At 52.4% G+C, this 71,175-nt stretch overlaps 2 protein-coding genes across 7 annotated transcripts in view; one reads left to right on the top strand and one right to left on the bottom strand.

Annotated features, from left to right (window-relative positions):
• The window catches only part of DPP6 (dipeptidyl peptidase like 6), a 1,052,271-nt gene extending 1,050,402 nt beyond the window's left edge, over positions 1-1,869 (top strand). For 5 of the 6 annotated variants that reach the window (XM_070450430.1, XM_070450574.1, XM_070450349.1 and 2 more), the window contains exon 26: positions 9-1,869. In XM_070450430.1, the coding sequence (XP_070306531.1) occupies positions 9-155 (147 nt within the window). In that variant the 3' untranslated portion in view covers positions 156-1,869. The remainder of the gene's footprint in view (positions 1-8) is intronic. The other variant, XR_011482010.1, reaches the window with a different exon arrangement.
• Positions 1,870-17,249: 15,380 nt separating this feature from the next.
• On the bottom strand, positions 17,250-56,318 carry PAXIP1 (PAX interacting protein 1). Its single transcript, XM_070450237.1, is given in 22 exon segments — positions 17,250-17,689; positions 18,099-18,158; positions 18,245-18,320; positions 18,404-18,538; positions 19,453-19,553; positions 21,853-22,021; positions 23,075-23,177; positions 24,449-24,519; positions 25,587-25,630; positions 26,778-26,962; positions 27,759-27,880; positions 28,488-28,625; positions 29,228-29,323; positions 31,209-31,303; positions 31,766-32,240; positions 38,334-38,915; positions 38,917-38,964; positions 41,851-41,964; positions 48,208-48,271; positions 49,734-49,777; positions 53,542-53,676; positions 56,085-56,318. Coding segments are annotated over 22 exon segments (2,955 nt in total). The 5' UTR covers positions 56,166-56,318; the 3' UTR covers positions 17,250-17,672.
• Between the last annotated feature and the right edge of the window lie 14,857 nt (positions 56,319-71,175).

Here is a 71,175-nt window from a genome sequence, read left to right as displayed (position 1 = left end):
CCTTGCAGATCTACCCGGACGAGAGCCACTACTTCAGCAGCAGCGCCCTCCAGCAGCACCTGTACCGCTCCATCCTCGGCTTCTTCGTGGAATGCTTCAGGATCCAGGACAAGTTCCCCGCAGTCACAGCAAGAGAGGAGGAAGAGGAGGACTGAGCCCCACGGCGCACGCCCGGCCCCTCCTGGGACAGGGCACGCTGCCCCGGGCAGCCCGCGGCCTGCCCGCAGAGCCGGGGGGCCACCTTCATCGCATGTGTGTCTCAGGTCCGAAGGCATTTCTGCTCCAGAAACAAGCTCCTTGCCGGGCGGAGGTGCGTCGCCGCTCACGAGGGGCTTCCTCGGAGCCCTGAACCACCGCCTCCTCCCCGCCGCAGCGTGACCGGGGCCTCCCCACGACCCTCCCCAAGGAACAAAGCGGAGCCTGGACGGCAGTGCAGAAGCTGGCCCTGGAACTGGAGCTGGCGAGCGGCAGCGTGGGACCCGGCCTCCCCCCGAGTCCCGCGCCCACTTGGGAGCATCACCCCCGTGTGACGTCACCACGCCATGGACCAACCAGAGCACAATTATTTTCACAGTACCTGTCCCTAGATTGGCCCGCTCCTGTCTGTTATTAGGAGATTCTGCATTTTAAGGGGCTGTACAAAGTGGTGTCACTGTAGCTAATGCTAATGGTTAACCTTCTGGAATTAATTTGTATTTTTCTATGGTTTTTACCTGACACTGTCTCTGGTCACGGGTTTGTTTTGCTGTGCGCTTTTTTTTTTTTTTTTGCTTTGCTTTGTTTTGCTTGGTTTCGTTCAGTCTGTAGGCTTTGCACTTGTTTGGATTAAAAAAAAACAGATCAGAAGTAACGGCTCTCCCTGCAAGGTCGTGTCTAGACTTTGTGGGGACCTTTCAAAATACTGCAAACGACATCCAGCACTGTTCACTAAAAGGTCTAAATAAAACCCGTCTCCCACCAAGTGCGTTAGGATCTGGCTCAGATTCAGACCGTCCATTTCCATGTGTCGTGAAGCCCATCCTTTTCCTCCTGGATAGTTTGTCTTTTCAGATGACATTTGGTTAAAAAACATGAAAAGACCAAGCGTTGACTGCACCTCCAGGCCCATCACGTGTGCTCGGGTGACAAGAACCCTGGAGGAACGTGGGGGCCTGCGCCAGCATTGCTCCCCCCACCCCGGGGGGTGGCCATGTCCCCCCCAATCCCTGCACGCAAGCAGCCTCGGCGACATTCCAGCCCGGCCTCATGAGGCGTCCTCTGCTCAGAGGCAAGGCGGCTTCCGTGTGTATTTCACTCCGTTGTATATAGAGACAGGACTGCGGTCAGCCATCGCCGCTGCCCCCCGCCCTCCGCCAAGTCCTCATCGTGTTTCGCCTGCATGCCCACAGCCTGGCCAAGCTGCTGTCTCTACGAGTGCTAGTTGGAAATGCACCGAAGACCGTCATCGCCTCAGGAGCTTGTTGACAGCCTGAACGTCCATTCCGATGTCTCCGGGTCCCGCTCCCGCTGGGGAGCGGGGTGTCCCTGACATCATCGTCTGCAGAGGAGACAGGTCCGTGTCGCTATCTGGTGTTTGGGGGGTTTGCGTTTCATCTCCACAAGCTTTGAATGTCAGTTGCACTTGGTTCGATAGGAAGATCTCCGTCACGGGATTTCTTTTTTCAGGTGATGCACCAGCGTTTGGGAAAGGGAAGAAGGTGCCGCCCGCAGGACTGCTCCGAGTGCTACCTGGCCATGCTTTTTGTCTTGTCAGCCAGCTCAGTCTGAAAGGGGAGGCCGGCTCTGGCCACGAGGTCTGGAAGGAGGGAGTGAGGTGTGGCATGGTAGTGTTTGTTCATCCATGGAATAAAACATTATTTTACCACTCGAGAGCTCTTTTCTTGCTTAGCCTCCACCCCGCTTCACCTCAGAAAGTGTGCTGACCTTTAAGGAGTCTTCGCGGACCTCACTGGGCCCTGACCAGGTCTGATGTGTCCTCGAGGATCTGTGTGCGGCTCCTAAAACCTGCATCCACAGTAGCAGTAGCACTGATGGTAGAACGGGTGGGACTGGTTAAGTCCATCAAAGTCCCATATCACCCAGGGAAGTGAATGTGAGTTTCACGTCTGAAGTTTCAAGGGGAAGATGTAGAGGTACTCCCCAGCGCTAGGAGTAAAACTGGCTCTCCGTTGAGGCCACTGCATCGCTCTCTAGAAGGCGTCAGAAAACCTGCATCTGCTAGAAATTCATCCGCTTTGTTGTTATTTAAGTCAGTAAGTCTGATGTAGCACAGCCCGGAAGCACTGAGCTTGATTAAATAAACCGTCCAAACCGTCGAGCAGGCGCTGCGTGGGTAACTGGCCGCCCATTTGGTCACCCCCGCTGGATGCCAGCACCCCTGCTGATGAAGAGGCGAGACGCAGCTGGGCACACCCCAGCCGGGCGTGCTCACCCTGGAGCCCACGGTCACGCTTGCCGCCCCAACCTCTGCCCCCTTCCCAGGAAGGACACTGCCTCCCTGTCGGGTGGGACTTGATGCTTTTGCATAAGATCGCATGTTCCCCACTTTTGGAAACACGGGGTGTAGGGTGGGAATACGGGCCCTGAAAGCAGACACTGGCCTTGACCGCTGGGTGGGACCACCCCGGTTCCACTAGGATGCCCTTGTCCCCCCACCGAGGATGGAGGAGAAGGCCTCGGGGGGGCCTGGGCCCAGCACCTGCCCTGTGTGCTTCAGGTGGCGTGTGTGACGCACCTGAGTGTGGCTGCTTATTTCAGGTTTAAATTAGCTTTAAAATGTTGGGATGAGACCACACAGCTGTGGCGCTCCAGAGCCCAGCGCAGGGAGCACTGACCCCGGGGCGTGTCTCCTCTACGGCGTCTCCTGGGGTGAGGCTGCCGCGCTCACAGAGGTGCCCTGAAGGTGGGCAGGGGGTCTGTGTACCCCTGGCCTGGAAGCAAGCCCCTTCCTCTCTTGCCTGACCCGGCAGTCTCAGAAAAATGATGTCACGGAGAATCGGTCCCCTCCCAAAGCCGGTAGGAACCTCAGGGTCCCAGGAGAGTCTGGAGGGGCATCTCGGAGGCCCTTGGCTCTCCTCCGGCAGCACGTGGCTGTGCGCTCTTGGGCCAGTCACGGAGGAGAGAGCAGGAAGCCTGTTAGCGCCCGGTGTGGACGCTAAGAACGTCCAGACCGTGTATACAGGCCGAATTCTGCCCCGACTCCCAGCTTAGGACCGGCTGGGGCAAGCGTGACACATTCCCCTCGGCGGTGACATGGGAGCCCCACCAGCAGCCCTGCCCCAGCCCCCGCCACGGCACCCCTAAGCCCCCCCACGACGGAGCTGTCCTGCGCCCCCCCGCCTCCGGCGTCCGCCGAGCACACGTGAGTGCAGCTGACCCCAGCTCCAGGAGCCCCGAGGACGCCGCCTCCGCTGGCTCTGATGTGGGTGGGCATCAGTCCACTGGCGACTTGGACAACGGGAGTCAAGTCCTCAGAGCCCTGGAGGCTGGAAGCTGACAGTCGGGGTGCTGTTAGGTTCCCGGGGAGGACCCTCTTCCTGGTTCATTCACAGATGAATCCTCTGGCCATGTCTGCACCCAAGAGAGACAGGGAGAGCTTGGGCCTTTCCTCATCTTATAAAGCCCCTAATTCCATCATCCCTGGAGGAGGGCATGGCAACCCACTCCAGTGTTCTTGCCTGAAGAATCCCCATGGACAGAGGAGCCTGGAGGGCTACAGTCCCTGGGCTTGCAAGAGTCAGACACGACTTAGCGACTAAACCACCACCACCAGTCCCATCATGGGGCCTCATCTGTACCCAGCCACGTCCCAAAGGTGCGTCTCCAAGAACCATCATGTTAGCATTAGCACTTCAACAGGTGAACATGGACACGTTCTGTCCAAAGCCCGAGGTTCTCCTCTTCACCTGGCATCCCTGAAAGGGTTCAGGAGAGCTGCTGAGCAGAAGCAGGGGCCCTGGGGCTGGAGGAGGAGCCAGCCCTGGGGACACAGCCTCCCAGGGGGAGCTTCTCAGAGGGTCAGGATGGGTGGGGCGACCGGGCGCTGGCCCTGAGACGCCTGGGCCCCCTTCTGCAAACCGCAGGCTCAAAGAAGCCAACCACCCTGAATCCCGTCACTCACTACATAGATAGGGGATCAGAAGACCAGAGAAGGCAAGGGAGCTGCCCAAAGTCACGCAGCAAGGCAGCCGCAGCCCTAAGGCAGCGCATTCGTGGTTTCTTTCTTGAGGAGTGACGCCCAGGCCCCCCTCCAGGGTCTAGCACAATTCTCTGGGTGTGTGTGGTGGGGCGGGGGCAAGCCCAGCCCAGGGCCAGGTTTTCTGGAAGTGGGTGTCGTGGTCTTGGTTCTGAGCAAATGACCAATCCGTGGATGCCTCCGGTCCCCTTCTGTTCAGCCCTCTTTCCTGGGATCTCAGTGGCTCAGCCTAGGAGGCGGTAGACGCTGTATCTGTGTCCTGGGCCAGGGTCTGAAGCCCCTGAGGGCTTGGGGATGACGTTTGGAAGCAGAGCGCCCTGAGCGGGTCACACATCAGCCTCCATCACGGCTGTCCGTAACGTAGACCCCCCAGCCCCAGGATGATACACAGTGTGGACACGCAGACACACACGTGTTTGGTAAGCAGCGCATTGAAGGATGCGGCCCCAAACAACCTAAGCAGGTCCCCAAGGCGTCGGCTTTGGCCCCAATATCCAGCATGCTGGAAGACCAGCTGTGACCACAGGAACAGCCCCTGGGAGCCAGTGCCGCGGGCCGGACTCACTGGTCAAGTCTCTGGCCGCTGGAAGCTGCCACGGGGCCGCCAGCACCCACAACACCCTCAAGAGGCCCCGTCTGCCTTCTCCTTCCTCCTCTCTGGCCCCTGGAGTTCAAGCAGACCCTTGGGGCACGAGGCTGGCGCTTCATGCTGGGAGAGGCAGAGACACGAACATGCTTGGGGTCCGGGAGTGGGGCTGCACCCCAGCCCCAGCACCCCCCACCCCGGCCCGGTCCTGCTCTCCGTGGGCTTCTCACATCCCACAGGAAGAGCTGGTGGGGGCGTTGCTCCAGGAGGCGGGACCCCCACTTGGCCTCTTGCCCAGGGACTCCCAACCCACAAGGGGAATCCGCTGCGGTTTGCATGGACAGTTCTATTGAGCTCCTAGGGAGCCTCCTGACAGTCAAAGGCCGTAAGTGGTGGGTGGGTCACAGCCCCTGGGTCCCCACGGCTGGCGCTCCTACAAAACTCTTCAGGCCTCATCAAGATCACAACACACGGCCCTGAGCGCTTTGGCGCAAACCCAGAAGGTCCATCTTCAATGATTCAAGCACCAGGCTTGGGGACCGGGAGGCAGCTTCTGAGCTGGCATGAAGCGTCAGTTACAGAGGAGTTTCAGGGCTGAGCTCCTCCGCTTGGAGAAGTAAACAGCCTCTCTCTGCCCCTCTCTGCCCCGTTTACCCTCCCCTAGAGTGGCCCTGCTTCATCCACAGCCAGGCTGGAACAGAGGCAGGCGGGTGCAGGGGAGTGGGCGGGCTCTGTGGGCGGCCTTTCTGGGCTGGGGTCAGCTTGCCTCCCCTGTGCCCTGGCGGCGGGACCAGGACTGGTCTTCCTGCGCTCAGGGTCCATCATGCGTCAAGATGAGCCTGGCAGGGGTGCTAGCTGTCCAGGGCTGCCCTAACAAAGTGCCCCAAACCGGGCAGCTTTAGTGGCAAAAATATACGCTCTCGGGACTCTAGAGGTCAAAGTCTGGGATGCAGGTGTTGCAGGAAGGGGGACCCCTTCTAGGGTCTGAAACTGGGCTCTTGCCTAACCCTCGGAAATGAATTGCCCGAGGAGACACATGTCTGACAAAGCCAGAGGTTTTATTGGGAAGGGGCGCCCGGGCGGAGAGCGCGAGAGCCAGGGAACCCAGGAGAACTGCCCTGCCACGTGGCTTGCCGTCTCGGGTTTGATGGTGATGGGGTTAGTTTCCGGGGTGTCTTAGCCAATCCTTCTGACTCAGAGTCCTTCCTGGTGGTGCGGCCCTGTTCAGCCAAGATGGAGGCCAGAGAGGAGGATTCTGGGAGGTGTCGGCCACGTGGTGTCTCCTTTGACCTTTCCCGCACTCTTCCGGTGGGGAGTGGCTTATTACTTCCGTGTTCCTTTCCAGGACCTCTTGTCATAAAACAGCTCAGGCAAATGGTCACTATGGTGCCTGGCCAGGGTGGGCGGTTTCAGTCGGTGTGCTTCCCCTAACAGAGGTGTTGGGGCGGGGGAGTGGGGGCCGGGCCCCCTCCCGGCTTCTGGGGGTCCCTCCGTTGGGCAGGAAGACCTCCGACCCTCGGAGGGCCTCACCCGGCCTGTCTGTCTGCGTCCACGTTTCCCCGTTCCGTGCGGACACCTCCCCCTTGGTCAGGAGCCACCCTGACGGCCGCATCCGCACTTGGTCGTCTGTGATGTTGGAGCAAAGACCTCTGGAGAAGGTCCCATTCGGAGGCCCTGCGGGTGAATCGGGTGGGGTGGTGGCGGGGGCAGTGACGCAACAGCCCCTAAGGCGGGCTTTCCTACCAAGGGACAGCTTGCGTGTGGGGGGGGAAGGGAGGCCGGGCCCGAGGGGGCGGCAGGCCCGGGGGGTCCATGAACCGCCCGTCCTCCCACCCCGACCTCTGCAGGGAGAGGCCGCTCCAGCATCCAGGTGGCCCCTGGAGGGATCTCTGTGCTCTGGGAAGGGGCGGCCACAACCCCCCGGACCCTGCAGGGCTCCCCACTTCCTCCGGGCTCCCGTCTGGATTCTCCCAGCGTGCACCTCGGTGGAGCCAGGAAGCATCCACAGCCCTGCCGGCAGCTCACGGTTCAGGGAGACTGTGGGGCCCGTGGCCACAACCACAGTGGGGAGGCCCGCAGGAGCAGGGCTGAGGGGCCTGCCTCCCACCCCCAGGCACGTGCTCCTGGGTCTGCCAGGGCTTCCCACGGGCAACTGAAGGCCTTTCTTTTAACTCTAGAAAATCCCCAAAGCAGCTTACTGACCCTCGGGAGGTTAGCCCTCCCCCTCCTCCAGTTTTGCCTAGACACTTCCCACCAGGGCCTCAGGCTTCCTGAGCGCGGACCACCCACCCACCTTTCTGGCCCCGGCCGGAAACCTCTGTCTGCTCCAGATTCTGTTCGGCCTCCCTGGACGGCAGACATGGCCTGGGAACTCAGGTCCCACAGCAGTTGGTCCTGAGGGAGCCATGTTTGCCTCTGGCATCGTGGTTTCTACCAGAATCCCCCGCCAGGCACAGGGGGAGATTTCCTAGGCAGACGCCAGGGAGAGGGGCGGGCTCGCTGCCCGTGGGGACACCCCATCCCACCTCCCAGGATAGAGTGGACAGAGACCTTTCTGACAGTCAGCGAGCGGTGGGGTATGAACCCACCCAGCAAGGAGGGCTGGCCCCCGACCAGCGTCCAGTCCCCTGGCCTCCCCGAGAGGCCGTGAGGACAGACGGGCCGGTGCAGCCTGCCGGCTGAAGGCTCCGCGGTCAGAGGGCCACCCTCCCCTGCCTGCCGGCTGCTGCATGTCCCAGGCAGGTGTCCTGGCCTCTCTGGGCCCCCGTCCCCCCTCAGGAGGCAGAGGCCAGCTCCGAGGGGACAAGGACATGGGCGGCATGTGAGCCAGGATGCCTGGGATCCTCGTCTCACCCAAAGAGCTGGAAGGATGCCTGACAGTTTGCATTCCGAGTTTCTTAAACTGCAACCCGAAGAACCTCTGGGAAACAGGTTTCCGGGTGCAGGAGGTGGGCGGGCTCCAGCTGGTGGGGGAGTGCTGGGTGGGCTGAGGATCCCCAGGGCGGGGGTTGGGGCTCTGCAGGGGACAGAGGGCCAGGGACACAGTGGGGCTGCCCCGGGACTTCCAGACGCCAGGCCGGGCAAGCGGTGGGCAGAGCCTGTGCCCCAGGGGAGGGCCCCCACCAGGCCTGAGTCAGAGCCCGCTGCCCCCATCCAGAGCTGACACTGCGGCCCGGAGCCCACAGCGCCGGGGCGGGAAAGGCCTCGCTCGGGGACCCCCAGCGGACCCCGGTTGTCCACGTCAGGTCCCTGTCACAGGCCTGCAGGGGCGAGGAAGCAACCAAGGACTCAGGAGAGCGCGAGGCCCCAATAGGGCAGCATTGCCCCCTGCCCCAGGGCAGCTTGCCTGTAGTCGGTGTCCAGACGGGCCGGGAGGTGCCCAGGGTCCCGGAGAACCCCGGGGACCAGCAGCAGGCCCGGGCCTCATGTGCGGGGGATGCCCAGGCTCCCCAAGGCCGCAGCACGGCCACCCCCGGGACCCTGCGGCTCAGACACCCGACTCTGAAACCCCCTTCCCCCGCCCGCTCCCCTCAGGGCAGTGGGGACCCGTGTGTCCCGCAGGCAGCTCGGGGCCTCCACAGGAAGACGTTTGCCTTTGGGTGGCTCTTTCCTAGGAACTGGGGGGTCAGCTGTGCTGGGTTGGTGCTGAGCTGGTTGCAGCCGGATGGGACCAGGGCCCTTCCAGCTGGGCCTGCACGAGTGCCCGTGGCCTTCGGCGCGTGGGGTGGCCTGAGGCCCCTTAAGCCTGCGCAGAAGGACCAGTCCGCACCTTTTCCCAATCACCTTTCCCCGCACTCCCCGCGTGCCCGGCTTCCTAATTCCTTATCCTGTAAATACCCCAGCCCCAGGCCTTCTGGGAGGCAGACTTGATTTGTTCCCCGAGCCCTGCTCAGCCGCCTTGTGAGCAGGCCCTGGCGTCTCTGCGTTTGGCCGAGCGTCCGCCAGGAGGAACCGGCCGGGGACAGCTGCACAGCCTCCCCTGGGACCCGGTGCTCAGAACCAACGGCTCCTGCTGTCTCCCCAGGCTTGCCATTTTGGAGACACCAGGTAAGGTCGGCTTCGGCTTCGGGCAGACCTGCGTTGTTTGGGCCTCTCAGCGAGTGCCACCTGCATCCCCAGGCCTTGGGGGCGCCCAGGGGGGCCCTGCAGCCCTTCCTGAGGGCTGTGTCCTGCCCCAGGCCTCGCCGCTACCCTGGGCTGGTCTTGGCACGCGTGGTTCCTGCCGTGTGTCTGGTTCTTTGTGGACAGGCCGTGTTCTTACAGGCGCCTCTTCTCAGGGAGACTGAGCAGGGGACTGCTGCCATTTGGTCGAGTGAGTCATGTCGGACTCTCTGCGACCACGTGGACTGCAGCCCGCCAGGCTCCTCTGTCCATGGGGTTCTCCAGGCAAGAATACTGGAGTGGGTTCCATTTCCTTCTCCAGGGGATCTCCCCCACCCAGGGGTGGAACCCACGTCTCCAGCGTCTCCTGGATTAGCAGGCGGATTCTTTACCACTGTGCCGCCTGGGACGCCAGAGCAGTTGACTGGTGTGTGAGCTTGTCAGTCTGTGCTGAGACTCGCTGGTCTAATTGTCTTAGGTGGGAAATTACATATGACGGTTGTCATCACCACCACCTGGTATCATTAGACAGTAAAACAAAGATGACCCAAGCCTTGGATTGTGGGCAGGAATATTTATCTTTCTTAGGATAGCGTCCTTTTCTAAGGAAAGTTATCTATAGAGGATAGTTTGTTGTTTAGTTGCTAAGTCATGTCTGACTCCTTGAAACGCTATGGACTGTAGCCCACCAGGCTCCTCTGTCCATGGGATTTCCCAGGCAAGAATACCGGAGTGAGTTGCTTTGTTCTTTTTTTTTCAAGATGGTTTTGGCAGTTCTGGGTCTTTATGTTTCTACATAGGTTTTAGGATTATTCTAGCTGTGAAAAATGTCATGCGTAATTTGCTATAGATTGCATTAAATCTATAAGTTGCTTTGAGTAGTGTGGCTATTTTAACAACATTCGCTATTTCAATCCAAGAGCATGGGATGTCTTTCCACTTTCTTTCAGTCATCTTAAGTTTCCTTTATTAATATTTTTTAGTCCTTTTATTGTTTTAAACCTTTTAGATTGGGATATAGCTGATTAACAATGCTGGTGATAGTGTGAGGTGAACAACAGACGGATCTTTTATTATTTTATATTAATTCTCAGTGTATAATTCTTTCACTTCCTTGATCAGGTTTATTCCTAAGTATTTTGGGTGGGGATGCAATTTTAAAAGGGAGTTTGTTTCTTCTTAAACATCCCCCTTTTGATATTTCATTTTTAATGTAAGAAATGCAACCATTTCTGTATGTTAATCTTGTATCCTGCTACCTTACTGAATTCATTTCTCACTTCTACTAGTTTTTGTGTGGAGTCTTCAGGGTTTTCTATATACAGTTATAGTATCATGTCCTCTGCATATCATGACAGTTTCACCACTTCCCTCCAATTTAAATACCATTATTTCTTGTCTTTTTATTGTGGCTAGGACTTGCAATACTATGTTGAATAGAAGTGATGAGTTCTATCTTTGTTACAGATTTTAGGGGGAAGACTTTCAGCTCTTACTGTTGAGTATTTGTAATCCACTGCCACAGATAGTTTTTTATTATGTTGAGATACAGTAAGTTTTTTTAAAATCATGAATGGATGCTGAATTTTTGCAGAGGCATTTTTTTAATCTACTGAGAGGATCTTGTGATCTTGGTTTTTGTCTTTGCTTTTGTTGATGTGGTGTATGACATTTTTGCACATGTTGAACCATCCTTGTAGTCCTGGGACTTATCCGACTTGGTCATTGTGTATGATCCTTTTTATGTCTTGCTGGATTTGGTGTGCTAATTTGTTGAGAATTTTTGCATCTATATTCGTCAAAGATGAATCAACAACAACAACATATTCATCAAAGACACTGGCCTGTGATGTTCTTTGTAGTGTCTTTGATTTTAGCATCAGGGAGACGGTGGCTTCACAGATTGTCTTTAGGAGTGTCCCCTCCACTTCAGTCTTCTGGAAGAGCTTGAGGAGAATTGGTGTAAGTTCTTTTTATGTCTGGTAGAATTCCCATGTGAAGCCATCAGGTCCTGGACTTTGGTTTGCATGGAGTCTTTTGTTTTTTAATTTGCAGATTCTGTTTCACTTCTGAGCTTCTCAGGTGGTTCAGTGGTAAAGAATCTGCCTGCCAAGGCAAAAGAGACAAGAGGCATGGGCATGATCCCTATGTCAGGGCCCTGGGGTAGGAAATGGCACCCCACTCCAATATTCTGGCTTGGGAATCCCATGAACAGAGGAGCCTGGTGGGCTGCAGCCCCTGGGGTTGCAGAGAGTCGGACACCACTGAGCAACGGAACACACACTTCACTTGTCAGGTCAGCTCAGTCGCTCAGTCGTGTCCAACTCTGTGCAACCCCAGGGACTGCAGCCCACCAGGCCTCCCTGTCCATCACCTACTCCCAGCGCTTGCTCAAACTCATGTCCACTGAGTCGGTGATGCCATCCCACCGTCTCATCCTCTGTCATCCCCTTCTCCTCTTGCCTTCAATCTTTCCCAGCATCAGGGTCTTTTCTAATGAGTCAGCTGTTCACATCAGGTGGCCAAAGTGTTGGAGTTTCAGCTTCAGCATCAGTCCTTCCAGTGAACACCCAGGACTGATCTCCTTTAGGATGGACTGGTTGGATCTCCTTGCAGTCCAAGGGACTCTCAAGAGTCTTCTCCAAACCATAGTTCAAAAGTATCAATTCTTCTGTGCTCAGCTTTATGTTCCAACTCTTACATCCACACATGACTACTGGGAAAACTATTGCTTTGACCAGATGGACATTTGTTGGCCAAGTAATGCCTCTGCTTTTTAACATGCCATCTAGATTTGTCGTAGCTTTTCTTCCAAGGAGCAAGCGTCTTTTAATTTCATGGCTACAGTCACCATCCACAATGATTTTGGAGCCCCCAAAAATAAAGTCTCTCACTGTTTCCATTGTTTCCCCATCTATTTGCCATGAAGTGATGGGACCAGATGCCATGATCTTAGTTTTTTTAATGTTGAGCTTTAAGCCAGCTTTCTCACTCTCCTCTTTCACTTTCATCAAGAGGCTTTTTAGTTCCTCTTCACTTTCTGTCATAAGAGTGGTGTCATCTGCATATCTGAGGTTATTGATATTTCTCACAGCAATCTTGATTCTAGCTTGTGCTAGACATTTTGCATGATGTACTCTGCATGTAACTTAAATAAACAGGGTGACAACATACAGCCTTGACGTACTCCTTTCCCAATTTGTAACCAGTCTGTTGTTCCATGTCCAGTTCTAACTGTTGCTTCTTGACCTCCATACAGATTTCTCAGGAGGCAGGTAAAGTGGTATGGTATTCCCATTTCTTTCAGAATTTTCCAGTTTATTGTGATCCACAGGCTTTGGCATAGTCAATAAAGCAAAGGTAGATGTTTCCTGGAACTCTCTTGCTTTTCCGACAATCCAGTGGATGTTGGCAATTTGATCTCTGGTTCCTCTGCCTTTTCTAAATCCAGCCTGAACATCTGGAAGTTCTTGGTTCACATACTGTTGAAGCCTGGCTTGAAGAATTTTGAGCATTACTTTACTAGTGTGTGAGATGAGTGCAATTGTGCAGTAGTTTGAACATTCTTTGGCATTGCTTTTCTTTGAGGTTGGAATGAAAACTGATTTTTCCAGTCCTGTGTCCACTGCGGAGTTTTCCAAATTTGCTGGCATATTGAGTGCAGCACTTTCCCAGCATCATCTTTTAGGATTTGAAATAGCTCAGCTGGAATTCCATCACCTCCACTAGCTTTGCTCTTAGTGATGCTTCCCAAGGCCCACTTGACTTCGAACTCCGGGATGTCTGACTCTAGGTGAGTGATCACACCATCGTGATTATCTGGGTCATTGAGATCTCTCTTGTACAGTTCCTCTGTGTATTCTTGCCACCTCTTCTTAATATCTTCTGCTTCTGTTAGGTCCATACCATTTCTGTCCTTTATTGAACCCATCTTTGCATGAAATGTTCCCTTGTTATGTCTAACTTTCTTGTCTTTCTGGTCTTTCCCATTCTGTTGCTTTCCTCTATTTCTTTGCACTGATCACTGAGGAAGGCTTTATCTCTCCTTGCTGTTCTCCGGAACTCTGCACTCAGATGAGTATATCTTTCCTTTTCTCCTTTGCCTTTCACTTCTCTCGTTTTCTCAGCTATTTGAAAGCCCTCCTCAGACAAGCATTTTGCCTTTTTGCATTTCTTTTTCTTGGGGATGGTTTTGCTCACTGCCTCCTGTACAATGTCACGAACCTCCATCCATAGTTCTTCAGGCACTCTGTCAGATTTGATTCTTGAATCTATTTACCACTTCCACTATATAATCGTAAAGGATTTGACTTAGGTCATACCTGAATGGTCTAGTGGTTTTCCCTGCTTTCTTCAATTTAAGTCTGATTTTGGCGATAAGGAGTTCATGGTCTGAGCCACAGTCAGATCCTGGTCTTGTTTTTGCTGACTGTATAGAGCTTCTCCATTTTTGGCTGCAAAGAATATAATCAGTCTGATTTTGGTGTTGACCACCTGGTGACGTCCATGTGTAGTCTTCTCTTGTGTTGTTGGAAGAGGGTGTTTGCTGTGACCAGTGCTGCTGCCGCTGCTGCTAAGTCGCTTCGGTCGTGTCCGACTCTGTGCGACCCCATAGACGGCAGCCCACCAGATTCTGCCGTCCCTGGGATTCTCCAGGCAAGAACACTGGAGTGGGTTGCCATTTCCTTCTTCAATGCGTGAAAGTGAAGTCGCTCAGTCATGTCCGACTCTTCGTGACCCCATGGACTACAGCCTACCAGGCTCCTCCACCCATGGGATTTTCCAGGCGAGAGTACTGGAGTGAGGTGTTGCCTTCTCTGATGACCAGAGCATTCTCTCGGCAAAACTTTTGCCCTGCTTCATTCCGTACCCCAAGGCCAAATTTGCCTGTTACTCCAGGTGTTCCTCGACTTCCTACTTTTGCATTCCAGTCCCCTATAATGAAAAGGACATCTTTTTTGGATGTTAGTTCTAGAAGGTCTTGTAGGTCTTCATAGAACTGTTCAACTTCAGCTTCTTCAGCATTACTGATTGGGGCATAGACTTGGATTACCGTGATATTGAATGGTTTGCCTTGGAAGTGAACAGAGATCATTCTGTCATTTTTGATATTGCGTCCAAGTACTGCATTTCAGACTCTTTTATTGACTATGAGGGCTACTCCATTTCTTCTAAGGGATTCCTGCCCACAGTAGTAGATATAATGGTCATCTGAATTAAATTTCACCCATTCCAGTCCATCTTAGTTCACTGATTCCTTAAATGTCAATGTTCACTCTTGCCATCTCCTGCTTGAACACTTCCAATTTTCCTCAAGTCCTGGACCGAACATTCCAGGATCCCGTGCACTATTTTCTCTACAGCATCGGACTTGACTTTCACCACCAGACACATTGTCAACGGAGTGTCGTTTCCGCTTTGGCCCAGTCGCTTCATCTGTCTGGACTTATTACTGATTGCCCCCTGATCTTCCCCAGTGGCAGACTGGACACCTTCCGACCGGGGGGCTCATCTCGTGGCATCACGTCTGAGAAATTCCCTCTCCTTCTATGCTAAATGACAGTCCTCCCGGGCAGAGTATCCTAGGCGGCAGGGTTTTCCCTCTCAGGACTCTGAATTTATCTGGCTACTCCCTGCTAACCTGCAGTGTTTCTGGAGAGGAGTCTGCTGGCAGCCTTGTGCGGGTTCTCTTGTAGTGAAACCTTTAGACACCTGAAGGCTTCCTTTAGACCCCTCTCACTTCTGACATTTTCATGACCCCGTCCTCTGCGGGGGCGCAGGCAGGTGGCCCTCGGGGCTGTGTTCACAGGGCCACCAGGGCAGGCCCTCTGAAATCAGTAGCTGTGAACCCAGGCCTGCCGTGGGAGCAGGGAGCAGCTCAGGCCTGGCCCGGCCCCCAGGTGCGCCCACACAGCCCACAGCGGCCCAAGCCCGACCAGCCAGGGAGCCACCACTGTCCACTCACGTGTCCTCCAGGGGCCGAGTGGACAGAGCCAGAGATCGGCCCACGGCTCAGCCACGCCTCCGTGGTGTCCTTGGGCTTGTGGGGCTTGTGGAGGAGGGGCTGTGCTGGGGGAGAGTGGAGGCTGCTGGGGGCCCGCTCTGCCCTTCACACGCCCCTCAGCATCAATGCTTTGCTTCTACAACGGCCGGGGCGTCTTCCTCGCCACCCGAGCTGCGGTGGCGCTGCACTCCAGCCTGTGAGGCTGTTCACGCAGCCAACCACGGCCATCTCCCTGGGCCTGTCCTGCACGAACCAGCTGGCACGCATCTCTGGCTGGAGACCGTGTGCAGGCAGCACAGAGCCTCTCTGCCGGGCTCTTGGCTCTGCCTGCCGCATGCTCCTCCGAGTCTCTGAAGACCCCCTCTCTGACCCGGCCAGTCCACCCTTGGGTGAGGGCCTTTCTGGGGGCCGGAACCTGTCCCCTATCAGAGCTTCCTCCCAGGGGTGCAGGGCCAGTCCAGCTCCCCCTGCCCCACATCCTCCTGGGTTACATGGAGATCTTTGGTGCCTGAGCTTTCCCACCAGGAGGTATTGTGAGAACTATTCCATGTGTAGACGTATTTGTGGGAGGAGGTGAGTTCCACATCCTCCTGTTCTGCCATCTGGATTCCAAGTCACATACTTGTCTACGTGGAGGTATGATGTGATCCTGGGCTTGCTCGGACACCAAGCGCGCCGTCTTCAGTCATATTCGTGCTTCTCCCGCCCGTTTGCAAAGTGCGATGGTGGAGACCAGCCACACCAGCTCACTGTGCACTGGAAGGATGCCTGGTGTCAGAGGAGGGCTCAACCGCCAACCTGTGTTAACTCGAAAAACCCTGCACTTAGAATAGCTTGAGTATGTAAATCTACTTTTTGAACCGTAAGTGGTATGAAATCTCAAGTATTTTTAAAATATAATACTTCAGATATATTAAACTGTGGAAACTAAAATCTAAGAGCTTTTTTTATTGTGGCTACTAGAAACTTAAAAATTACACATGTGGTCAACATTATACTTCTACTAAATCTTGAGTCAGACCAAACAACAGGAAAGACTTCCTTTCTTATGAGAAATAATTTTATAACCTAATCGACCTAACAAGTTGATTTATCTTTTTCTTGAATCTTCATATGTAATGTCCTCTGATCCTCCAAGTCACTGTTCAGCAGCTGTGCAGTTGGCTGTAGACAGCTCCTGGAGTTTTTAAGGAGTATTTCTTGGCAGCTCTTGAAAAAACACTCACTGAAAGGTTAATCAAGTTAGTCAGACTTGCATGGTGCTTAAACAAATCCATTTCTTCACTGAAGACTAAACAGATGCATAGACTCTACCTAGAGGCTTTTATGCCATTATCATGTTCACTTTTCTTCAAGGGTATAAGAAGCAGGCTCATACTCTGTATACTGTGCAATCAACATTTTGTGTCAACTCCTGTGTACTTCCAGGACCTTACAGATTCTAAGTTCTTTCACATTAACATTCATCCCACTTGTGGTTCATGAGAAGACAGTCAGTTCTATAGGTAGGTTTGTTTGCTTAGGTACAAAAGTAGGAACTAAAAAGGACACACATTGTGAGATAGTCTGTTAAAGATGCAAGTTTAAGTGTCAACAGGGTGTGTTTTAAAGAGCTTGACAGACGAATGTTTCCAAGAGACCATCAGCGTGTCATCCACGCATGCTGAGACTTAACAGCGCCCACACGGCAAAAGACGGGTCACGGGGAAGTCGCCACAGGTCAGGGCCTAGGGCATAGATGAGGTCGCAGGTGTGGAGCCTCACTTCACAACCGTGACCCCGAGCGGTAAACTGCAGGACTGATTCCACATCAGAGCCACGAGGACATCCCACGTAACTCAGCGATGCCCGAGCCTCACAGCAATGCTGACAGCTCATGTGACGTGGAAGTCCTGACGTGTTTAATGCACGTGCTCCCCCTAAACTGTGTTCAGGAAGTAAACTGTAGGGATTGCACGACTGGAGAACAGAAGGGGCCAATGCCGGCTCGTAGGAAGACACCTCAGCAGCTGCCGTGGAGGCGAGTCCAGCGGCCACTGGCGAGGCGACGGTCTCCACTGCCGTGTCTACCTGCAGCCCGACAGGAAGTGCGTCAGAGCCGCGTCCGGAACGAAGCCGAGGTGTGGGCCCCTGCTGCATTAACGAGTCTGGCCGGCTGGTGCCCGTGCTGTCCTAACTGCTGATGTTGTGAACAACCTCTGCTCAGGAGTTTGTCTCACCTTGATAGAAAATTACATCCACAAGAGAAAATCCTACCAGAAAATGTTTTGCCGTGAAATTACTTAAGATGTGATCCAGCTTAATACAAACCCTATAAACTATACCAAAATATGTGTCATAACAAAGAATCACTCAATTCTAAGCAAAGTTCAAAAGTACATTTATTTAAAATGTGGGCAAGATTTCAATATAAAAGAAAAGAGTATAAGAAATAAAAATAAAAGTACAAAACATTTCAAATCTTCAACATCCATAATTTAGAGATAGCAAGGTCTTTATTTGCATCATTTTATTTTCAGCTAAAGTTCCATTAACAGTGTTGTGAAAACATTTAAAAACCTGACAAATGAATCATAAAACCAATGTGCGCTCTTAAAAGTCATATAATACAAAATATGATTTATGTTTCCTCAGAATAATATTACACATCTTAATAAGATGCAACATATTTAATATATTTGTCTTCCTGCATAAAAACGCTTGTCTCAAAGAAAGTAGCTGAAAAACAAGGGCGTCTGCGGGCGCGGGCCGGGGGCAGGCCGCGGTCCTGGCAGCAGCGCGGGGCGTCAGTTGAATTTATACGTGGGCGTGTTGAGGAAAACAACCCACAGCAGCGCGGCCCACCCCCAGCACGGCCCAGGCCCTGCCTCCCCCTGCAGGGTGCCTGCCAGGCCCTGCGGCCCAGGCTTCCGCCCGTGGCTGCCTTCAGGCTGCAGACACGAGGAGAGGCCCGAGCGGTCACCCACAGACGGCTCAGGTGAACTTCATGCCCAGTCTTCCTTCCGCAAGGAAAGGCAGCGCAGAACGGGCGCCCAGACCTAAACACAGAGGGCGGGAGAGAGCCTGGAGAGACGTGAGAGCGCCTACTCTAGAGAACAGCCCACGGACTCAGCGGGCCTCCCAGCGGCTCCACCACCAGCCCTGGCAGGCGTGCCCTAGCCTGCAGGGGTCCCGGGCAGAGGGGCCCACCCACTGCCTTCCCAAAGGATATGACTCGTAGTCCAGTGTCTGAGTGAGCACTCCAGTGAGAACAAACTCTGCATTGTGAACGTCTGCCAGGAACAGAGACAAACCCCGTCAAAGAGACGCACCTGCCCGCACCCACGCACGCCAACACGCAGCAGAGCAATGAACGTACCTATTCCTCTGGCAAAATATTCTCGACACAAGTGAAGGTCATTTTCACAGGCTATTAAAATTATTTCTGACGAACTCTAAGGAAAAGAAAAGCAGATTCTTGGTTACTGAGCCTCATATATGACATTGATGCATTCAGCAGTGTTTCACTTCTGTGCACCTTATCCTGTTTATGTTCCATGAGTTTCCTGATAGACGGTTCTTTAGACAAAACTTCGCCTCCTGCACATTTCACAATCGCTTTCATGGCTGACAGACTTGGGCAGATCCCAGGAGTGATGTAAAAGTATTTCGCCTAAAAGTGAAAATACGTGTACTGGTTTCAAACTGAATCTTCAGTGTGCGTAATTTCTCATTCTACCCAAGAATTTTGACAAAATGACTGATTTCACGGAGCTACATGGTACTAGACCCCCCTAGTTCCCCACATGAAGTGGGCCTGGAATTTCAGACATGGAATTTCAGAAATAAGCACCCTCATATGCTAGGTGTGACGTATAATTATTAAAAAGAAACTAGAACTTTAATTCTTGTAAGACATGAAGTATTCTGTGATAAGAGAAAGAATAAGAACATTTTTCACAATTTCTAAAGCTCAAATGGAGCACAAAATGATTTTGATGGTTAAAATTTTCTAACACCCTTACTCTTAAATGTACCAAAAGTACAATTTTGTTTTAAACTCCTCAAACGTTTAGAAAAACACAGACTATTTTAGGTAATGTACTCTTAACTCAGTACTGCAAATCTCTTTTGATTCCTAAGTTGGCTCCTTAAGAGTAAAAAAACAAAACAGAACCAAAAAAAAAAAAAAATTACCTCTATCAATCTACTAAGCCACTGTTTGATACAAAAAAATTTTCCAAACTGTTCTTAGAAACATTTAAACACTGTAGTCCAGAATTATTAGACACATATTCAGTTAATATTTTCTCAAGAATGGTCTCTATTTTCCAGCTGAATATACATTTTATGAGAACAGAGTTGTTAACAGCAAAAAAAAAAAAAATTTAAATCTTACAAATCATTCATAACATACTCTTTGAACCCGGGTTGTGTGTAATGCATCTCTCTCCGTATCGATCCTCTTAGCCCCGGCACACACCCGGGACGAGGCCCAATTTTGCAGGGTGAGTGGGGAGCACCCGGCTCTCTGGGAGCACGGCCGCCCAGCGGCAGCAGCTGATCCGAGCTCCAGTCCAGGCATACCTTGAAAAGCGGAGAAACGTGGGCCCTCCTCAAGGACTCCTCCAAACTGAAGGAGAAAAGCACTTCGGCCTCTGCATCTCGGAGAAGGTAGTTCTGCTCGTCTGCAGAGGGAGACAGCACGGAATCAGAAAGGGCCTGGCGCTGGGGGGCACCGCGTGTGACCGGCCCCATGCACCCCGGAGAAACCTGTCAGCGAGACAGTCTCCCTGACTGTATTTCAGTGACTTTCCTCCCGAAAAAAACCAGGCCAAAGACACTCTTCCTCCTGTACCAGCGTTTCTCAGCTTTTAGGAACAAATGTCCCAAAAGCCATGGACCCTCCTCTCACCCCTGGGCGGCTCCCCACCCCCTCAGCTGTTAACTTCACACTGTTGGGGCACCCCAACCCAGACGAAGGTGAAGGGCGCCTGTGCGGAGGGACAGCCCAGGAACCAGTGTCACAGCCAGCGTGTGCCCACAGGGACCAGTGAGTTCAGAGCCACTGGACTCCGGCTGAGACTCAATTAGCCACAGTCCACAAATGGACCAGAAACAAGTTCCAACAACTGACAAAGAATGGTTCCACCAGATTCTGAGGCTCTAAGAATTTTTAAATAATACCTAATTTGTCAAAAAGGAAAGATCACGAAATGTTTTAATCTTCTTATGAATACATCTCGTTCAGAAAACGTTTCACCATCGTAACCAAACCAACAGCCCAGGGTCGGGCTGAGTCAGACCACACGCTGTAGGGCTGATGGGCCACACGCTGGGTCTGTCACTCGCCCTTCTCTTTTTAAAACAATGCCTTAAAAACAAGAAAGCCATTTTCAGCTCAGAGACCATAGTCACTGACTCCGTCATGTCGCTCAGGAGACACGGAGATTTAACAAGTGCTAGAAATGCAGGTCCACCAGCCACCAGCTGAAAAAGGCACCACACTAGGTGAAAGAAAAGAATGTCTAAAAAACGAAGCTGAAGAATGAGCAAGGCACCGTCACGCACGAAGTGATGCATCTGAAATGCAAGTTTCTACAGCAGGATCCAGGCTGTGCGCCTGCTGAAGAGCTGAGACGGAGGAGGAGCAGTGCGTGTGAGGAGGGAGGACTCTGAGAGGAACGCAGCAGCTCCAACCACCCTGGTTGTAAGAGCAGCAGAGTCACATTAACTTGGTCAGAGTTGTGGCAAGAGTCAACTTGAAAATCAAACTTCCCACAGCAGCACAAAGGGCATGTGTATTCCAGAAAGAAAGAACCTACACAACTGGCGTCTCAAACTATGTAAATACAAATACAAAGTCAAAACACCCATCCCCCGTGGCTGGAAGCGCTGTCTGAATGCCGTCAGAGCCCAGGCGGGGGCCGTCCTGCAGACTGGGGGTGCAAGGGTGGCCGAGGGGGCTGCCTGCCCACAGGGGACTCGTCCAGGGAGTTGGTGCATTTAGGACCTGGGGAGCAGGCATCTTGCCGCTGGAGTGTAGACGCGGGAAGGGACAGACGCGCGGGAGCCCCGTGCTGCGGGACTGGCGCCGGACAGACGGACACAAGACGCACCGTGGAGTCAGCTTGGCGCAGCCAAAGCCCACCGGCCCGAGCGCCGTCAGCTCCCCGGGTCTGCCCGGAGCCAACTGGGGGTGATGGGGGTCCCTGGGACACGCTGGTGCCGCTATCAGGGCAGAAAAGCCTAAGACGAGCCTAGGACGCTCTTGCTTTGCCAAAAGTTCCCAGGTGGTCACAACTGGTGGGAAGAGCAGGGAGGACACGAGGCCAGCCCAGCCAGTGGCCAATGGTCACGACGGGCGACATGGGAACGGTGCCATCTCCACGGATGAGACAGAAGTGGACGTGAGGAAATGGGGTAAACGAGAGTTGGCTTGAGGCAGCAGCGGCTACAGACACCACAGAGCTCCCCACAGACGACCGAGAGCGGGGGGGCCGGCCTGGGACACCATGGACGTCACCCCGGTCAGGGCCGCCCCGTGCAGCCCTGGCAGGACGCGTGTGGGGGCACAGCAGCGGGGTGGCGGTCTCACCGCAGAGGCCCCGCCTGTCCTGGGGTGGGTGCCCCTGTTCCCAGGACACTCCTGGGCTCCCAGGCCCCGCTCCGGCCACCGTCCCCCACCTGGAACCCCATTCGACAGCCAGCGTAACAGAGAGGGCAAGTAATCAGGAAACAGCCAGGCGGGGCCACAGAGCTCTTCCCAATCACCACACCGTATTTCACAGTAAGATGCAAGGCATCAAATGACTCACTGGGACGTGAAATAATCTGTTATTTATCCATTTAAATTCAGACTTAAAAACTGAACTCTAGCTGGATGCTGGGGATGAAAATGTTTGCTGGGATGAAAACAGAGACAGATTTCAAGGCAAGCCCTCCCACCTGGGCACCCAGTCCCCGCGGCGCAGCGCGGCCACTTACCGATGAACTTCTGGCACTTGAAGCACTCCTCCAGCCACTCTGGGGTGACGATGTGCTTCACCACGGAAACGGCCATCAGGAACTTGACCGTCCACTTCACCTTGCTGGCGATGAGGTGGGTGCACTTCTGTGCGGACTCGGCCACCTCCCCACCCAGGATGTAGAGCTTCTGGGGGCCGGGAACAGAGCAGTGGTGACACCATCCTGTCTGCAGAGCCACCCGCCCGCCCGCCCGCAGCTGGGACCTGTATAGACCCTGAGTGGGGCTCTCAGCCACGGAAATGGTGAAAGCGGTGAGCCAGACCTACGCCGCCGTGCAAGCCAAGTGGGAACTGGAAGCGACAATTTCCCTAATCAGTGCCACACAAGCCAAGACTGAAGCAGGACGCCCGCCGGACCCCCGGAGGAAACCCCTTTGAAGCAGCAGGAAGCTCTGAGAACAAGGCAGTTCGCTACGCAAGGAGCAAAGCTCCCAGGCTGTCTATGCCACAGTGAGTGTAGACAAGGCACGTTAAGACATAGGCTTTAAGAAACGAGGACATAAAAATCGACTTAAGACATAGACATGTAAAAGTTGATCTCTTTATACCCAATTTTAAAAGTAAAAAAAGAATTTTATAGTAGCAATTTTATATTTATTAAAAAGAAATTTTATAATTGTTTCTTTTCCTTAAAAAAATAAAGGGAAATGTTTGAATCCCTGTGATATAGGTCAACTATACTTCAACCATCCCCTCCCCAGACACCCACATAACAAAACACAAGCCCACAACCCGTCCTGGTGTTACCTCCAGAAGTGCATTTATGTAAATAAATACAAATACACCACTGAGCCCTGGGCCCACTGCACCCGAGAGAAGAAGTCTTGAGAAGACGGTGGGTTCATTCGGGAAACCTGAAGGGGCCCAGCTACTCTCGTAAGCTAACGTCCTTATGAAAACGGTATCTGTGCGGCTCTGCTAACGTGTTATTACAAGACTGCTCCTGGCCTCCTCACCTGAGTCGTCCTAACAAGCAAGCACGCGTCTGCAGAGGAAGCAGCAGCAAGAACAAGGCGGGAAAGCAACGATGCAACGATGACGCAATTTATAAATGCACATGATGAACACCGCTACAACACAATATTCCTGATCACATGTTAACACAACGGCTATTCTAAAGCAAATGTAAACAGAAAGGAGCATTCCTAAAAGTCCTTATGCAAAACAGAAGGAAATTTCACCTTTATGTACTCTTGAACTTGAACAGACTCAAATCCAGTGAAAAGCACAAAAGGGGTCAGTTCCGGTGTTAACTTCTTGGTGGGAGGTGGAATATCTTCAATTCTATGAAACACACAGAAGAGAACAGCTATTACTTCTAATATGTTCTTTCCAAAACAGATTTTAATTTTTACAGCTTTAACAAGCTCTGAGAGCCTCACCTGTGTGTGGTTTTCTTTCCTTAAAGCAAAGTGCGGTGACTCCCCTGTGCTCTTTCCCATTTACAGTCACCCCAAAGGACTCTCGCCTGGCACACCCAGGGCAGGGCCCGACCAAGTACCACGCCCCAGCCCGCGCTGGCCCTGGGGGCCTGTGAGGGCGGGAGGGGGGCTTCCAGGGCCCCCTACCATCTCCCACAGACCCCATCCCACCCCAGAAGCTCTGACGCAGAACAAAGCTGGTTGACTCAACCACACTTTATATTAAACTTCTTTTTTTCCTTTCCTTAAGTTTTTCACACCCTATTTCTAGCTTATATTCGAGACAGTCTAATAATTTAAAAAAACCTGTAGCGTTTTAATGATGTGTTATAATCATATAATTAGTCTTTTACTGAAGAATCCAACAACCCCTAGCCTGGGTGGCTGTGGGAACTGGAAGGAGGGGCTGAGGAGCGGGGAAGAGACAAAGACCCTCACTCAACGCGGCCCAGGGGTCTCTGGGTTCTGGATGCACCGCCGGCTTAGCTTCAGCAGGCGAGGCCAGGACCAGTCTGAGCACACCCTGCCCCAAGCCCACAGGGGGGCTCCATCCCCTCCCAACCCGGGCCAGGGGTCGCAGGCGGGCTCCGGACACGCAGAGGACGCCTGGAGCGGGGCTCCAGCACCCCTGCCCTGTCCCACCACAGCAGCTCATTTCACAGAACGGGGGTTCTGGCGAGATAGAAAAAATTAAAAAGATTGGACTTTTCTTTAATAAAAAAGGAAAAGACACTGGCTATTCCCCGTTTATCTCCAACAACGAAACGAGAGATGTCACGATACAGCTGCAATGCAAGCAAGCACATCCTTCCAAGTACTGGGGGTTCAGCTGCTCTGTCATGTCCGACTCTCTGCAACCCCAAGGACTGCAGCCGCCAGGCTCCTCTGTCCATGGGACCCTCAGGCAGGAATACTGGAGCGGGCAGCCAGGCCCTCCTCCAGGGGCTCTTCCCAACCCGGGGACTGAACCCGTGCCTCTTGCGTCACCTGCACTGCCAGGCAGGTTCCTCAGCGCCAGCGTCACCGGGGAAGCCCTTCCACGTGAAAATCTCAGAAACTTCCCAACTGCTACCATTTCCTAGATCACACTGTAAAAGATCATCAACCATAAAAAAACAAGGTGGTTCTTCCTACCTGGCACTTTAGGAAGAAGGCTGGATATTAGTTACTTCATTCTGCTTTGGTTTGGGAGGTAGTCTTACACCCTGTAATGAACAGAATGATTTACCTTAGTCAACCACCCCAGTAACACAGCAGCTTCTGAGCGCTTTCCACCCACCTGACCTCACACAAGAAACGCTCCCCACTGCACAACCGGCAGAGACCACGGGCACTGCGAGCCGCCCAGGGAGGCCCTGGCGCTGGCCACCCTCCCTATTCACCAGACCCTACAGTGCTTTAAGACGTCTTCACCCCCTCAGCTCTTGTGACAGATTTAATCCTCAACCGTGAACTTTTCAAAACACTTCTTACTTCAAATATTTTTTGTTTCACAATGGAATTTGGAAAACAAGATTGCAATTACACCCCTTCAGAAAGACGGCGGTCCCCCTCTGAGGGTGTAAGACGGTCGGGTCACAGCACTCTGGAGGTGAGGGCAGGCCTCTGACAGCCACTCCAGGACCCGAGCGTGGTGCCCGCGCTCCTAACACCAGCTGGAGGCCCTGACCTGCAGAGACGCCGAGTCCGGTGGTGGGCCAGTGCCTGGGGCCCCACAGGCAGCCTCGCGCTGCGGCTGCTGGCCCCTCAGCCCGCCCTGGCCTCTGACGCAGACCTTCTTCCACAGCACACTCGTTTATGTTCTATCGGGAGCAACCACCTCTCCATCTGAGGTGAGGGTGGAGAGGACTCTTCCTCATTTCCTACCAACCACCCCTGGCACCCCAGTGCAGAACGGCCCACCAGAGACCCTGGCCCGCGGGCTGGAAGCGAGGAGCTGCGGTCAGGGCTGGCACGCTGGCGCCCCAGGTCCCGCCTCCCGAACCGCACGGAAACGCGCGGTCTTCCCTCTCTCCTGCTCCACAGCCCCGTAAGCAGTCAGGACGTGCTCTGAAGAAGCCACGGGCTAACGTGTGTCGTGTGAATTAACTCCCAATGTCATCAACCAGGAGGAAGAAGACACAGGTGTGCTGAGGGCTTACGACAGGCGAGAGGAGTCAGCCCGCATTTGTCACGATGGCCGATTACCAAAAGAATTAGTCACAGATACAAATGCATCCCTACTTCTTTGTAACACAGTAACAGCCACAGTAAGGTGACTAACTTGACATACCATCAGCAACTCTGCTGACACTTTCAACGGAACTCTCCAAGCATCTGAAGAGAGAAACAGGTTACTTTTCAGAAACACTATGTACATAAAGGAGCCCTTATCAATATAAAAGACCTTTCAGGACCCCTACACACTATTATATATAAAACGGGTTAACAATAAGGACCTGCTATATAGTACAGGCAACTCTACTCAATATTCCACATGAGAAAAGAACCTAAAAAAAAACACATATATGTACCAGTTACAACTGATTCACTTTGCCGCACACCCAAAACTAGCACAAACGGTTGGTTTATTGTAAACGAACCATCTTCCAATAGAAAAACAACTAAAAATGCACGTGTATCAGTAACAACAGAAACGAGAGCCTCTCCAGGAGCGAGCCACCCTGGATACGCGGTGGCTCGGTGACAGCCTCCAGTAAGGGAACCGCGAGGACTGCTCCTCAGCCACAGGGAAGCCTGGCCGGGCCGAGGGTTCCGTGAGACACAGCCGAGCAAGCCGCCCGCCCGTGGCCCAGGGCACGCCCCACCCGCCCGCGTGGGCTGCACCCCAGACAGTCTGGGGGCCCCACGGTCTGCCGTCCGAGAAACCGACTGACGAGCGCAGCGCGTGGGGCTGGCAGCCCGGCTGGGCCCTCGAGGACACGCGTCCACTGAGGAAGGGCCTGGCGCCTGCACCGCGGCTCCAGGGCGGCCGTCACACCCAGGTGTGTCCAGGTCAGCAGGCACGCTGTGGCTCAAAACCAGGGAGGGCTTTCCTGCGACTGACGCCGTTAGGAGCAGACCTGGACGGGCTCCTCACGGGAGCGCGTGGAGCGACCAGGCCCTGGAGTGGCGCTCAGGTGGGTAGACGGGGTTAAGCAACATCTGGTGTACAGTCAGGGTGGTCGGCCTTCCTCGGGTTTTGTGCAGCAGAAAGTGGGGGGCGGGGGATGCCACATCTCAGAGAGCAAGTTAAACTAGAGCTGGCTCGAGAGAGAAGATCAAAAGGCTTTCGAGTGCTCCATTCACTTCTGAGAGTCCATTAAAAAAAGCAAACCAAAATACAAACCAGCAAAACTCCTGGGCTGGGTGCAGAGGGAGACAGTGTGGAGAGGAAGCACGAAACGAGACAAAAACCAAGAGACCCTGAAGCCCAGAGCGGCGCCTGGAGCAGCAGCCTGCAGCCCAGGAGCCGCCCACTTACCCAGAAGGCTCAGCACCAGCTGCGGGGTCGGGGCGAAGGGGTCCTGCAGGCCGAAGGCGGTGTAGCGGCCGTACTGCGTCTGCCGCAGGGCCTCAAAGTTCCCCAGCAGGATGTCCCCCAACCACTGGGCGTTCACACACGGGATCCGCCACTCTTTGGCTTTCTCATACTTTAAACCAGTCGGTCTTTTTTGGTGTGGGGAGTGGGGAAGAGGACAGGAGAGAAAACACATTTATTAGAGTTATCAGCGTTCAAACTTGTACTTCTGTTCAACACAAGCCAGCCCACACTTGCTCACACCGGACGTGGCAGGGACAGGTCTGCAGAGCTGACCAGGATGTAAGGAGGTGTACCCGCGACAGTGAGGTCATTGCCCGGCCTGCTGTCACCTCAGCACTGCCACCTAATCTGACTGCAGCCTCCTTAGTCATCCCACTTCATTCTTCTGCCAGCATTACCAGCAGTATCACTGCCACTCTTTCAACACACTCTGATGTCCACCATTGAACTCTGACAGAAGGAGGGACCCAGGGCAGCACCGGGCGGGGAGAGACAGAGCCCCCGGCTGACCGAGGGACCCGGGGCGGCGCCTGGTGGGGAGAGACAGAGCCCCGGCTGACCCAGGGACCTGGGGCGGCACCTGGTGGGGAGAGACGGAGCCCCCGGCTGGGAGAGACAGAGCCCCCGGCTGACCGAGGGACCAGGGGCAGCGCCTGGCGGGGAGAGACGGAGCCCCAGCTGACCCAGGGACCTGGGGCGGCACCTGGTGGGGAGAGACGGAGCCCAGCTGACCCAGGGACCCGCGGCGGCGCCTGGCAGGGAGAAACGGAGCCCCGGCTGACCCAGGGACCCGCGGCGGCGCCTGGCGGGGAGAGACGGAGCCCAGCTGACCCAGGGACCCGCGGCAGCGCCTGGCGGGGAGAGACGGAGCCCCAGCTGACCCGGGGACCCAGGCAGGCTGTGGGCGGCAGCCGGGCTTACTCTCTGCAGATGAGCACCGTGTTGCTCCGGCACAGGTAGCCTGTGTACTTGGCGCCTGCCAGGTACGCCATCAGCTTCAGGTCGTCCCTGTCGTTGTCAACGAACCCCGTCACAGAGATAATCTGGGGGAGAAAAGGCCCAGTGAGGTCAAGATGGAACGACGGTTAGTTAAGACTAACCCGGTTAGTAAGACTCTTCTCTGTCAGCTGTGCTACAGACACAAGCGTTTCCGTTCCTCCTCAGCACTGAGGTGCACGTGGACACATCTCCTCTGAGGACGCTGTTACTGCTGACAACGCTGCTCACGAGCCAGCCAGGGGGACGGGAAGCAAACACATCAAACGGCGACGCCTCCCTGGGTCAGCTAGACACTGTTCCCACCATGGTAACAAAGTTTCCTATAAATATTGGTCAGTTCTTCTCATTGATCCCGGTTTGGGCTCATCTGACCAGGAGAACCAACAGGACACGATGTCTGGCCAGCTGTGGCCACTCCTGGGGTCAGAGGCTTAACTGTAAAGTGAAAGTGAAGTCGCTCAGTTGTGTCTGACTCTTTGTGACCCCATGCACAGACGCTTTACCGTCTGAGCCGCCAGGGAGTAGGCATTTATTAAACAGTGTCAGAGACTTGGGGGAACCTGTTAAATGTCAGTAAGCTGTGACTGTTACAGGGGGACAGAGAAGGAAACAATATGCTTATTCTGTTCAGGGAGGCAGGGAGAGCCTTACATGCTGGGAGCACGGCTTGCCCCCTGGGGGGAAGGCCACGGGGAAGTGCAGGGCCCGATGGGGCGGCACCAGCTTCTTCTTCTTCAGGACGGTGTTCAGCCAGTGCGCCGTGATGCACCTCTTCCTCTCCTTCATCGCCTGCAAACACAACAGTACGCGCCGGTCGCTGGGGGCTCTCCTGCGGGTGCCGCCCACAGCTGTGAGGCTGCGTGACAGCACGGTCACTGCTACTGGAGTCCTATGAATACAGGAATTTCAGGAGCTTAGCGCTCAGTTTACTAAACGAGTAAAACTACAGCAGTGTCACCGGCTCACTAGAACACAACCCGACACGCAGGAACAAGAGCCGACCGCGGGAGGAAAGCTGACAGCCCAGGAGATGACTTGGGTCACGGCAGGAGACGACACTCCCGATGGTCAGAATCAGAGCCGCCCCGTGAGGACACGGCGCGTTACGAAGACGTGACTGCCCCTGAAGGCAGCCGCAGGACGGGGAGCTGCCGGCGGGCGGCCCTGCTGGGGTGGACGGTGTCCACCTCCCCCTCACTGGGACCCTGCCCTTCCTCCCCGGTCCTCACGGGCAGAGAAGCGGGGGCCACAGACATGTCCACACGCCAAAGGTGGACGGAAAGCAGTGAGAAGCAGTTTCCTGTCTTCAGAGGTGGGAGAAAGACCTTTCCAAGCATGACTGTCCCAGCATCTCTCAGAGCCCCCCAGTCCCAGAAGAGCTGAGCCCTCACCTGTGTGAACAGCCCGCTGACCTGACTCTCGCAGAGCAGGTGGGTGCAGCGGCTCGAGAACATGGGGTCCACAGCTCCTCCATGTGTCTGGATGATCTGCACACACATGAGACCCATGGTCAGTCAGCTCCCACGCCCGGGGAAGAGGGCCTTGCGATCTCCAATGGGACAGAGTTCACGAGACCCAGCATGTATGTACACAGTGTATTTCCCAAAGTGTGAATGAACCATCAGTTATATTCACGGGCTTCCCACCCCACACTACACAGCAAAGATGAACTCTAAGCCCCGTTTCATCTGAACTTCCAGAGGAAGAGTGGCATGCTCTCTAAGACAGGACGCTGCGGATGTTTTAGATAAACCAGCTGTTCTGTGCTGTGGGGCACCCCATGTCCCGGGGGGGCGGATGCATCCCAACCCCCAACCCAGATGCCAAGAGCACTCCCTCCGCTGGGACAGTGAGAAAGGTTTTAGGTATCGCCAACTGGTCCCTAGGGCCAGAAGTGCTGCCTTTAAGAAACTTTATTCTAAACAGAAGAAAAGAAAGCAAACCAAGATGAAGTTAAAGTCAGTTTCTGAATTTTTTCACACCATCCTGTATCCCAACTGCAGTGGTTACACAGCCGTGTGGCACTGACGGGAATGCTGTTACCAAAAGGGCGAGAACTTTCTCGGGTTGGCCAAAAAGTTTCTTTGATTTTTTAACTAAAAGGCATGCCCAAAGAACTTGATTGAACACTGTGTTCACCGTTCTGTTCCAGTACCTTTCACCATTGTTCAGGCAGCTTCATGATTCCATATTCCCATGACTTTTTATCATTCTGAGCAAAGAACTATTCAGGTACCTTTTACAGTCTTCTAGGGAATTAAAGTTTTTTTCCAATAAGAGAATTTTGTAAAGACTGAAATAAATGGAAATTCGAAGGTGCAATGTTTGGAGAATATGGTGCATGAATCAGAACTTCCCAGACAAGCTGTCAGTTTCTGCCTGGTGATCACACATCAAAGAAACATGCAGTCTGATTATCTTGACGGAAGCGTGTGAGTTTTCTGTTGATTAATTCTGGGTGCTCTTCAGAAAGTGCTGCTTTCAGTCTAACCGGTAAGAGTACTTGTTGGAATTAACCGTTTGGTCTTCCAGATGGAGCTCACAATAGAGGACTCCCTTCCACCCCCTCCACATACACAACATCACCTTCTCTGGTGTGGTTGGTGGTAGTTCATTTCCTTGCCCCCAGATCTCTCCTGTTCATTATTGCACCATATCTTTTCATTGCTGGTCACAATTTGTTTTAAAAACAAAACATTTCTGGTTATGTTTCAGTAGAAAACTGCATGTGGAAAAAAGGTCAAGAAGGCCTTTTTTGCTTCACTTGTGTGGAACCCAAACATCAAAGTAATGGACACAGGCAAGCTGGTGCAACTCATTCTCAGTGCTGGACTTGGATGTTCTGAGTGTGTCAGCTACCTCACACGTGGTGTGACGTTGACTGTTCTCAGCTAACGTCTCGATTTGAGCGGTATCAACTTCAACTGGTCTACCCAGCCATGGGGCACTGTCCAGCAAGAAACCTCCAGCAGGAACCTTGGCAAACCACTTCTGGCACGTTTCATCAGTCACAGCACCTTCTCCATACACTGTACAAAGCTCTCTTTTTTCCTTTACAGTTGTGTTTTTACCTTTCTTTAATTAATTAAGCATAATATGCCTGAAATATTCATTTGTTTCTTTCATCTTCAATATTAAAATGGCTACACAGAAATTCACCGATTTTGATAACTGTTTAAAAGAATGCACACTGATAAAATAGCTGTCACAGAACAATCTAACAAAATTGTTTTGCATGAAGTTAAAGTCAATTAAGTGCTATTAGAGCCATCTTACAGTAAAAACAAACGAGCTGCTTAGCCAACCCAGTGGTTATAGGTGTAGGTACACGTGTATGTGTGTGCACAGGTACATGTATCTCAGTGACCTCACCCTTTTCCAGGTGGCCAGCAGCTGCTTGTCAGACATCTGCTCTGGATAATCCACGATTGCAAACACACATCCCAGTAAGAAGCCTTCTTCTGGGACTAGAACAAAATTATACAAGGAAAATGAATTAGAACCCCCACTCTGTGGATGTGTGCACAAAACATGAAAAAGCTCATTTTGCAGAGTTCAGTGTGAATTTATGAAGTTAGTCACGCTTGCCCACGATGTCTGAGGACCTCTGCAAAGGGTCCTACAAAAACAGTTGGTAACAAATGGAGCTATTTGACTCCCCATATGATGTGATTCAAAACCGGGAACCATCACAGTTTATGTCTGGGCGCCGAGCGCTCCGAGTGGTCCTTGCAGCAGCCCGCCGTTCCAAGGACAGCAGTGTTCACTTCAGGGTAGGGACAGAGGCCCAGACCAGCGGGGAAACCTAACGACTCCTAACCACGGTCCCCTAAGTATTTCTCTGACGCGGATCCTTAGCCTGCCCTCTAACGCTCTCAGAGAAGGTGCAAGGGTTTCAGGAGAGGGAAAGAGAGATGCACGTTACTAACTCTCCACCGCCGGGTCGTGTCCGAACAGCGGGGGCTGCACCTGCGCCTGGGGCGGCGGGGGCTGCAGGGCCTGGGCGGGCGGGCCAGGCGGCTGTGCTGTCGGCGTTGGCTGGATCTGCTGCATCTGCTGCAGGCGCTGCAGGTGCTGGAGGTGCTGCTGCTGCAGGTGGGCGAGCTGCTGCTGCTGCAGGGGCGGCTGCGGCCGCTGCAGGGGCTGCTGGGGGAACGGGTGCGGGTGGGCCTGCGGCGGCGGGAATGGGTGCGGCGGAGGCGGGGGGTAGGGCGGCTGCGCCAGGTGCTGCTGCTGGAGCTGCAGGAGCTGCTGGGGCTGCAGGTGCAGGACGGGGTGCGGCGCCGGGGCCGGCTCTGGGGCCACCTTCACCTGGCCGAGGAGCACCGCGCCCGGAGGGCCCTGTTGGCTGTGGTTCACCTGCTGCTCCAGCGTCTTCGTCGGCGCCGAGAGGGACTGCAGAATCTGGAAGCAGAGACCAGGCGAGGGCACATCAGCAGCTGCTGCACTCACCTCACCGGCCCCTCAGAGCGCGGAGCGGCACGCCTGACACGCTGCGGGCTAACCCTCACCAGCGGGAGGCTTCAAACTCACTCACTCACGTCTCCCCTGTGCTTATGTGCTGCCAGCTCAGAGACATGGACATACTCGTACTTGAGACCGCGTCACCAAAACGTGGAATGGAGTAAGTAAAACGGAAGAGGCTACTGAACGGACGTGGGCAGATATACTCCCTGGAGTGGCTGACTAGAGCAGAAGGACCAGCGGAGGGGGCGGTGGGGGAGGCTCTTCTGTCCCGCTGACCCCACAGTCCTGCTGCGAGCACAATGCCCTGCCACCCCCCACCTCCCCCAGGCCATACAGCCTGACCAGGCCTCCCTCCCACGGCTGCCATTTCCCAACAAAGGGTCCAGAGGACGCCAAGACCCCACCCACATGAAGGCACGGGACACTGCGGCCCCAGACGGCAGCCGCCAGCCCCGTCAATCTGCGGCCGCCCCGCTCCACCACACGCACGAGGGACAGGGAGACCCAGCCCCAGCGGTGTGCACGCGGGCCGCCCTCCCCAGCCCAGAGGCCATGCGGAGCTGCCCCTTCCCCGTCCTCAGGGCGAGGCGGGCCCCGCACGCACACTGGACAGCAGCCTCAGGCGGGAGCCCCGCGGCCACGGCCTCCCCGAGCTCAGGCCCTGCTCGGGGACTCCAGGAACCAGGGACATGGCCTCGCAGAGCATCACATCCCGTGTTATTTTACTACCCTGTGCCGCGCTGGACGTAACAAAAGAAACCTGCCTTACGATGAATTTTCCCAACATGCTCAAAAAAATTGGAAGCCAACTTCCTATGGTCAAGGAAAACAGTAACTAACAGATTTTACTAAAGGCAATGCCAAAGAATGTTCCAACTACCACACACTTGCACGCATCTCACACGCTAGCAAAGCAGTGCTCAAAATTCTCCAAGCCAGGCTTCAACAGGACATGAACCATGAACTTCCAGATGTTCAAGCTGGAGGCACAGGAACCAGACATCAGATTGCCAATATCTACTGGATCACAGAAAAAGAGAGTTCCAGAAAAACATCCACTTCTGCTTTACTGACTACACCAGAACTTCTGACTGTGTGGATCACAACAAACTGGAAAATTCTTAAAGAGATGGGAATACCAGACCACCTGACCTGCCTCCCAAGAAATCTGTATGCAGGTCAGGAAGCAACAGTTATAACTGGACATGGAACAACAGACTGGTTCCAAATTGGGAAAGGAGTATGTCAAGGCTGTATATTGTCACCCTGCTTATTTAACTTATATGCCAAGTGTATCATGAGAAATGCCAGGCTGGATGAAGCACAAGCTGGAATCAAGACTGCTGGGAGAAATATCAATAACCTCAGATATGCAGACGACACCACCCTTATGGCAGAAAGTGAAGAACTAAAGAGCCTCTTGATGAAAGTGAAAGAGGAAGAGGAAGAGTGAAAAAGTTGGCTTAAAGCTCAACATTCAGAAAACTAAGATCACAGCATCTGGTCCCATCACTTCATGCAAACAGAAGGGGAAACAGTGGAAACATTGACAGACTATTTTCTTGGACTCCAAAATCACCGCAGATGGTGACTGCAGCCATGAAATTGAAAGACACTTGCTCCTTGGAAGAAAACCTACAACAAACATAGAGAGCATATTAAAAAGCAGAGAAACTACTTTACCAACAAAGGTCCGCAGAGACAAAGCTATGGTTTTTCCAGTAGTCATGTATGGATGTGAGAGCTGGACTATAAAGCAAGCTCAGGGCCAAAGAATTGTTGCTTTTGAACTGTGGTGTTGGAGAAGACTCTTGTACTGCAAGGAGATCCAACCAGTCCATCCTAAAGGAAATCAGTCCTGAATATTCACTGGAAGGACTGATGTTGAAGCTGAAGTTCCAATACTTTGGCCACCTGATTGAAGAACTGACTCATTGGAAAAGACCCTGATGCTGGGAAAGATTGCGGGCAAAAGGAGAACGGGACGACAGAGGATAAGGTGGTTAGGTAGCACTGCTAACTCAGTGGACATGAATTTGAGCAAGCTCCAGGAGCAGGTGATGGACAGGAAAGCCTGGTGTTCTGCAGCCCATGGGGTTTCAAAGAGTCGGACATGATACAGCAACTGAACTGAACTGAAAAGTCAACCAATACAACTGACCCCTATTTTTGTATCCCTGTCATTTAAATAAAACTCTGGAAATTCAACTTTCACATAAACCAAAGCTGTACAAAAATCTCAAGTATGTTTTAAACATATATCTTTCACTTAAATAGACTCCAAAACATAAATGTTGTATATTTGCAAGAATAACAGGTCTTGGATTTAGTGATGAAATAAATTAAAACTGAAATAAGTTAAACTCAAGAGTTTGAGTACATCTGTCTTAGAATCACCCTACAAGTAAGAGGAGACTCTCTGTGTACTATGAAAGCTTCGTAGTTGAGCTCTCAGCAGAAAAAGCAGTTTTAATAAGTAACAAGACAACTCTCTTTTCTCTATGCAAGTATTAAAAAATACTCAGTCAAGTGGGGGAGAAACGAAGCCCACCACAGACCCAGCCGAGCAGAGAACAGCACTTGGGATGCTGACCCTCCAGAGAAGCAGGCGGGAGTGGGAGGGGGCCAGGAGCCCGCACGGAGGACACACGCTGGTCCCGCAGCTGGGGGGCTGGGGGTGGTCAGGGAGGTTATTACCACTTTACAGCCTTGGGTACCATTAGAAAAGGCTTCCCTGGTGGCTCAGTTGGTAAAGAACCCACCTGCAATGCAGGAAACCCGGGCTCAATTCCTGGGTCAGAAAGATCCCCTGGAGAAGCGATAGGCTACCCACTCCAGTATTCTTGCCTGGAGAATCCCATGGACTGCAGCCTGCCCAGCTCCTCTGTTCATGGGGTGGCAAGAGTCAGACACGACTTAGCGACTAGACCACCACCACCATTAGAATGTATGTAAAACTGTGCACACGCGTTACTGTTTCCCTGCAGAAGCACCAGCCCGTGCAAACCTGATCGAACCTGCCTGTCCACCATCAGCAACAGGGTGAACCGAGGGGGCTCCCGAGGGCGGCAGGGGGGCCGGCCGCATGCCCAGGGCCAGGGCCGGGCTGCACGGGCCTTGGACGGCTGACCGCCTGCATCTGAAGGGGGTGGGGGGGCCCAGCCATCACACGGGGAGCCTGGGCTGGGGGTGGGGGGGCGGGCGGAGAGGCAGGACTAGGGCCCAGCTGGGCTGGAGGTGGGCGCCAGCCTGGAGGGCCTGCACCTGCCTGCCAGCCACCGAGAGGCCCCGAGAGCACCCTCCACGGCCACCAGATGCTGTGTCCAGCTTTCTGATCTGACTGGCTGGAAACCCACCTGAGTCCTGAAGAACCAACATCCCTACCTGCGTGAGCACGTGATGTGCCACACCGCAAACGAGTTTTCAGGGGACGTCAAGTCTGAATTTCCCTCCACGCTGCCACAGTCCTTATGGGAGTTCCTTGACACCGAGTGCCACATCTGACACACACACGCACAGCTTCTAACCACCGGAAATTTGCAATTTCAACAGTAGTCTGATGGCTGCTGTTTCCCCAACCTCCTGACCTAATTTTAAACTAAATCTCCCACTTCTAACTTTCAAAAATTCCTTTTCTCCACATTTGCAGTGAGCTGTCCCAATGTTCCGACACGAAGGTCTCCTCCGAAGGTTCCCATCAGTATGGCAACCCTGCCCTGGCGAGGACGGACCCCACCCCGCCCACACCACGGGTGGAGTGAGGCTGTCTTCCCTGGAGGTCGTACCTGCCCACCATGGACTGTGCATTTCCAGGTCCAAGGAGACAGATTCCAACATACAGAGAACTTGGGATTTAAGTCAACCTCCACTGTACTTGAAAGACACATAAGCCACTGGAAATGCCATCACTGAGGAGCAGGGCCCTCCACGGCCGAGCAGGACGGGGCTGGCATCCCCCCCAGGCAGACCCAGGAACAGAGCCCACGGAGGTCTCTGCCGGCCTGCAGGGCAGGTCCCCCGGAGGCTCCCCCAGCCTCCCCCATCCCGATTTCTGACTTCCTCCCCCTCTCTGCCTCTGGCCCAGCATCCGCACCCCACCCTCTCCGCGGCCCCTGCAGGGCTGGGTGCTGACACGGGGCCTGCCGCCCACAGGGGCTCCTGCTCTTCCTGGGTGCCAGCTTCTCTCCGAGTCTCGGCAGCAGCACTTGGGCAGGGCTGGCCCTGCCATTCTGACTGCCTCCTGGCTCCCCCTGCCACTCGCCACTCATAACCGGGCCAGCACGCGAAGTGCAGGTCCTCTGGACCACACCAGCTGCCCTCAGCAGACCGTGGCCTGCAAGCTGTGGTGCATGACCTCGCCCCCCGCCTTCCCCCTTGAGGCCACCACTCTCGCGAAGTCACCTACCTGAACACGCCAGCTCTGCCCACCCGGCTTCCCCCGCGGGCTGCGGGTGCCGGCCCCAGCCCCCAGCCCTCACCGTGGGCCAGACCCCCGCGCGCGCACTCTGCCAACACCCCAAGGCAGGGTGCCCCCTCACCCTGGCTCCTAACGAGCTCCAGCACATGTCCAGAACCTTGCGTCCATGTCAGGACACTCGCCCCCAAGTCCCTGACCCCGTGTCCATCCCCCACCCCGGGGACCGCCCCTCCAGCATCTCAAAGACCAGGTACTATCAACTGGCCACCGTTTACCCCGAGAGAGGGAGGCAGGGAGGGACACTTCTTACATACCAATAAACACTCTCTTTAACTATCCATACCCCCACCCCTGAACTCGGCTTCAGCTCTGCCAGGGCCGCCTGGGGTTAAGTGCCCGACCTCAGGGGCCTCCTCCCCCAGGCGGGCACATGACCCGCCACCACCGGCCAGTCTACAGGAACCTGTCTGCTCACACCTGTCTGCCCTGCCTGTCCTCTGCAGGGGAGAGGGCACCAGGCTCCCGTCCACATGCACCGCCTTGTCTCCAGGGCCCCCACACACAGGGGGACACACACACACAGGGGGACACACACACACAGGGGGACACACACACACAGGGGGGACACACACACACACACACAGGGGGACACACACACACACAGGGAGACACACACACAGGGGGACACACACACACACAGGGAGACACACACACAGGGGGACCCACACACACACACACAGGGGGGGACACACACACACACAGGGGGACACACACACACACACAGGGGGACACACACACACGGGGGGACACACACACACACAGGGGGGACACACACACACACACAGGGGGGGACACACACACACAGGGGGACACACACACACACACGGGGGGGACACACACACACAGGGGGACACACACACACACAGGGGGACACACACACACACACACTCAGGGGGACACACACACACGGGGGGACACACACACACAGGGAGACACACACACACACACACACACAGGGGGACACACACACACGGGGGGGACACACACACACACACAGGGGGGGACACACACACGGGGGGGGACACACACACACGGGGGGGACACACACACACACAGGGGGGGACACACACACACACGGGGGGGACACACACACACACAGGGGGACGGACACACACACCCCTCAACTGCCTTACTTTTGTCTTGAATGGAAAAACAGCTACTGAAGTGTTTAAGGTCCATTCTGTATTGTAAGCTCCCATCACAAAACTGTAAATTAAAACTCAGGCTTCTCCAATGAATGAGCAAACCACGCCATGCCCTTTATCGACCCACAGCCCATCGTAAACACCAAGGCACAGCTGGCAGCCTCGGGCTTCCCTCTGTCGCCACCGTCGGGAAAGCCTGGCCATGGGGCGTGTGCCACTTAGCAGGGTCACGGCTCTCGTCAGGAGTCTGCAACTGAACACACGCGCGTGTGTGGACACAGAGACTACAGAACACGCCCTCGGGCAAAGAAACACTGCTCGCGCGTTAACTGTTCCGAAGCAGAAAATAACCGGGCATTTAAAAAGACTGCAATGGGACACTGACATTTCTGCCTCAGAGGGACTCACGTGTGCCACGTTGGAGGGGCGGCTGATCTGCTGGATGTCGGCGTTGTTCGTGATGTTCCTCAGTGTCCGGACAGCCGGACTCCAGGTGGCCATCACCTCGGGCCTCTCAGGGCCCTGCAGGCTCTGTCCCGGCGCCAGCAAGCTCCCGCGGACCTCAGGCGGCAGGATGCCCCCGGGCACGGGCGGCACGTTGGCGCACAGGTTAATCAGCCCAGGCTCCTTGCCAGGGGGCAGCCGGCGCTTTGCCGCCGCCAGCTGGGGGACCTCTGCGGGCGTCCAGTTTAAGTTCCTCTCCTGCTTCTCCGGCGAGGAGTCTGAGGAGTCGTCGAACATCAGCTCCCCTTTGGACTTCTCAGCACGCGACTTGGGTGAGAACGGTGGCTCGCCGGAGGGGGAGCCCTCCTGAGAGCTGGCCGGGCTGGACTTCCCGTCCGTGCTGCCCTCGTGCGGGGAGTCCGGCTCCTCATCGCCCGCCCCCTCCTCCTCCCCCTCCTCCTCCTCCTCGTAGACGACGAGGCGGGGATGATAGAGGGCTTCGTCCTTCCTGGTCTTCTCGGAGATGCAATCCAGGACCCAGTCAGGGGGTCACGACCTTAATGCTGCCTCTCTTCAAAGCACACTCGTATTTCTCCTGTGGGTGAAGCACAGAGAAACACAGAAACAAGCTACAGGCTTTATCAGATTGCCCAGAATTACGCACTCAAAGCAAGAACTCTAAGAGAAGGGTCAGTTGCTGCTGTGGTCACTTCACCCACAGGAACCACTCAGACCCCTTCAAACAGGAGACATGAAGAGCCACAGCAGTGGTCACGGGACGCCCTCGCATGTGCCGACAGTAGTCTGAAAAGACTGTGCTTCAATTCTCATTTACAAAGGCAACTTCAGACACAACACTCAGAGCAAGGACCCCTATGGGACATTCAGGAGCAAAAGGCGTGGCTGGCATCCAGCGTGGTGATCACTGAGAGCCGCTCAAGCCGTGTCATGGTGGACGGAGCCCCCAGGACCACAGGCAGTCATGGGGCTGCCCATCAGGCAGCCGGCGTGCACCAAGCTTGTTGCACTGAAGGCAGAAAGTTGCAATGACCATGACCCCACGAGGCTTCTGACTGAGCTCTGCACAGGGGTCAGACAGGCGCCGGGACAACAGGGGAAGCCAGCGCTAAGCCGCGCAGGCCCCGGGCAAGCAGGTCTGGCGGGGGCTGTGAGTGGGGATGCCCGGCGGGCGGACGCTACTAGGGGACAGGGCAGATCAGAAGGCACGCCCCAGGGAAGAGACGAAGGAAACCCTACGCAAGAGCAATGTGATAAGGCAGCTTCAAATAAACCAGCTCGTAAACATGGCTCGGTGACCCGACAGTCTGACCCACCTCTGCTAAAGCCTCGGCTAACAGCCATTCTCCAGAAAACTCACACTTCGGGCCCTAAACTACACCCACTTTCTGCTGTGGGCCAGGGGCATGCTGGAGGACCCAAAGACCCTCCCCAGCCCCGCCTTCAGCCTTCAGAGGAGGTGCGAGCCTGTATACCCGGAAACTAGCCCCCTCCTCCAAATACTAAGCAACATACCTTGTTTTCTGGCTGTTATTAAATTCCTCCATTCTTCTCAATTTAAAACAATTTAAAAATTCAAGAATACAGAAAAGACAGTTTCATCATGCCATTTATATATTTTCTCCATAAATTTATCAAAAGTGAAAAAAATTACTTTAAACGTGCCATTTATTTTTGTGTATAGTCAGATAGCTCAGTTGGTAAAGAATCTGCCTGCAATGCAGGAGACCCCGGTCCAATTCCTGAGTCGGGAAGATCCCCTGGAGAAGGGATAGCCTACCACTCCAGTATTCTTGGACTTCCCCTGTGGCTCAGCTGGTAAAGAATCTGCCTATAATGCGGGAGACCTGGGTTTGATCCCTGGGTTGAGAAGATCCCCTGGGGAAGGGAAAGGCTACCCACTCCAGTACTCTGGCCTGGAGAATTCCACGGACTATACAGTTCATGGGGTTGCAAAGAGTCAGACACGACTGAGCGACTTTCACTTTCAGCTAATCTGACAAATCCACTCGATTGATATACTGCCTCCAACTGTAATTTGACCCCTTTACAAGTATTCTCTCAGTTTTAAAACTTACACACATTTCATTCCCCTTAAACTAGCTATAGAAAATCTAAGGATTGATTTTCAGCCATAAACCAATGTTGATAAAAAGAAAAAAAAAAAAAAAACCCTACGCTCTTTAACCAAAGCATACTACTTACCTTTTAAATTGTCATGTAAGATACAACTTTTTACTTAAGTGGACTTGAAGATTTGCCCCAAATTTTCAGAGCTTCTCCTTGGATTATGTGGCATACTAAGTTACAAGCACACTCACCAGCTCACACAACTCACTTTCTTGTCAGAGAACGAGCACCATGAACGGTACACATCCACAGCTGCCCTGCTCCCAGGGCTCCAGGGAAAGGGACCGTCCTGGCAGGTCTGTCAGCCTCCACGCCCCCTTCACCCGGACCTGGCCACACGCCCTGCTCCCAGGGCTCCAGGGAAAGGGACCGTCCTGGCAGGTGATCTGTCAGCCTCCACGCCCCCTTCACCCGGACCTGGCCGCACGCCCTGCTCCCAGAGCTCCAGGGAAAGGGACCATCCTGGTAGGTGGTCTGTCAGCCTCCACACCCCCTTCACCCGGACCTGGCCGCACGCCCGCCTCCCACTCAGTGAGTCTGTGCACTCAGGAGACACACGCAGTGTTGATTCAGACTGAGGGCAATAAAAAACATGGAGGCAATGACAGACATGGGAACGTTAACTTGTCAAAAGACCTTCCTACTATGAATACTATGCTTAATTCTCAAAGTTCTAAATGACTGTCCATGGGAGGAAAAAAGCTCAGCTTCCACAGTTCTTATTCTTCATGTGGGGCCGCGGCAGAAGCCCCGGGCTCCCCACCCCAGCAGGTCCTGTTTCACTCGGTCTGGGGCGGGTGGGCAGCCAGCCTGCGGCCCTAACACGCCCTGGGGGGCTGGACTGCTAACCGGCACCCCACTCGGGGATCCCCAGGCCCACGACCCCACCCGTGCTTAGAGAAGAGCCCTGGGCTCGAGCAAACACCACTGAAATATTCCAGATTGTTAAGGATAGTACACTGAGAACTGCTCCAAATGCATGTTTATAATTATACTCAGTACGACCCTGTGTAAAAATTGTAAAAAGCACTAACACGTATTTTCACAAAATTGAAGTTTTAGTCAATATGAAAGGAAACCCAAAGGTTCAAAAATCTGTCCGATCCTCAACATGAATAAACCCAAATTTCTTTGTATTTAAAAGTCACATGCGGTTCAAAGTAAAATGCGTCATCTTCCATCCTTTGTGGAATGAAGCTGTTTTGTATGTGACATAAACTCAATCAGCTTTTGCAAAGAGAATCCAGTTAATTTAAAAGAAGTTCAAAGAAGACATGAGATGACTGGAAATGCTTAGAAGACATTTAAAGGAGAACGTACATGGGTCGCTTACCCCCTTTGGCTCGGGAACAACCAGGTGCGTGCACTTCTTGTTGAGGTTCAGCTGGCAGCCGCCCCCGTGGAAGGTAAGCATCGCCCACAGAGCGCTTCTGTCCTCAGGCGACACCTGGCGGGAACCGGACATCAAGCTTCCACCACACTCACCGACTTGCTTGCCCACTTTATGTGACATCATAACCACTTTGCTCATCTACTTTCTTCCTTCTTAAATGAAATTAACCTAAGCGTATTAGTGGGAAAAACATGAGCTGAAAGCTATGTGCTTGTTACAGTAACTTTTACTCCTATCGTAAGTTTTATAAACATCACCTTTTCTGCCTTGTCACCAAATAAATTAAAAAATACTTATGTCCACACTCTAGGGGCTGAGTGGAGGATTACTTCATTACACAACAAAATGATAGGGAAAAATAACTAGTACATCAAACTCCGTCTTCCATCTGTCATTTTTTAAAATGTTTAAATACAGTAGTATAAAGATCATATTCAAGGGATTCCTTAAGAATTAATGGATAACAAATAAATGCTTATAATGAAATGAATTAAAAATAAAAGACAAAAATACAGTGGCGTATAAGCTCAGGGGAAAACGTAACTACCAAGCACACAGAACATGAGGCAAGCATAACAGGCGTAACTCCTATGCTTGCGCAAGTGGTGAAGTGAGGCTCAGATGCGACGGCTTATGCTGAGACAGAGGCTCTCACTACAGAGCCAACAGCTCCATTCATTGCCTGCCTACGATGTGCCAGCAACTGTGCCAAGGGCTCCTCGTCCCCGCGGCCCGGTGCGGGACGCCCGAGCTCACAAAGTCAGAGCTCATCATTGCAAAATCTAGGTCTGCCTAAGCCCAGGCCTGACTCCAAACTGTACTTCCCACTGCTCTAGACTACTCACTAAGGGCCGGTCCTGCTAAAAACAATTTCTAAAAACTAAGACTTAATCATCTGAAACTCAAAAGAAACATTTAAGGAAAACAAAGGTGTGAATTCTAAAATAATCATTGAAGTCAATTTTTTGCTAGATAACGTATTATAAATTGTGAATTACGGTTAAGAATTCTGAACTTTGTCTCAAGCTAATTTCTTATAAGTTTAACAAAAAATTTTAACTGTCATTATTCAGATTGATGAAAATCTAACATCCTGTATCTACTCTCCATTTTACAAATATTTCTAGAAATTATTTTGCATTCCATACTACTCTGTGAATACTAACAAGAACACATTAATTTTACAAAGTCACCTTAAAATCATTCTTTTGTATCTCATTAATTTAGTCAGTCAGTGACACATTTCAGGTTTGATCAGAAGGTGTTATTTTTAATAGTGGCTTCCACAAAAACATATCCTGCAGCATTTGGTGGTGAGATTTAACTACATGATGAAACATATGACTCTAATAAATCATTATATAATCTTTATTACAAATGAAATAAAAACCGCAATCTAGACATGGCTTTATTATTTTTATTTCACTGACTACTCCACCCTACGGCCTGGACCTTGGCTGGGTTTCAACAGCGCACAGCAAACTGCTGTGGAAAGAACGTCGCACGGGGGAGGCAAGGCCTGGCGTGGACAGAGCCCCCAACTCCAGCTTGTATCAACGTGGAAAACTCCCTGGAATCAGAGTCTTCACCGACCTGTGCTTGCATTAAGTGATGTGGACATATCTGCACCAGCCATCCAATGAATCTCTAACGGTGTGATGAAGAATGCTCTTTCCACACCAAACTGTTAACAATAGCTACCTAGTGCTGACAGGGTCATGGGGACATTTTCATTTTCATACTTTTCTGTATTCTCCAAATTTTCAAAAGCATTAATTTTATAACTGGGGAAAAAAATGCTATTCTTTTTTTAAAAAGCAATCTTCCTAAGCTAATCTATCAGCTCAGCTAAAAAAAGCCTGGACGTCTCCTCGAGCCGTCGAGCTCAGGTCTGAGCGCTTCCAGAGTGTCCTGGGCCCCCCGACCTGTGCACGGCTGGCGGCTCGTTCTGGCCCTGGGCCCCCGTCCTCCTCAGCTCGGCGCCCCGGCCCCTGCACTCCCACAGCGAGCTGCCCCCATGGGGCACCGAGCCCCACTCCACCCTGGGCAGAGGCTGCCCCTCGCCGCGTTCCCCGCGGGGAAGGGCCTCCCTCTGCACCAGGATGGCCCTTCTCAGGCCTCCCGCCCAGACACTCCTGGGGTGCAGCTCCATGAGCCCCTCCTCGTCCCTCCTGCGCACGAGCTCTCAGCCCACAGACCAGGGAGGAGAGCCTCGGGGGTGAGGCCTGTCCTGACCTCGGATCCTCGGCTGGGGCCTAGTACAGTGCGAGGCACAGGGTAGGCAGTCAAGAAATTCTTTGCTGATTGAGATACACATGGAAAGGGCCTCCCAGAGTGCAGTCAGGCCCCGGCAGGCGCTCACACACGGGGACCTGCCCACCACCTACCCCGCACACGACAACCGAGGCCGCAGCCTGCGTCAACACCGGCTCAGGAGAAGGCGGGTGATGTCTGTGCTTCCCAGCTCCTGCCGGCACAAGCGCCCTTCCCTACCTCTCCCTGGAGCGCTCTGGAAGACTCCAACAAGAGCTCCAGCGTCTCAACACCCTGACGGGAAAAGACAGAAGGTCACTGAGAACCGCCAACATCAGTCCCTCCGTGGCGGTGGAGCCCCACCTGCCTGCCTGCGTGCGCACGCGTGTGCGTGTGCCCATGCTCCAGAGGCTGCTCAGGCAGGTTACCCGTGCTGACCCTCCCCACCCCAGTGCTGCCCACACCCGAGGGGAACCTGTCTCCCGCTTCACAAAGCACCAGCACAGGTGCGGAGGACGGACGCGTGTTAATCTATCTCAGAACCGCATTAGCAAGTTTCAGCAGCCAGAGCGTGTCCCCACTGTGCTGTGAGCTTCCTCATTCCTGGCTCAGCCACTGACTCTGATGAAGCAGAGCTTCCTTCGCCATGAGTGACGGTGAAATAAGTGCAGTGAGTGATGGACCCAGAAAAACCACACTTCCATCACCGTGAAGATTGTATGAAGGTTCTGGGGTCTGAACGGTACTCCTAATGGATCCGCTTCAGACCCATAAAACCCTTGTCAGCGATCTCGCTGAATCCACCATTCCGTCCACCACGGCCTAGCTGCCCCCGGCCGCGAAGTGCACACCCGGACAAGGCCCCAGCTGGACCACCTCGCAGACACCCGCCCACCGACCCCGGCTGCCTCTCAAGGTCTTTCCTCGGGTCCCCACTCTCCCCTCTGCTGACCTCACCCGTAGCTTCTCAACCCAGAGCCGGAGGTCCACGGAGACCCCCAAGCCCGCGTGCAGCTGCAGCCAGCCCCCTGCCCGCAGCACTGAGCCGGACAGTGGGGCTCAAGCTGACACTCCGCGTGTCCCCCTGCTGGCCCTGGCGATGAACCCGCGCGGGGTCTGAGACCCTGGCTCCTAGAGCTGCCCCCGCCATCATCTCTGCTCACTCTGAAGCCTCCTGTCTCCCCACTCAAGGCTGTCCCCGACCCTGTGCCTCCCCCCAGCCTCCCGGGTGAGGACGCGCTTCTCCGCCTTCACGCGTGTCCCAGGTCCCTGTGCCTGGACAGCACTGGGCTTCAGGCTGACCGCGTCGCTTCCCCTCCGAGGCCCAGGTCCAGCGATGCTCCTGACTTGGGACAGGCAATCACCCGCCGTGCCTCTCTGTGGACCAGCCACCAAAGCCCCACTGTGAGCATCGGCTCCTCCTCTGCACCCTCGGGTCACCCAGACCCTCTGACTCCCGTCTGCCCGCGCCTCAGGCCTGCGCTGTCTTCATGGACCCGGTGCTAACGGGGGCTCAAGCCCCCGTCTCAAGCCCGCACCCCATTCCGACCCCGCCCGCTATTCCTGCTCACGGCTCACAAATCAGTTGCACCTACGGGAGTGCAAGTGATTTTAACTTGTTTGCCTTCTTCCTGTGTTTTCCAAATGTTCTGATGTAAACATCTGCGAAGGAGAGAAGCCAGCTACCTCATCAAGCTCACTCCCGCACCCAGTTTCTGCCTCCGGTATCTCCTAGCTCTCCTCTCCACCCAAGCAGGCAGCCCCGCTGAGGCTGGCGCCCTCACAGCGCTGTGTCCCCACGTCCCCTCCGTGTCCTCTCCCCTCCAGCTCCACCCGCTCCACCCTCTCAGATCTCACCTCCTCAAGGCCGGCCTGACCCTGCCATCCACCCGGCCCCGCCTTCTCTGAGCTCACAGGTGACCCCCTGCGGCCCAGCCACGCACACCGGCCCTCACACATCAGGCTACTGACTACGTGTAACCCGTTATGTATGCCAAAACCTTTGTCAAATGTAACTACACTTCTATTTCTCCAAGACTAAAAGGCTCTCCAGTATCAAACTCAGACCCCTAATTTAAAACCCTGTGATCGCCTCATATTCAGACTCTAATCAATGAATAATCTTATTTTTCCAAGTCAGGTCTGCTAAATACCATGTCACTATGACCTTGACCCTTGAAAACAGCCACAGGACTCCATGCCTCGGCCTCTGACTCTCTTGTCTGGAGAGTGGGCTCTGAATCATGAACCCAGAGATCCAATCAGTACAAACAGAATTAAACACAAATTTTACATTTTAGCCACTGTATATTGTGCTTTCCCATAAGGAGTAATAGTAATAAAATATTTTCATTTTAAAAACTTTTCTGATGCTTATTATAAATTTGGAATATACAGAGAAGTATAAAGAAAACAATAAAAATTACCTGTAACCATAGTACCCATTATAAAACTGTCTTCATTTTAGCCAATTTTAAAAATCATCATCATATAAATATACATTATTAAGAAAGATGTGAAAAACACTGAAAAATACAAATACCAATAAAATTCCTATTCTTAAGGAAAAAAACCAACTTTTCAAGGATCTCTATTAAATCATTGTAACAAAAACAAAAAAGAATTTTATAATTTTAAAGAACTTCCAGAATTTACAAGAAACACAAAATCACTCGACGTACTGTCTGGGCAGAGAAGGGGTCATGGTGATACCACCTGTACAAAAAACTTGAGTCTGGCTGATAATCCAACAGTATTAAACTAATGTTACCTGGTTTCATAATCTTCTGCTACAAAGGTGTAAGAAGGCAGGATTCTAATCAAATTCCTTTTCGTCTCACCTAACGTCCTAGACACCCCGTTCTTGAAGGCCTCCACAGAGATGGGGAGACCCAAAGCGTCAGCATCAGAGCCTCAGAAGAAAGGAGGTCCTCGGGCTACAGAAACCAGACCGGATAAGAGAGCCTCCTTCTGCCCGGTGGCCACACCTGACTCCGAGCAAGCTGAGAGTGAGCTCGACCACCACCAGCCTGGTTTTTCATAAAAGCTGTTCACAGCCTGAGGGTTTTCCAGCGGGGGACTGAGAGACAGACGAGGACGGAACGACGCTGAACATGCGCTGCTCCCAGAATCTATCACTGCCGACGTCCTGGTCCCTCTTTCAGATGTTGTCTGTTTCCCCAGGTATTTCTCACATGTTTTATTTGGTTGATGTAACACTGTACATAACTATGTTATATCCTGCTTTGTCCCCCATTTAAAAAATTACCCATGTCTGCACATACGTTTATAAAACAAAATTCAAAACTCTAGATTACTACGTATTAATAATGAACCAAGACAGTTTCTTAAATATTTCCAAATGGTGGATGATCTGATTGTTTCCAATTTTGTCCTCTCATAAATAATGCTGCCTTTATGCATCAATCTGCCGTTATTTCTACCAATTTGGGATCAATGTCTAAGCACACGAGACCTGCAGGGAAAACACTGAGTCTCCTACGGGTCTGACACGGCTCAGCTTTTCTAGAAAACTGCTCACTGATCTGCACTCCTGTGGGGGCGGGGAAGCCTGTCGACAGCTCAGCCAGCACTGAATACACGGTCACACATTTGAGACCAGACACTCTTATCTCAGGGCTATCAACAGGCACACAAAGTTTATCAAATGTTTTGCTATACGTATCTGAAACTCCTCTTCATAAAAACTTTTTACTGGTCTGCATAAGCCTCTTATTTACTACGAAAAATTCTCTTTTACCTCTGAATGAAGTTTCCTTGTCACCTTTCAATTTCATTTTTAACATGTCTTCATACTCAAGTTTTAAATCTCTGTAATTCCTTAGATTAGAAAGACCATTTTCACCCATTAAAGCTTTGAATCTTAAGATTGGGTATGAATATTTAAATAACTGTTGTAAGGTCATATTGAATATGCAGTTTAGTTAAGCAACACTGGTGGTTTACAAGTACAACATATGTCCAATCACATAAAAATTTAGAACTGTTACGTAAATAACACAAGAGGAACTGTGCCACACTTACCTGGGAGAGGCAGGCTGTGATTCCAAAAAAAATCTGACACGACTCTGGAGAAAAGCCATTTACTCTGTTGTTCACGGATTAAGAGTCCAATGAAATGAGACCAGTGCAACCTCTACGCCGCTCAGAGACAGCTCCGACCGGCCCGTGTGAACACCGCCCACCTTCTGCTTCCCACTCAATCCATTCAGCAGAGAGGCAGGCGTAAGCTGGCTAAAGAAGAGCGCAGGGCAGGGGGAAGGAGAAGCTGACAGCGGGCGCAAACAGGACGGAGGCGCGCGGTAAAGCACACCCTCAGAACCTCTCCAGGTGCATCAGCAGGATGGGCGCCACACGCTCGTGGGAAAAGCGCCTAACTACACACACACACACACGCACACACGCACACACGCACGTGCACACACACACAGCCACATCCAGCCCAGCACTGTCCTAAAAGAACACTGAGTTTACCTGAGCATGATCACTTCTGTTGCCTAGAGGAATCTTTCATAAAAGAACCCAAGTTCTAGTTTTAGCACCATCATACTCTGTGAACTTGGGTGAGACAACGCTGAGCTACAGCTTTCCCTTCATTAAAACAAAGGTTGGAATATGTATGTAATTCCCAAGGTCTGTCCAAGTCCTGAAGCTCTGGCTCTTAAAACTCCATCAACATACTCTTTGAGGGCTCACAGCGTGCAGCCCTGGGCACGGGGCTCTCTGTCAGCACATGTGACCTCCAGGGGCCTGAACTTCAGTCTGTTCAAAGCAAATGTGACTTTTTAAGGAATCTGGAGTGTCTGGACCTCGAATGGGTTACAGTGCTACTTCTGCGTGCTGAGCCAACACGCAGTACAGAGGCAGCTTCCTGGGGGCAGCAATGCAGTCCTGGTAAGCCTTTGTCTGCTGTGCGTGGGGGGGCGGGGGTGGGGGTGGGTGAGTGTGTTCCACAGCCACACTCCGGAAACAGCAAATGAAGCCACACGCAGTGCAGGGCAGCTCCCTGGGGCAGGAATGCGGCCCTGGCGACCCTATCTGCAGAACTAGGCCCCGAGCAGGCGCTCCACATTAAGGGTGGAATTAATGTGGAAATGGATTAATACACTTCCATCCAACATAATAAAAGAATAACAGTGCATGATATAAAACTACAAATGTCTTGATGGTCTCTTCCCCAATCTATTCTTCAAATAGTTCATGATTGGGTTCATATAGACTGAGAATTTTACAAACAGTACATCTAACCAGACACCACAGAAGCCATCTGTTCCAAAGACAACAGAACTGAGTCCAGACTGCCTGGGTCCTAAAGCCAATTTGCAGAACGAGAACTTGAGCCTTGGGCCCAGGCTACCACTGCTTCCAGGCAGCTGGCCCCCGCCCCCAGGGGGAACACCAAGGATCAGGGACAAACGCCTGGACATGGGAGGGACAAAGCAGGACACACACACCACCTCCCGACTCACGCTTAAGCGCAACAAGTGAGGCCCGCCCGGGTCTCAGGCCCAGAGTCACCCTCTCCCTCCCCCCTTCCCCAAAAAGGATACGGGAGAAGAGCTCCACACTGAACGGACAGGATCACCCAAGAAGGCTGAGGAAGAAAACAAAAGTGAGAATCAGAACACAGTTCCGGTTCGTGTTCAAAACGTCACCACGCGACCAGCGCTGCTCCTGGAAATGAAAGGCCAGTGATGCAGCCTCCAGCTTACAGTCACCAGTCTTCAAGTATTAGCGTCAAGTATCAGCTATTAGTCCCCAAGGGGAAAAGCCCAACTGTGGAATGAAACACTACCAGCTCTTTAAAAGATTATTATATATTGAAACTTAAATCCTAGGTTTCCACACTTGCTCAGTCATTCCAGTTGTGTCCGACTTTGGGCCACTGTGTAAGCCTCTAGTCCAGCTAGAAGCTGTCTTCACAACTGGAGGCTTTCCCCACCCACGTCCCATGTACACACGACCCTTCCAAGTCTCCTCTGGAGTCCTGAGTCCTGGCTGCTCCAAAGGCGGGAATTTTGGGGTTTTTCTTCAGGAGGCCAAGTAGATACAATGTTTGTAAATCCTATGACGCCTTTCTGTCTGGTGATCCTTCTATGAACTGCAAAACACATTACTTACTACCTTTTTGGGTAAATTATATTTTTGAAAAATCATCTTACTTTGCCATTTAATTTTGAAAATCACATTAACCATTATCCTGGTAGGTCTGCTTCACAGAATTACTGTGTAAAAACACACAGTAGCCAGCTGACTTCAGAAACCTCAGCTGCTTGTATGACACTCACTTCTAATGCAGCACGTATACCCTGAAAGAACCCAAATCAAAGTGCCCTCTCCTTATATGCCAGGTAACATCAACAATTCCTCAGCATAAGCCTATGTATGTCTGACATCTGTGAAGAGTTACTTCACGTTTTACCAAACATTTTACCAAAGTTGTGACTTTGTGGCTGAGCCACCAAGCAGGAAGGAGTGTGTAATGCTGTCTGTGACTCTGGTCCTGGGGAGACTCCAGTGACAGGGAGGGAACTGGCCCCCCAGGACCTTCCACGGGCTCTGCCTCCCGCTCCATCCGGTGTCTCAGCTGCAACCCCAAAGCCCTCCGGGGCCAACGTGTGTGGAGCGCTAGGTGGCTTTCCTGAGACCAGTTCCCTGGCAGGAGGGTACGGCAGAAGGCCAGGTCAGCACCCTGAAACGCAACTCAGGTGGGCAGGCCAGAGGAGCTGACACCGTGGACAGGCACCCTGACCACTCTGCCCGCAGCAGTCACCCCGAAAGCGGTCCCTGAGGACTGCAGGAGGGGAAAGTACGGGTGCACTTAGGGACTGCTGGGCTTGCTGCTGCAAAGTCATCAAATCATGAACAGACTCGCTCTGACCCCTCATCCGGGTAAGTCTAGATAAGGTACTGCAGCTGAGGAGGACGACACACTCGTAGTAACGCAGAAATGGAGGACTAGAAAAGCACAGTAACAGGGAGCTATTTATCCCAAAAGCAAGCAACAATACATAAAATAAAGCCACTGCAAGTCAGCATAATTAACACTTCCAAGGAGGCATCCAAGGCCACTGGGGAAAGTGTTTCCACTAAAAACGGATTTAAAAAGTCTCGGTGGCAGGCTTCCCCAGTGGCTCAGTGGCTCAGAATCTGCTGCCAACACAGGAGACACGGGTTCAATCCCTGGTCCGGGACAATCCCACACGTTGCAGAGCTACCGAGCCTCCGCTCCAGAGCCCGGGAGCCACGGCTACCGAGCCTCCGCTCCAGAGCCCGGGAGCCACGGCTACCGAGCCTCCGCTCCAGAGCCCTGGGCACCGAGCGCGCCTGGCCCCACCTTCAGCCGAGCGCAGCCAGCAGCCTGGCGGCACACCAAGCTGGTCAGATGAGGCCTGAGGCTTCCGCGCTGTCCCAGAGTAAGCACAGACTTGCACTGCTCTGGAAGACTCCTCCACCGCATCCCCACACTGCAGCCCTGGAGAGCGCGGGGCAACCACGAGTTAAAGGCAGGCTGGCATGCTGAGAGGGAGCGCGCGCAGCGTGCCCAGGAGCAGCGGGAGACGAGACGCAGGGCCGTGGTCAGCCAACTGGGACACGACGGCTACTTCTGGGCAGCCGCGTGGTGGACGCCCTTCCTGGGAACGCTACCTCTGTGAGGGACTTGCTGATGGGCTCAGGGCTTCAGCAGCGCCCGGTCACCAGCCCGCACTCCCCTCAGAGCTGGTGCTGTGGGCGGGACAGAGGACCAGGTCCCCCAGGATCCACCCCCCACCCCCCAGGGTCTCTACACTGAAATGCAGACTTGCTGCCATCGCCTCCCTTCTCTGTTTCCATTCCAGTTTGGGCCATTTGTATATAAATACTAATATGTGTATTTATGACAAATGATGTTATCTTACGTAACAATTTCATTTCAGGATAATAAAGGGGGTACTACAAAATATTTGCTACAAAAGGGGGCTTGACAGGGTCACCAGACTTAAGAAGCGCTGCTGCAACTGGTCTGGGGATAAGGACCCTGGCACCCCAAATCTGTTACCAAGGGGCTGCCCTTTGAAGGCTCATGGAGAGTCCACACAGTTTACCTGGAATCACTGTGACAACAGGCTGCAGACTAGTATGTGGGGGGAGATGAGGTTCGCTCCCCACAGCCATGAACGGATGGACACCAACCAGGGCCCCAGGGCGCCCAGTGCCCGAGGCAGGTCCACTCTCTTCCAAGGCGGCCCAGGGGAGGCAGGCAAGACACCTGCTGACATCAGTCCTCACGAAGGACCAGGTGGAGTGAGCCCGCTGGCCAGGCAGAAAGTAGCAGCCAGCCAGCACCGTGACTGCTGTGCTTCAACAGCGCAGAGCAACCGCGCGTGGTTCTGAGCACAGTGGCTGTGGGAGGGCCTGGCAGGCGAGCACCCTCCTGTGAGGCAGACCTGCCTGCAGGCTCCCTCTCACAAGTCGGGCTTCTGCGCCTGCGAGGCAGCGTTTCAGAGCCTGCGTGCCGGTGAGGCGGACGCCCGCAGCAGCAAGCTGGCCTGCAGGCTGCCTGCCGCAGCACTCGCCCCTCACTGCCAGGCTCTCGGTATTAAGCCCCGGTAACCTTCATACTGATTTTAAGATAACACATGCAACAGCATGAAACAGAGAAGAAGAAAGAAAAAAAGTGAAATAAAACCATTTTAAAACAAATGCCTAACACAAAACTGAAAAGTCAAAATTACAAACAAATTTCAAAGACCCACATTTAACAGCAGTTAGTTCGACCCTCAGCAGCAAGAGCAGCAACAGGACAGATGAACAAGCTCCAAGCAGTTCAGCCAGCAGCGGACACCCCACTTTCTAGAATAAACGACCCACGGCTCTCAAGCTGGAGAGTGGAAGTGAGAGCTCCCGGGGGGACAGCGAGACCAGCGGTCACCATGACCCTTGTCAGAGGGCAGTGAACAGCCAGATGGTGTGGGGCTCCACCTGACCTGCCTGCCTGGAAATCAGGCCCCCTGGCCACACGGTGTGGGTGCGAGGGAGCCCTGCTTCAGGAGAGTCTCGGGGAGTCGATCCAGCTTCCGAGCAGAATGCACCAGCGTCTCCGTCAAGACAGCATGTCCACTGCCTTCGACATGTTTTCTTGGTCTGGAGAACTTCTGGCCCGTGGCAAACAGACTCACGGCAGCAGGTGCGCAAGCTGTAGCGTGCAGGACCGGGCCTCCTGCTGGCTGGTCTCCAAGGCGTCAGCCATGCTACAAGCGCTTCCCACCCAGACCCGAGCCTGAGCCAACAGCCTGAGAAGAGCCGCACAGAAACTTCTATGCGCCGCTTTCAAGATACACAACCAAGGGTGTAACACTGGGTAGATGCACTACCCACCTTGACGACAGGCAAATCAAAGACTTCACGGGCCTCTCCCACCTCCGGATTGTCCCCGTCCTCCGAGATGATGTGCGAGGCAAGCGCGTTGTAGGACACTTCCTTCGCTTTCCCGGCTTTCAGAAGCTGAATAACCTTCAAAGAAGCACACGAGTTACAAGGGAACAGGCTGCATTTCAATGCATACAATTGATTACCAACCAAGAAAATTCTAATAAACATCCACCACATTCTCCACACAGGATTAACACCTGCCCCCAAGTCATTTGCAAGGAAACCTACGGGGACAACAAAATGCAGCAAGTCTTGATTCACTGACACGGAAGCACAGAGCTCCTGTGACCAAGGTACTGCACGGTGTCCCTCCTGAAGACAGAAGGACTGACAGACAAGGTGAGCACGCCCGGGCGAGCACTGGACACACAGGGTCTCAACAGAAAGGCGCGGGGACAGGCAGTTCTGATAAACAGAGAAGTTCTGCAAGAGGCGCTACAGGAGCAGAGTCTCGAGGAACTTAAAGGCGTCAGCCACGCAGAAACAAAGTCATTGTGCGGAGGGAGGCCTTCAACATGCTGGGCAGAAGAACACAGATCAGACCATCGACAGTGTTGCACAGATGCTACGCCTTTGTATTTTACCCCCAAATAAAATAGAGTGTCTTCTGAAAGAGAGGCTGAGTAGGAGGGGTCAGCAGGGAAGACCATGATCAGACATGACAGAAAGATCACCGCCAGTGGAAGAAGGACAGGTTTACGCTGCAGGAGTGGAGGCAGGACAGGCGTTAAGAAACACCTGCGATAACTCAGATGAAAGAGGCAGGTCACAGAACAGGACAGGAAGATGATGCAAGGGAATTAGCAAGACTTGGTGACTGAGGGGGCATGTGCAAGAAACCACGACAGCACAGCACGGCTCCCAAGCACCACTAAGAGCTTAAGGGGGAAAGAGAGTTTTAGTTTAGGGCACGGCTTTCTCTGGCGCCACTGTACGATCTAGGAGGACATGCAGCGCATCGAGGAGACCAGGGTCCTACCCAAGCAGAGCCATCTGTGTATGACAAAGATGGGGGCAAAGCTCTGAGCCAATGAGTCCAGAGCTGCTGGGGGGGGGGGGGGGAGGGGGGCAGAAACAGAGGCTGGGTAGGCAGCAGAGGCTGGAAGGCGGCTGGAGGCCCCGGGTCGGGTCTGAACAGCACACCGCAAGCTTGGGGCGGTGAGCGCGCCCATGTGTGGATGTGAACTAGAAGTCCATTCGACACACGTGAACTCTCGGAACCCTCATTTTAAGATTCAGAGAATCAACCACCTTTCAGAAAATAGTTTCAGACCTAAGTGGTTTGCAAGGACATGTTTAAGCCCTTAGACTTGATTCACAGTTGAGTAAACATGGATCCAGTTCAGCTTCCACCAGGTTTTAAGTAATATTCACTTCAGTTCTCTGTTTACAGTCAAAGTCTTAAAATGAACCAGAGGGTAGGAAGCAGAGGGGAGAGGAACAGCACGCAGTGAAGAAAAGGAACCCACGCTGGAAGGGAGAAGTCTCCACCCTGCTACAGGCACTTACCTTCACCTGTCTGAGCTCACCACCTGTTTATTCAAGTCAAAGCCTCTACTTTAGAGTGGAGAAAGGATCCACCTTGGGGGCTGCCAAGCGTTTAGTCACTAGGACACTAGCACACAAGACTCTAGAAGGCCAAGACCCATCAGCCTGCCGCAGCTCTTTGGTCTCTAAGTTTACCTACTAAGTCCCCGTCTCTACTCAGGAGGCCCGGGCCTCAGTTCTCCACGCTCAGCAGGCACAGCCAAGGGGACACGCAGGCGACGTGACTATACAGATAAACTTTAGGGAAGAGAACACCTGGAGACCCAACTACAGCTCGTTCCCACAACGGAAGCATAAAATTCTGACGTTCAAGCAGATGCACTACTTTAGGAGTGGAGAGAACAGGACAGGACCGAGCTGCAGACCCGCTAGCTGGGCGGAGGGGTGCGGGTGGTGGCTGCCACCTCGGGGGCGGCTAACTGTCCCCTGAGCATCCCGGGACCCGCGTCCCTACTGGCTCCACCCTGCCGAAGCTCCTACCCCGGAGCGCCGGGGCTGCCGCGGGAGAGTATCCCCGTCCGGACTCCGCCCACGAAGGAGCGGAGAGAGGAGGTGGGGCGGGGGGAAGCCGGCGAGGGGCCGCGCGACCGCAGGCGGGTTCCCCCACGGGGAGGGCACGGGGACACCCGGCGCTGGACTCTCCGCGTAGACCCCCTCCACGTGCCCGTCTTCCCCCGAGCCTGGGCACAGCGCCCCCCACCCTGCGCCCGCCGCGGACCCCGCAGACGCGCCCCAGGTCCCCTCCTGGGGCTCCCCTAGCCTCGGGGTGCTCTCCCGCGGGGGCTGCAGACGCCGGTGCCAGCTCCGTCTCCTCCGGCCTTGCTCGGCGCCGGGCGGCCGGGTCTCCGCGCAGCCCGACTCGCGGGTCCCGGGGGCCCGGACGCGCGCGCGGGGGGCGCGGGCTGGGGCCGCGGGGACGCGGCAGGAAGGAGGCGGGGTACCTGTGGGTCGAGGTCGCCCACCGCGTAGTACTTGACCTCCTTGAACATCTCCTCGGGGACGGGGGGCGCCTGGCCCGACATGGTCGCGGCGGCCCTGAGGCTCCGCAGCGGCGGCTCCCGCCCGGCCCCGCGGGGCCCGCTCCCCTACGGCGCGGCCGGCGCGCGACCCCTGCTCCGGCGCTACGAGTCGGACCCTCAGCGCCCCCGCCCTCGGCGCCGCTGGAGCGCGGGAGCCGCGCGCGTCCCGTGGGCCGCACCATCCCGCCGGCCGCCGAGGGGGAGCCGAGGGCCGGGGGCCGCTCGGCCGGCGCCGCCCGGAGCCCTCCGCCGCGGCCCCGGGATCGGGGGACACTCAGCGCAGCGGGCTACCCGCCGCGGAGCGCGGGGAGCGGGGCGGCCGCCGCCCCTGGGGGAGCACGGAGGTCGCGGGGAGAATCGCTCCCCCCGGCGGGGCTGCAGTGGGCCGGCCCCGGGGAGGACGGCAGCGCGGCGGGCCCTCCCGTCGGCCCGCGCGGCCGCACGAGCTGCGCATGCGCGCTCGGGGTGGGGGCGGGGCCCGGACGAGCGGAGCGCCGCCAGCGGCGGCCCTACAGGGACCTGAGGTAACGGTCAGGAGCGGGGTGGAGGTGGGGGAGGGGGAGTCCCGGGCTGCAGGGCGGGGGCCGAGCGCCGCGGGCTGCTGGAGGCGCGCCGGCCCCGCGGGTGCGGCCACTGGGCTTCTCCCCATCGCCCGAGCCGGCTCCTGCTCGGGGACCCTGGGCGGTCGGAACCAGCCCCGTTCTCCTCACTCCGGGCGCCTCTGACGACACCTGGCGCGACGCGCGCCCGCGCTGTGACGTTATCGGGCGGCGCCCGGAGAGCCGCGGTCGGGACACACCTGCGCAGGGTGGGAGCAGAACCGGGAGGCCGGTGGGACCCCCGCTTCCCCTGGGGCTCACGCCGCGGCCGGGGCCTGGGGTTGGAAAAGCACGTAAGGGAGGCCCGCTGCTGATCCCTGCTAAGCGGAAAGCCGTTCGATTCAGTCGCTCAGTCGTGTCCGACTCTGCGACCCCATGAACTGAAGCACGCCACGCCTTCCTGTCCATCACCAACTCCCGAAGTTTACTCAAACTCATGTCCGTCGAGTGGGTGATGCCATCCAACCATCTCTTCCTCTTGTCGTGAAGTAAATGTTAATGGAATTGGTCGGGGGAAAAGAAAGAAATCTTTCAGAATGACTGTGGCAGTCTCCTGTTACATTGACTCATTTCTGAGGCTATCACTTTTTAGTCTGCGATCATACATCAGTTCTGAAAGTGAGTAGTTGTGGTTGGTTCATTGATCAGGACTCAGTACCGGGGACACTGGCTCTGTTTAATCAGCAGACACGCCTTTGGTTGTCTGTGCACTCGTTATGTGTGTAATAAGTGGTTTTTGTATGGTCAGAAAGTAAGCACTTTGTATGTCAGTGGCTCAGTCATGTCTGACTCTTTGCCACCCCATGGACTGTAGCCCGCCAGGCTCTTCTGTCCATGGAGTTCTCCAGACAAGAAAACTGGAGTGGGTTGTTATTGCCTCCTCCAGAGGATCTTCCCGACCCAGGGATGGAATCTGCGTCTCCTGCGTTGGCAAGTGGTTTCTTCACCACTGTGCCAGCTGGGAAGCCCAAGCACCTATTTAGTCTTAAATATCCGTATATTTTATCATTCTGATGTTTTCTCTTTTTTCATTTGTCTTTTGAATAGTCTGAAACAACCCTGTTCTAATGCTAACAGTTTTTTTTTTTTTTTTTACAAATAATAAAAACATTGGGTACTTGCCTGAATAAGAATATACTGTCCTCCTTTTGACTAGCCAAGCATAAGTTTGGTATTGGCCCTTGTAACATTTTACCTTCTATGTTAAGAAAATGTAGGAGTGATAAATTCGTTCTAAATATCGAATCAAAATGAGCATCCCCTTTTTTTGACCTGTGTGAGAGAACTTACTAGCTTTTTTCTTCCTTGGTTAAACAGGAACTAAGCATGTACTTTTATAATAAAAGACTTAAAGCATATCTCAACCAGGTGTTTTATTTTGTAAGTTAAAAAAAGAACTTGTAACATTCAACAGGGCAACTTTAGTGTGATTTCAGATAGTCAAGAATGCAAATTATGGAACTAAGAAATCTGTTATTGAGGGTGGGATGTTTCAAGAGAACAGCATCGAAACATGTATATTATCTAGGGTGAAACAGATCACCAGCCCAGGTTGGATGCATGAGACAAGTGCTCGGGCCTGGTGCACTGGGAAGACCCAGAGGGATCGGGTGGAGAGGGAGGTGGGAGGGGGGACCGGGATGGGGAATACATGTAAATCCATGGCTAATTCATTTCAATGTATGACAAAAACCACTGCAATGTTGTAATTAGCCTCCAACTAATAAAAATAAATGGAAAAAAATAAATAAATAAAAAATAAGAAATCTGTTATTTAAAATCTCATCAACCTGTCAAGAGAGTGTTAAACATTAAACTACGCAAGGTCAGTGTTGTACACATTGGGCCTTATCTCACCAACATCAGGAGGGTCCCGGTCAGAGTGTATCTAACGCACTGCTGCTTTGCCAGTAATAAAAGAAACTTCTTTAGATGAAATCTAACTTCACCTGGGTAAGGCATGTTCTGAGGAAGCATCAGTTCATTTAATGAAAGCTTTGTACTTCTTGGGTACACGTATGACCCCAAACGGGACATTGAGCATTAATATATTTACAGCTTCTCCCAACTAAGTTCAAAGCATGATCATTTTGTTGGTAATCAACCTGCAGAGAACACAGCCTGTTTAATACTAATTTGATATACAGGGTAACACTTCTCATTTTTTATTTTGCAAAATTGGCTATCTTGCAGATAGAGGGAAAAGGTGTGAAATTAGGAAATGGAAAAGTAAAGTTGAGAACAACTCAAATTGTACTTACTGGCAGGAACTTGAGGCCGTTATTAGTAAGTATTTACAATTTTTTTTTTTAATGCACATCTTTCTATGCAACAATCTCAGTCTTGTTCTCATGTTCAGTTCAGCTAGTCACATACCCCTTAAAGTTAGGTACTATCAATGTTTAGTAAACCTTTAGTTGGGGTTTATAGACTACAACATTTGACCTTTTCATGAAAGGGAGTACTTAAGTTAGAGGCATCAGCAAGCCAGCATTTTCTCGCAGGAGAACCTGGGAGCCAAAAAACATGTGTTTCTTTATGGGAGCAGTCAGCCAGCCAACCCACAGGGCACAGTTGCCACCGAAAGTCATGTATTCAGTGTAGAAAAACCAGGGAACATGAATAAGGGAAAAAATAAATTATCTCAAATCCTATCCTGGAAGCAGCGTTACTGAAATCCTTCCTGACACTGTCTCACACACATACATTTTTCCTTGAAAAAAAATTCTACTGTTGCTGGCCTAAAAAAAACAAAATCAAAAAGGTCCTTCCAGGTCAGTAGATAAAAAATCTACATCATTTAATGGATACATAATACTCCGTTTTTAAATGTACCTTAACTTCATAACCAACTCTATCATGCTTTCATTGTTTCCAGTTCGACAGTTTCAGGGCTGTAAAGTCATCGTACAGTTAGCCCACGCGTGTGATCTTACACTCTTCTTCCGTGCTCCGAGGTCAGGGACTAGCGCCACCTCTCTCCCCGCTCGTGGACCGCGTGCGGAGCACAGCGTGAGTGTTCATCACCAGGACTCGGTCATTGGTCCCGGCTCTGGCGGTGGTGCCCCCCGGAGGCATCTCGACTGGAGGGGAGGGAAATAGCTGGCCTCCAGGGACAGAGGCTGGAAAGCTGCCCAGCGCCCTGGAAGCCCAGGGCAGCCAGCACGCCGACCGCTCTGTGCGCAGGGCCCAGGGTGCCGCTGTGGGGGCGTGGCACGAGGACGCGTGCAGCCTCCACCCGATCAAGACGCCGGACGCTTCTGACCGGCTTGAGGGCTTGATGGCGTTCCTCCGGGCTGCTGTCCTGCGGCTGCGCTGTCTGGGAGCCATTTTCTGCCTGAACTCCAGAGGGGAAGAAGCAAGCAGAACATCGCTCGGGAGGCTCCCCGGCCGCCATGCCTATGGAGAGTCGCCTACCGCCGGGTCCACCCACTTCCACTGGCCAGAACCGGGTCTTGTAACCCCAGCCTGCCCTGCAGGGGAGGCTGGGAAACGTGGTCTTCCTGGTATCCAGAAAAAGGAGATGGGATCGATGGCACTCTGCCAATTTCTGCCATCTTTAGTTTCAAAACAATTCTAACAAACTAAGATCATACTAGTAGACTACAATAAAACATTTTAGAAATTTTATTAAAGATAATTTTAAAAACCATGCTTGCACCTAGCCACTTGGTAGACATGAGTCGGGGGGTCGGTGGCTCTGTGTGGAAAGGGTGAGCGATGGATGTCCTCTTAGAAAGCATCAGGCGTTGGGCCTAGGCCTGCAGCAGCAGCCTCCAGCCCCCTCCTCGCGGAGGTCTTCACCCTGTCCTCGACCTTGTTCCCTGCCCAGGATGCCAACCTCCCTGGGTGGCAGTAACAGGCTCCCAGTTGAAGCTGCTGAACGAGGAGCCCAGCACAGCTGAGAGGGCAGGAGAGAGGGACCGCTGTGTTTATTTCTCGGACCTCTGGGCAGGCTGCCTGGAACTGGCAAGGTCACCTGACCTATACAGCTGCCTCCTCCGAGGCCCCGGTCACCTTTCCTTCCTCTCATTCCTTTGGCCCTTGGTTCCCCCATCACCCACACGTCAGCGTCCACCTTTGTAGCCATCCCTTTATAAATCCGCTTTCTCAGGTGATGCTAATGTGAGTAGGCTGCTTCAGCCATGACCCGAATTACATAGCGGACATGGAGACCTGATGGAACATTGGGAAATCTTTTCTTGCAAATAAATGTTATGCCTGCCCTCAAAAAGCTAACAAGTGCTTGAGCACACAAGCCTGGGAGTGGTGGAATTAATAAATGCAGCGGAGATTTAGAGCAGCACTCCTGTGTGCCGGGATCGATGGGACAAACTTCGCAGATGGAGCGGGTAAGAGAAAAGGTGCATGTTTTAGATAGTAATTGGTTATTTGATAAAAGGGGTAAATAGGAAATCATATGAAATAAATGCCAAGTATATGAAGGTCCTGAAGTCCCACCAGAGCAGGCTGTTGGATTTGAGGTGTACAATAAACCTGTAGCAGTGGTAACAGGAGAAAAAGAGAACAGCTTACTAGCTGTTGAAGGTAACCTTTGTGGCAGGCTGGCTTTTGAATTAACTCTTGCTTCATTTATAGCCTTTAGTGTGTAAACAAATTCTCGTTATGAATTGTAGCGGCCATCTGATGGGGAGCACCCGGCAGCGCTGACGTGCCGAGGAATTCGAACACATTCTTTACGGCTTTGGGGTGTCCTCATGGACTCACCCCCGCCACCATGCCCAGCTTGGAGCCCCAGAGAGGCCCTGGACCACAGTGCTCCGTGTCCTTGTCACCTGCATGGAGAGTGAGAACAAAGTGAAAAGGATGGAGGGTCCAAAGACGTCTAGCAGGATACCTGCTCAGGTACTCTTCACCTTAGAAACACCGCTGCCAGTGGCGCTGAGCACCACGACCTTAATCTAGTTCTGTGGTTGCTCTGAGGCTTTTCCTGGCCATTAGAAACCATTCCCAAAGCTCGCGTGGATGGACGTGACGGTTTCCCATCATGGAGAGAGTCGGGCTTCTTTGAAAATGTATCCTTCGTATCACCTCGGATTGTTCACCAACTAATTAATGAGATTCTAGACTAGGACCTGGTTCTGTATTATAAAACACTGACCAAGATCTTGACAGTCTTCTCTGACTCGAGCTTCTGAATCCATTCCTCCTATTTAGGTGTATTTTCATCTTAGATGTGCTTCCATCTGCAAGATCTTGTGAGTCAGTCTCAGTTTTTAATAGAATATACTAAGGATGAGAAAACAGGCCCAAGGAGTTTAAGTGACTTGTTGATGATAATTACTAGCAGATTTGGGGCTAAATCCATCTTTTTATATAATATTTACTCGAATTCATTCTTTTAAAAACAGAAGATTTAATTTCACATATAATAGAAGTAGAAAAAAACTAAGTGGTATGGAAGATATAACTTGATAGAAGTGGGCTTGAAAATAGCCCAATGATTTATATTTTTGCAGCTAATACATATTCAATCCTCTCTTGGAATTGATTGAAGATGAAGAGATGGTTGTTAGCTCTAAGTTCAGAATTTCCCTCTTTTAATGTCTTGTGTCAGTTTTAATTTTCTGATTTAATTAGTTTCCTAATTAGAAGGGGTTAAATTAATTAACCTCATTATTTACTATATATTTAATGATTTCTCCTCTATAGGGAGTTACTTCATTTTCAATAATTGGAAAGCTATGGCAAGAGGGAATACTGCCAAGTCCTACACTTATTGCTTTATGATCAGTGGCAGGACAGGCCAGATTGGAGGGAATTTTAGGTGAGATACCAGATACTTGCAAAGGCTACTACTTCCCACTTGTTCTGAAACAGGTGAAAACATGAGCTGGGATTCAATAATTTCTGCCAGATTAGAACTTAACGGATATATCCTTTATGTAAGGTTAAAATATCCTAGAACATAGGATGTTATGAGATAGAGCCCAACCACATGATTTTAGTTCTAAGACAGCCATGAATCACCGAATATGAGTATGAGCATGCAAATGAAAAGAAGAGTCTCTGAAATTACCACCCGGTCTAACGGCATATTAAAAGATCGTTTTTCCTCAGGCTTGTCAGTGGGCTGAATGGAAAACGTTTTAGGAAGTCACAGTAGAACCCTAAGCCTAATATCTGCATGACTGATGGAAATCAAATAGGCCGCATTCTTTCATGTTTACCGATGTATAAATATAAACAATTTGTGGATAACTATGTTTTAATGTAGCGATACCCCCAAAAAGATGAAATAACTGCTTTTTAGAGAAAATGAGGCTGTATCCACAATACGTCCGCGCTGTTCTTTTTCCCACCAAGAAGCACCTCCCAGGGCGGGTCTGAGCCGCTGGGCACACGGGCTCTGCACCACGCCGTGTCCCCCTGCTGGTCCGCAACACCACTGTTCCCCAGCTCTACTGAGAGCCCCATGAGAAGGCTTGGGCTGGGGCACAGTTTTGAACCCAGACCTATCGTAGTAGTAAAGTAATGCGGTCTGGTTCTCGAAAGTTCACTTCCACTGAGCAAGCACAGGGCATTTAGGTGCCTTGCAGATGGGCCTGGCTTCCGAAGCAAGGCCCAGCAACACGCAGCCATGGGAGGCCCAAGGCTCGGTCTAGAAGCAGCGTGCTCCGTGCCGACACGAGTAGCACAGAGTGACACAGTTCAAAGCGGGGAGCTGCCGTGGGGACTGGGATGGACACGGAGGGCTTCTCTGAGGAGGCGAGTCTTGAGAGGCCTCTGAAGGGTGACAGAAGGAGGGAACAGAAGGAGGGGGATCATCGCCCCCTTGCAGAAGCAGTCTGAGCAGAGGCCTGGGCCTGGAGGGGACGTGGGGCGGCAGGACCAGGCCGACCCCAGAGCAGGGGACGTCGGCAGGGAGCCGCAGCAAAGTAGGCTGGAGACCTTCAGGGAGAAAGCATGCAGGAAGACACGATGCCGCCCGCGTGGCTCACAGCATAGAGTCTATTGCACCCTCATCCAAAATGTGGGGGCTGAAATGGAGGCAGGGGACGCTGTCTCTCGTTCGTTCCCGTTTGGGAAATAGCTGCTCGTGTGCAGTGTGGAGCAGAGCAGCGCTCAGAACAGCACCAACCAGACAGCGCTTCCTGCCCTCGCCCCAGCTCGCCAGCAGCTCCCACCAGCCTGCCGTCCGTGCCCCCACGACCTCCTGTGACCTCCCCCCAATGCCCGATACACACTCCAGAGCCCAGCACCCCAGCCTGCCTCCTCCACCCCGCTGGATACGTGCCTCTTCCCACCAACTGGCTGCTCGAACCCCCTCAAACACATCCACCACTCACCCCCAACCCCGGCTTCGTACAGACTCTGCATCTCCCAACCTGAAACGGCTCTCCACGTGCACACCTGAGCCGACCACACCTTTTTGTGTCCGTACACAAATGTCCCCTTTCGTGAAACGTCTCTGATGCCTTGAGACAGAACTGCTTTGGTCCCTTCTATTGCTGATGGGACAGCAAAAGAAGTCATAAACTGGGGGTTCTCTGGATGGATTGAGGGTGACTAAAGCCCACCAAGTTAGAGAGTTCATCTCCACTCCATGGCAGGGCTGCCCAATCCATCTGTTTTCACGGCAGGGGACCTAAAATGTGGGTGCTTGCCTTCCTTCCAATGCTTCTATTTAAAATTCCAAAAGACTTGATTTTAAAATACTTCCCATCTCACACGGTACCCCCACCCAACTCCCACATAATCCCGCCACTGCCAACTGAAATAGGTTTTACTGCTCTGAAGAAGAATATTCCCAGCTGCTCAGGATGGTGCCCGATGCCAAGTGAATGATGGATAGATACTGATGGAGTAGATGGGTGTGTTTCAAATAAGCTAACATCACCGCTAGGGATTTTCCACCTTGGTTTTAAGGCACCGCCAAACACAATCACAGTTATGCAAAACTGAAACTTCCGTCTTCGACTGGAAGTTGCTCCTCTGTTACTGACGACCTCCGCGCTTGGCTTTACAGATGGGGAGGCAAGTCCAGAGAGGTTAGGCCAGGGTTAGCCAGCTTGTCCTGTGATGGACGAGACAGAAGACACTGCAGGCATTGTGGTCCAGGACACCTATCCCGACTCCTTAACCCCGCCACTGCGGCGTGACGGCAGCTGTAGAGAAACACGTGTGCCGGTGGGCGGCGCTGGCTCAGCAGCACCCCTTCCTCGAAGGCTGGCGGCCGGCCACATTGAGCCCGCGGGTCTCGGCTTGCCGACTGTGGGCTGGAGCATCCAAGGTCACAGGCTCACAGACTCCATCCCGAAGACCAACACCCAACAGGTGTGAACTAACTCACAGGTCCCTGGAGCCCCAGCCAGCACTTCCTCCACTTGGCTGTGCCAACTTCGCGTTCTCCGGAGTGCTGCCTGAGTGCTTGACCATCAGGAAGACAGGGGAATTAGGGCTAATTAATTAGTCCAGACTTTGAAGTCCAGAGAGGAAAGGGCCTCATATTAACTGCAAGTGATCATCCTAAGTAATATACGTGTGGCACTTTCATTAAATTTTCTCTCAAATCTTGAAAAATAACTATCTCCTGGCTGCCAACATTTTCATCTTAGGATAATTATGAAACCTCCCCAAAAAGTCCTTTCTCAGTCTGATCCGCAGCGGGGCACAGTGCCAGCTGCTGAGACTTGATGGAGCTGTTTAATTTGAGACTTATTAGCACAGCACAGGTGAAAATGAATAAGACAGTGAGATTTATTCAGAATGTACCCAGTGTAGATGCCTGTTGTGTAGTGACGTTCATGGGAAAAAGAAATTGTGTGAATCTAAGATGAAGATAATTCAGTGTCTATCAGGATAAATTCGGGGATTTTAGGAACACCATTCAACAATAATAAAAATCATTTTCCTGCGGTAAAGGCAGACATTTCAACATGAGACAACCATTCTTATGAACATTTATTTACAAAAAGAAAATAATCACAGAATAACATGACGAAGAATCTTAAACTTTAAGCCTGTAACACATTTTTGTTGTTGTCCAGTCACTAAGTTGTGTCCGATCCCATGGACTGCAGAACGCCAGGCTTCCCTGTCCTTCACTATCTCCTGGAGTTTGCTCAAATTTATGTCCATTGAATTAGTGATGCTACCTAACCATCTCATCCTCTGTCGTCCCCTTCTCCTCCCGCCTTCAATCTTCCCCAGCATCAGGGTCTTTTCCAAGGAGTCGGCTCTTCTCATCAGGTGGCCAGAGTATTGGAACTTCAGCTTCAGCATCAGCCCTCTCAGTGAATATTCAGTGTTGGTTTCCTTTAAGGTTGACTGGTTTGATCTCCTTGCAGTCCAAGCGACTCTCAAAAGTCTTCTCCAACACAATTCAAAAGCATCAATTCTTTGGTGCTCGGCCTTCTTTATGGTCCAATTCTCACATCTCTACTTAACTACTGGAAAAACCATAGCTTTGACTGCATGGACCTTTGTTGGCAAAGTAATGTCTTCACTTTTTAACCTACTGTCTAGGTTAGTCATAGCTTTCCTTCCAAGGAGCAAGCGTCTTTGAATTTCATGGCTACAGTCACCGTCAGCGATGATTTTGGAGCCCAAGAAAATAAAATCTGTCAATGCATCCACTTTTTCCCCTTCTATTTGCCATGAAGAGATGGGACCAGGTGCCATGATCTTAGTTTTTTGAATGTTGAGTTTCAAACCAGCTTTTCCACTCTCCTCTTTCACTTTCATCAAGCAGCTCTTTAGTCCCTCTTCACTTTCTGCCATTGGAGTGTGGTATCATCTGCATGTCTGAGGTTGTTGATATAATTTCAGGGCTGTGAATTAAAAGTGTCATTCTTTGTTTACCAACGTTCAATTCCCAGCCAAGTCTGAAGATAATTTTTTGAGGTATTAAAACCCAGCTACATAGCAGTTCTAATATTGCACTCTATTTCCTGACTTGGGCCCAAAGTAATTCCTTCCTGTTGTAAAGCAGTCATTTTCCTCACTTAAAACACACTATTCATTAGAAAAAAGAAGACAAGGCTTGGGGTGTTGGTGGTCAGGGGCAGAAGGCCATAGGATGAATTGAACAGAAAACCAGAGGAGGGAAAACTCTAGAGCGCTCTCACTGGTGTCAGAGTCTCTGCTATTTCGGGTGTCACGTAAGAAAATTCCAAGGGGCGAACATTAGGGATATTGGTGATCCTTCTGCTTCTGTTCCTCACCTGCTCATGTAGAACAGAGAATCTGCTGCAAGCCTGTGCAGAGAAAGAAAAATCAGACTATGGAGAGGGAAGAACCACCTCACTGAGCACAGAAGACATTTATATCTACAACCCTCTGCCCAGCCAGCCATTTCAAGGATTAAGTGATTTAATAAGAGTCCTGGATAATTCTAATATGTTTCTAAGTGGGAGGATTTATTCAATCTATTTGCCTATGTCTGGCAGCTCTGAGAACTTTCATAAAAGTATATTTAAGAAAAAAAAGCAGAGGGCTTGCAGATAAGAGTTGAGTCCCATGTTCTACTCCTATAGAAAAATTTCAATGTATTGAAGAATATGTGTATAGTATGATCATAAATGGAAACTTTCCATTTTATCTTGGGCTTTGTGATCGATGCATTTTATCCCACTTATCTACAACATGTTCATTAGAATCGAGAAAGAGGCTTCATGGATCCTTTCTCTGTGTGTTAGTCACTCAGTTGCATCTGACTCTTTGTGACCCCATGGACTGTAGCCCACCAGGCTCCTCTGTCCATAGGATTCTCCAGGCAAGAATACTGGAGTGGGTTGCCATGCCTTCCTCCAGGGGGATCTTCCCGACCCAGGGATCAAACCCGGGTCCCCCACATTGCAGGCAGATTCATTACCATCTGAGCCCCCAGGGAAGCCAGTGAAGGTTCTCCTTCTCTCCCTTCCTCCATCCTTCTGTCCTTGGCTCTGTCTAATCCTCCAGTGACACTCTTGGTTCTCTACAGTGGCTTTAAAAAATGACTGCAAAATAATATAAAGCAGCAGGTGGTTGTGGTAAGCACACGGCATTATGACTTTAAAATTTGGTTATTATGACTAGTGAAGTAGGATAAAACTTAATATTGCTATGAGGAGTGCAATGTGTAACATTCTTAATATTTTTAAGTAAATCGGTTCATAACAGTCATGTGGGCTCCATCCTGCTGCAGGTAGTAGTGCTGGAGGCAGGTAACTCACCTGAAACAGACTGTTTTAAACTGGAAGATATGAGCTGCTCCTGCTGTTGAAGTTTTTTATTAAAGCATAATATAAAGCATTATACATATATATTACTTTATATATATATAACATTACATTATACATCTTACATTACTGCATATACAGTAACGTGCACAAGCTCTGCTCAGAGAACTCAAAGACCCTGACAAGGTGGATACACCTGTGTAACCAGCTGGAGACACAGTACTGCCTGTATTACACTCCACCACAACCCACAGCTCCCTGTCCTGACTTCCGATATCTTAGAGCCATTTTCCTGTTATTAAGTTTGTATAAATGGATTCACAGATCTTGTGTCTTGTCTTTGGCTTAACACTGTAGTCTGTGAGAGCCAGTCGGATTCCCGCACGTCACTGCAGGCTCTCCATGCATATTGCGGCACCGTGGTCCCAGCAAGTGCTATGCAGTGGTGAATCCACACAACGACCCTTGGGCACTCGGGCAGTTTCCAGCTTTTCATTACTGTGAACGTGCCACGACGAGCATTTCCATACATGCCATTTGGTGGATAGGTGCACGCGTTATGTTGGATACATGTAGCCTGGCCCTGGAATTGCTGGGTTGGAGGAAGGGCGAATGTTCAGTTTTTGCTGCCAAATTGTTTTCCCAAGTGGGTGCACCGTTTCGTTCCTGCCAGAGGTGGCGTGATCTTTCATTCTGGCAGTCCTGCTGGGTGAGTGGCGGTGTTGCAATATGATTTTCATTTCTTTGATTAAGGAGGTTGAGGACTTTGTTTAATACTTACTGGCCATTTGGCCATTTTCACATATGAAGTATCTGTTTGTTTGTTTTAACGTTTTGCCTTCACCACAAGGCATGTAGGAATCTTAGTTTCCGAACCTCCTGTGTTCGTAGCGTGAAGTCCCAATGTCTGCTGAATTTTTACTCATGTTTTAAAACTCCCCCCTCCTATAGCCTCTGAGCACAGGGATGAGGCCCGTCCTCCCTTGTTTCTAACCTGCTATGGTCCTGGGAGTCCCGTGCATGGCCGCTGCAGTCCCAGGCTCTCCAGCTTCTGCGGAATCCTTACTACGACAGACAGATTCTCTCCGAACGCCCCCGTCTACCCTGGGACTCCGGGATTCTCAGCCTAAATTACCTAAAAGGCAAATATACCAGTAGTTGTTTCAGAACTATTATCCCCAACATCATTTTGGTTAAAGTTTTAAAAGTTAGTTTCAGATTTCTCTTTACTGATTTCTGATCAAATATAAGTGTTTTGTTGAAAATTTATACTTCTTATGTAAAGTATTTCCCCCTTTTACAATTAAGTGAAGTATGAAACTGGTAAGGAAAACATAAAGTGTGTGGAATTGAAAATGTTGAGACATCATGTTCTAAATGGTTAGAACCATCTCTTTGATTTACACAGATTTCTTTTTCCAAGTGAAGTACTGAATACATTAAATTCTGAACTATGGAAACCTCAAATGTTTTCTCTGCAAAAAGTGATTTTTAGAATACAAATGTCAGTGAGACATACATTGGTTTTGTTAGCTTTGGGGAATCTGAACTCAAACACTTCAAAGTCTAATTTCTTAAATATTTTATGCATATTTACACACACTATGTATATATGTGGATATATTCAACACATACGCATCATTTACTTAGCTGTACCGATAGATCCTTTCTTGGAATGGCTGAGCTTAACCTTGGGGGAATTCTAGTAAGGCTCATGCATAGCATGTAAGATCTTGACCCATTTTCACAGTTTCAATTCATTTTCTACTCAGCTGAGCATTAGCCCCTCAAAGAATGTACTCACAGCTTTCTTCCTCCCGCAAGAGCTGGAAGGAAAGGGGACCTTTAGGGGTGGAAAACAAGGGGGCGTTAGGAGTGCGTGCAGTTCTTGTTCTGAATCAGAGGGTGGGAGCCTCCATGGGGCAGGGAGAAAATGGCACAAGATTAAAAGAGACAAAATTGACATCCGATCACTCAACACAGACCCAGCGGGAGCCAGAAACTCCCGCACCGTCTGTTTACTGAGGAAGGCGGCAGGCATTCGCGCCCGGATGAGGATAAGAGTCACGGACACGAGGCTTTTCAGCAGACAAGGATGCGAGTCGGCTGTGGAGAAACGCTCCACTGGACGAGGCCCAGTGACCCTCCCGCCCACATGTGGGCCAAGTCCTGGCCAGGCGAACATTTCAGATACCGCCTGGGGCGGCCGAGACACTGACTGTGTATTTTCTTTCTGGTTTTAATTAGATCTTCCAACCAATTCAAAAGAGCAGGTACTAGTAGCACCTGTATTTGGCCCGTGCAGCAAATGCTTGTTTCTGCTAAAGAAACTCTGCCCATGGTTTTGCCTCAGTCTTCGGTTTTGCAGAACCATCTTCCTGAGCTTGTCAGCATGCAACCAACTGTGGTCCCTGCCAGCAAGCGTGATGTGGAATGGTTGGTGCTAACGAGGTGAACTTAAAGGAACTGGAAGGCTTTGAGTCAGGGAGGGAGGGACCGAAGAGATTATCAAAGAAAATGGTGTTCAATTCTTTTTATAGTTGTTTTTTTTAATACTTTTTTTTTTTTTTTGCCACACCATATGGCATGAGGGATCTTAGTTCCCAGACCAGGGGTCAAACCCAAGCCCCTTCAGTAGAAGCTCAAAGTCTTAACCACTGAACTGCCAGGGAAGTCCCCTGAGGTTCAATTATTTTTAAAACGAGGTCTTACATAGAACTCCAATTTGGCTCTTGGAGAAAACACTCTTATGGGGAAGAATTTCAAGATCTAAATAATTTGAATTGGTGGAAACCAAGACAAGATTTGGGATTCCCTGGTAGCTCAGCTGGTAAAGAATCCACCTGCAATGCAGGAGACCCTAATTTGATTCCTGGGTCGGGAAGATCCCCTGGAGAAGGGATGGGCTGCCCACTCCAGTATTCCTGGGCTTCCCCGGTGGCTCAGACAGTAAAGAATCCACCTGCAGTGCAGGAGACCTGTAATTCGATCCCTGGGTTGGGAAGATCCCCTGGAGAAGAGAAAGGCTACCCACTCCAGTACTATGGCCTGGAGAATTCCATGAACAGAGGAGCCTGACAGGCTACCGTACATGGGGTTGCAAAAAGTCGGACATGACTAAGTAACTTTCACTTTTCAAGACAAGATTTGTGGAAATGTACTCCAGGCGCCAGACTAAAAAAGATAAAATACATGATTGGGTTGGGGTGACTTTGTTGATGTAGACATCCT

The sequence above is a fragment of the Odocoileus virginianus genome, chromosome 1 (genome assembly GCF_023699985.2).
Source record: "Odocoileus virginianus isolate 20LAN1187 ecotype Illinois chromosome 1, Ovbor_1.2, whole genome shotgun sequence".
Classification (NCBI taxonomy): domain Eukaryota; kingdom Metazoa; phylum Chordata; class Mammalia; order Artiodactyla; family Cervidae; genus Odocoileus; species Odocoileus virginianus.
This window is presented reverse-complemented; position numbering and strand designations above follow the sequence as displayed.